Source organism: Caloenas nicobarica, chromosome 2, assembly GCF_036013445.1.
Source record: "Caloenas nicobarica isolate bCalNic1 chromosome 2, bCalNic1.hap1, whole genome shotgun sequence".
Taxonomy (NCBI): domain Eukaryota; kingdom Metazoa; phylum Chordata; class Aves; order Columbiformes; family Columbidae; genus Caloenas; species Caloenas nicobarica.
The window spans coordinates 102,542,974-102,615,062 of NC_088246.1; positions in this window are offsets into that span (position 1 = coordinate 102,542,974).

Genomic DNA, 72,089 nt, shown 5'->3' on the forward strand with positions numbered 1-72,089 from the left:
GATCACTTCCTTGAACCCTGTTCGTCATTTCAAACCTTTGAGTCCTCCAGCAGAAACAAGCTGACAATGACGGAGAGATAAGCCAGGCTTTCTTTCCCAGTTTTATGAATGATAGCAACCCAAAAGTGGCTGCCCCTCGGATTGGGATTGAAATAGTCTCCTCGGTCTAGTCCAAATCCCAGGCCTCTGGAGACTTTATTGCTCCCCAGGTTAGTTTAGTTAAATTCAAACAGAGTAGCAACACGAACAGAATGGAGTTGGGGGGAGGGTAAACCTAAGACAAACTGACAGAAGGGGTGTCTCATTTTTTTGGGAGTCAAACAAGAAATAATTAAAGGCTTGATTTTTTTCAACATTCAGAACTAAGAAATAACAAATAGTGGTGGGAACCAACTCTTCTGAAACCCTTTCCCCCTTTCTCAGTGCCTCTGAAATTCTGGTGCTTTCTATGAACTTCTAAAATTAAGTTTGAAAATGCTGATTTAGATGTCTGAAGTCAAGCAAAGGGATCAACCTCCTGAAGACCTTCATCTGACACACAAGAAGGAACTACCACCTTCTACTCCTGCAAACTCATTTTAAGCAAAAAAAGTTGCCCCGCTGGCTCTGCTATCTCATGCGCAGATAGCTGCTCCTCTCTGGTTACCCCTTATTTTCTGCTAGTGATTTCTACCGTTTAGAAAGTGAGTGAAGTGGAGAGAACTGTGGAAACTCTTTGCTGCTTAAATAAAACATTTTAAACAAATTATCTTTTCCTTTTCTTCCCCTACACTCCTGATCTGTGCAAGGTTGTAAGCTCTTGCCTTAGAGTAGGGTGACTTTTTGCTTCGAACATTCTCCTTCGTCTACCTGGACTTCCCCTCACTATCTTAACTCGGCGCTTCCTTCCCTCTATCGTACTGTAGGAAACAATTATTTTGCAAATATAATAGGCCCAGGCAGGATCTCTCAGCAAAGCATATTTTAATAACGATTTTGCAAGACCGGGTGTTCTACCTAAAGGTAGGCACACCTAACAGGGCAAAAAGCCCTTGCTTATATCCCCCCCAAATCCCGGCCGCAATTTCCCTCCCCTGTTCCCCATTGGTTGGGTACTTCAGGGTTTACAGACTACCCCGACGCATACAATGCCCTTCCCCTTATCAATATGGATTCCTGGCACTTTGGCTACACTTCCCCCTAAATTAACTTGTAAATACAGGTATCAGTACATATTCCGGGAAGAGACTGTGTTTTACATTAAGAATTCATAGTTCGATATCTCTCGGTCCTTCTCCCTAAATTAACTTGTAAATACAAGTATCAGTATGTATACAGGTGTCAGTATATATTCCGGGAAGAGACTGTGTTTTACATTAAGAATTCATAGTCCAATGTCTCTCGGTCCTTCTCCCCTGCTGGGGTCAGGTGCCAGGCCCTCAGTTATGTAAAAACAACAGTTCTTCGTTAAAGGTTCCTTACAGTACACTCACTACCTTTCAACAGAAATACCATCATATATGAAAAAGCAGAGAGTGCAGCACTCCTTTTGTTCCTCCCTCTTCTCTCTTCCATATATCAGCACAATGCTCCTTGCCTGGGCTTTCCTGGACAATTTCTTTCTCCTCATGGGCCTGAAATACCAAGTCTATGTATAGTTGTTGCAAAAAGGAGCCCGTAACACAATAAAGGTTAACATGAGCCCTACGAAAATATTTTTATACAAGTAAAAAATATGTAAAAAGATAAATAGCACTTAAAGATATCTCAAAATTGAATAACAAACCCACAAAAGGAAAAGGGAGGAAAAGTGATTTTTAGAGACTTTGATCTCCACCTAAACGAAACAGAAACAAACAGAAAAAAAGAATCAGAGCATATCCAAGCTCAAAACACACCCCGAACTAATAATAATAATGACCAAGAAGAATTGAATAAAAAACTAGTCATAAAATTAATCAATGAGATGCATAAGTCAGAGTGAGTTAATTCTCACAAAGCATTTCTTTGAAAAAAAATAAAGCCATTGGATTGGGGCTTTCCTCATTTTTAGTCTTTCCTGTTCCAGCTGGTCATTTATTTTTAATAAATTCAGAGACACATGTCTGGGAACAGGGACTGCTCAAGTTGCTTCCGCTACTCCAGTGTTATGGTGTATAAAAAGAACAATAAGATTCCATTTACATAATTGCTGAATTTAATATTCATACTACTGGGTTTCAAAACACACAGAGATTTGCCCTCATTCGTCTATTATCCCAGGGAGCCAGATTTATTCACTTTGACGACAGTCACAGAGACAAATAAGGAACAGCTATCTGCACAGAGTTTTGAATATATAAATAGATTCAGTGTATTTATATGCTGGAAAATTACACTGCTACCTATTCCTATTTTCCCATGGAAATAAAAGTTTACTGGTTGCTCGCCCCAGCAAAAAAACCAAAACCAATAACCAAAACCCAGTCCCTATCCCTAGTTTCCACTCCAAACTAGTTTCACCTGTTCTAGTGTATCAAGACAGGTGCTGGACTGGGAGACTTTTATTCCCAGACTCGGCCATAAAAGCAGCTCTCCCAGACTGCAGTTCAGAATGTGGATGTGCTAATGGCCAGTGACCCAGCAGAGCCATTGTTCTGCTGCAGATTGCTCATGTGCTTTGGAAAATGTTATTGTAACACACGTTTTCACTGTGAAATTCAAGTTTCTATCTATGTCCTCTGTGCATCACATTCTGGTTATGAGCATGAGAGACATGTTTTTCAGACAATCTAAGCTGGACTAAAATCATGCTTGCCAAAGATCTCACTCTTCCCCTGGCCACAACTGTGTATTCCTGAATGATGGCATAGACTGATGAGTTTGACCGGTTTTTTAATCTAACTGAACACAAATCCTTCTTTATTGTGGAAAAATTTTGCTTCCAGCCGTTGCACAGCTACGTGGAGTTCTTTAATGGATAGAAAAGTGAGGGAATACAGGACCGAAGTGTGGGTGGGGACACCAGCATCTCCTTCCCCCTTTTGGTGGCACCATGACCTTAGGCTGGTTGGAAGAGATAATGGAACGAGACTGCCACCTACAGTTGTGGTTTGTTTAGTAAAAATCTGACGTTTTTCATCCTCAGCTAGCATTTAAACTATGTAAAATGAGACTCGATGTCCGTGTTTAGTTCAAAGACTTCACTTCTACAGATTTGCTCTTCCTCACAGCAGTTTGCTGCATCATATTTCATTCCTTTTCTTCTTGCCATGCAAAACTGCCTTTTCATCCCTACCACCCCTCAAATTCCTTCCACTCTGGATTTCGTCAATGAAATTACCTTATGTTTATCCTAAATTAATTTAGGAGTATTTAACAGGCTGTGAATTGAAATTCAGGTCTTGTATCGATCTGGTTTTGTAGTGCAAATTATCCTGGAAAATGTGGCAAAAGACTGCGGAAACTGGAAACTGAAGGCAGTCGTTAGAAGAATCTGTGCTTAGGAATATCACAATAATATATGGATAAAATGTACAACCAAGCTGAAAACAGAGAACAAATTGGTCCCATGGGTCAATCATTCAGCTGCAGTGCCTGCGGACACGCAATCAGGACAAATGTCTTTCAGAAGAACATAATTTGACAGATATTTGGAGGGCAAACTGTGTTACTGCTGCTGTAATGCCAGTAAATTCTCCCTCAGACTGTTCCGGCTAAGTGTGTTGTTCATTCCCACCCACTCCAGCTGAGAAACAGATAACCTTCTGGAGAGGGTCACCACTTACTTTCTGTGAATCAGGGGACCAACAGCTAAAAGCTCTGTGTATATCTGTCCTCAGGCCCACTGAAACTCTCCGGATGCTGCCTTAAAAAACATCAAAAATAATTGGGAAAGGGACTCCTCTGGATGCTGTCTTAAAGGAGATTAAAAAGAGCTGGGGAAATGCTGTCTCTGAGAAAGTCACTTGTGGTCATGGCAGGTGGCTGATTCTGGATGGACACTTACAAGAAAGGAACGGTGTTATTGGGGAAAGGACTCGAGGGCAAGCAGAGAAGGTTTAAGAGCAGAGGGCTCTTTGACACGAGCTGCGTGAGCCGTGAGTGTTGCAGCAGGACCTTCGGCTGAACTCACCTGCATTTCTTCTGCTTACTGGGAGCACAGATGACTGATGTTCAGGACTGAGCTGGCCACATCCACGTCATTTCCCCTGTCTCTGCCAACACATGTAAACAAAATCAGCAGCTGGTATTATTCTCTTGTGTTGCTGCAGCTCTCATTAATGGAGCAGCCTGAATGTAGTGCTTTCTTTCTGCTTCCCTGCCAGCTAATCCCTTAGCTGGAGTAACAACCCCTGCCTTTCCCTTGACCACATGTTGTAGTTCTCTATAATTTCGTTTTAAGATGTTTAGAGACTAGGACTATTTTATTAATTTGCTCTCTAACCTTTTAAATTTGATTCCTGCTACGTGTTTTTTCTCCATGTGTCAAACTCCTAAGAGAACAGAATTCAAAATGGGAAATGTGAAAGCATTAGGAGAGCTTCAGTGGCACAATGTGCTATCCTCCCACATGAAATCTGAATAAGTTGTTGGCAGTAAAGTCCAGGAATGAGTTTCAAATTTACCCTTCTCCCTTTTTGCAGAAACCACATTTTTCAAGCCAAGGTTAGTTATTGGTTTGATGGCATTAAAGGGTGCTTTTGTAGCTAACAACACAAGAGAAACACTAGTTGTCTGTGGCTGCAGTTCAGATGGCCAGATACCCCATTATTATTTGGTTAGATAGAAGCAGGTCTCGAGCCAAGTCCGAAACTCCACTTGATTCAGACGAACACATTGTAACTATGCAGTTATCACAGAGCTATGATGTATTACAGTTATGTATTACACATGCTGATTTCTCCAGCATGGTCTGTTATTTCCAGAAACAGGAACTAGTGGGACAGTAGATGTGTGACTACTGATGAGAGGCAAAAACAGCAGTATGTTCATTTTATGTCAATTTTGGCAAGTGTATCCCTGCTGATATTTTTTACTTGCAGAGTTTAAGAACTTCAGAAATTACATTTAAAAATAAAAAAAGAGACAGATCTGATATTTGTTATGGTTAGCTTATAGGAAGAGTAAGTAATTCTACATTTACTGGCAAAGAATTACATTATCATTTGGATAGCTATTTGTGAAACATTTGGAAAGCAGACATTCTTCCCCTTACAAGACAGATCAAACCAAGAAAAAAAGATGGTACATAGCATCAAGATAACTGCTAAATTTGTGTCTACCCAAAGCTGCTGGATACAGTCTGGAGAGTCCTACCTTCTCAGAACATGCAGCTACAGTCTATGCAAGTGCACACACAGATAAGAAAAGCAATGAATGTAAGATCAGGTTCAGTATTTCCTCTTTCAGGGCTAACTTGTCACTAGTTTTTGAACTAGAACAGCTTTCCATTAGTTGTATTTTTCTTTCTTTGCTTAAACATAATGGTAGAAGGAGGCATGGATGCATTGAGTTGCATTAGGAGCTGAGTTAGGATGGAAAAAACCAATAGTAGGTTACTGTTGAGAACTTTTACTGTTCCACTGACAAAAAAGATCATAGATTCATACTTTGGGCAGTTTGTCTATAAAAATGATGATTAATACTTTCTGTGAAAATTAGCAAGACTTATCACTCATTTTTTACATTATTAACAAAGAAATTTATACATACATGGGCTTGGAAATACTGTTTAGTTACTTCTATTATAGTGACATACCAGTCATCACAACATGTTGTTATTTGAAATCAAATTCTAAAGCTTTAATTCCCTTTTTGTCACTGCAAAAGAGCAAGCTGGCTGTACCAGGCATTTGTAACCCCAGTGGGGCATGTTTACCGCTTGTACAACCATCATGTTCTTGCTTTCAGTTCTTTGCTTTCATTTTTAACATCAGAAATTATAGACTTTATCTGGTACTGATTTACAGCCGCAGACTTCTGCAAACATTCCTCTGAGAATAAGTACTTCTCCATTGTCTTATTACTTTCTTTCAAATTAGCTCATTAAACATCAAAGGATTATTCACACCAGATAAAAAAAGCAGCATAAAGCATGGCTGAAAACTTGTCATCTTATGCCTTAAACATAAAATGTAAGCAAGAAATTTTGTGCTTAGTTCAAGTAGCCCAGAAAATAAAGACACCTGCCAGGGTGGGAAAGAGAGGAGAAAGAGGAGATGGAGAGGAGGGGAGAGGAGAGGAGAGGAGAGGAGAGGAGAGAAGAGGAGAGGGCAGAACCACCTTGAAAGGAGCAAGCTGGAAGCTTGGATCAGCCCATCTCATGGTTGAGATGTGGTTGAGATGTGGTTGCACAGTGCAGGACTTTAGCCTATGAGTCTTCTGGTTAATATTTCCTGCCTTTAAAAGGACTGTCCCACACCCTTCAGGATCAGTTCTGAGTAAAGAAAGATTTTCTTTTGGCAATGTATTTGGCACAATTGAAATATAAAATGAAAGCAAAATAAACAAAATTAAACAATATATCAAAAGGTCCAATACAGTGAGAATCTTGCCCTAGAAAGACATAATGATTCCTTAGCTCAGGTTTCTACCACCTGTATTTCAGTAAAGTGTGACGATACAAATGTGTTATCTGTTTATGCTTTAGTTACAAAAATGTGTTTGCAGTTGTTGTTGCCTATCCAGGATGTTTTAAGAGGCTGTAAGCCTGATCTTTCTAATATTGTTTTAATATCTAGGTGACAGAATATCCATATTGTTGTTTCTTTGTGAATAAATATATATCTATCAGGAAGCAAAGAAAACTTATGTTCTGTAATACTGAAAATTGCTCTGAGGTAAGTCATTGCTCTGCTATGAAACTTTTTACTTTTTGAACATACTAAACGTTAATTTTAACGATTCTCCCTTATCTCCCCAGTCACTACCGACGTACTAAGCCAAGTCCAAAGGACAAGTAGAAAGAAGAAAAATGGAATTCATAATCTTCTTGTAGTTGCTGAGATAGGTTAAACTTCATTAACGAAAGTTTTTTTGTCTTTGAAGAAGATACATGCCATTTATCTTCAGTCTTTCTCATTCAGAAGGTGTAAATATTTTGCCATTTTATAAGCAGTCAGGAAAATTTCCATACCTCTCTGTGAAACTACCTAACATTAGGCAAATTTTCAAATACTCTTATCAACACAGAGAAATATTTGCCAGTTAGATCATAGCAATCTTACTTATTTATCACTTAGAAATGCTGATATACATTAAAATTTTACTTCACTAACTGGTATAATTTAAATATCACAGTGAGGGGGCTTAATTTGAAATGTCTCTGTGAGCTAAATTAGTTGCGTATTCTCAGACTGGGAGTCATACAGAAGGATTTATTCTGTACTGATGTAGTCTGAAATTAATTCTATACTGAAAAGTACCGTACAAATGATTTATCTAGGAGAGAGTAAGGTAATGTTCCTGCCTTGAAGCAGGTAATGTTTCTACTTTAAAGCAGAAAGATATGATAAGGATGCAGATAATTTATAAAGCTAAAATATTAATTTTAACACAAAAAAGACGTTATACTACTACTATGCAGAGATATCAGGAAGTAATGGAAAAATACGTTTAAAACTGCAAAAGCACATATAAACTGTCCTTTTATCATGTTTCCTTTGTCAGCAAAGTCAGCTTGTGAAGTTTCTGCTTCTCAGTCCTCTCAGCCTCATCTTTCCTGAGTCTCACAGAAGCCTTTTCCTTATCATCAGATGTGCTGGTATAACCTTTTGTGGGACACTTTGTCATTGCACTGATGTCTATTAAAATAATCAGTCCTCAAAAGGAAAACTGTTATTTTCACCTGGTCTTTCCCTAAGTCTTTAGTACAAAAAAGAGTTGAACTGGTGCAAATGAGGGACAGCAAAAGACAGTATAGGAGTGGGTACAACAGGAAAATTAGGAATCCCAAAGAACAGCTTTTCTGCGAAAGAAAACATGCCATGTAGCTCTAACTAGTAGGACATATTACCTTATCAGAGGGGAACAGAACGACCTAGAACCAACTTCCATGCCGTCTCTTTCCTCAGGGAACAGCTCCAACGAAACCAACAGAGTTGAAACAGTATGAAAACAGAACAATTTTTAAAAAAATCAAGTGAGATTAGCTTCTAAATGGGTTCATAACCAAGCTCCTTTAGCTTAATTATCTCAGGCCATATGCTCAGTTGTCCCCCTGTACAAGGGAAAAAACCAGGCCCCCTGAGGAATGTCCTGCAAGCAGGTTGTGACCCTGTGTGGCTGTGACTCAGTGTGACAGGCCTCTGCCCTCTGCTGACGCCAGCAAGCAGAGGTACGCAGCTGCAAATGGGGGGACGGACAGAAATTTCCAGGCACTGATGATATCTCTTGAAACCTTGCTAGCATCCTCTGATAGACTGTGTCAGAGGACACGGTGCCGTACTTGTGCTTGCACTCCAGACTGAGCCCACGCTCTCGACTTAGCTTTTGAGTGAGAGCTGAGTTAGTTCTGCATGTATTTATTGCAGGCATTTATTCCCATGAGTAAATAAAACAGAATTGTGATGTTGTATGGTTTATATTGTGGATGTAGTTTTGAGGAACTTTCTAGGAAGAGACAGTTTTACAGGAGCTGCTGTGGTTTTTGGTCACCATGGGCCTGCTCTCCCCAGAACCCCTTTTCTCTGCCATGCTTTCACTCTGTCCTCTTCATGCTGGCTGCAGCACTCATCCGCCAGCAGTGAGCCATTTCAGACCATTAACCAAGCAGAAAACAATTCACTATTCTTTGTAGCTAGATTTACAGTGCTTAGAGATGGAAAAGTAATTGAAATGAGCTTCAGAGCTTCAAGCACCATAGCCACGGTTTCGTCTCAGCCATACCAGAAACCTAATTTCAAACCATCCTTTAGAGATCTGCAGAGAGAAACCCACCACTCTATCTGATTTTAGCTGTTGATAGACTGCATTCCACAGCACTTGCAGAAACAGAGAGCTGTTGTGAATACATGTTCCCTTCATAACCAACCCCCCTTTCTTTCAACACTTAATTTTCCATCTTAACTGCAAACTTCACCACTGACACTTGTCTTTCTTTCAGAACACAGATTAAAACACTAAGCTCCAGAGGCTGAAGAACTGATGTCTGCAGGGTATCATGAGAAACACAATCACTCAGTAATGATTCCTCATTTATAATTACTATTGGGATTTGTCATTTAATCTGTCCTAAATTCATTAGTGCCATGTTGATACTGTACCACCCTGGTTAATTGATCGAGATGTCATGCCACACTAAGTCATATGCCTTACGAGAACATGTCTGCTTCATCAAAAATATTATCTTTATCAATGAAACTTGCAGTCTCATCAAGAAGTGACTCCACTAGCTGCAGAGAAAAAAATGTCTTTAAAACTGTGGAAGCACATAGAGGCTATTCTTTTATCATGTTTCCTTTGCTAGAAAAGGAAATGTGAAGTTTCTGCTTCTCGGTCTCAACCCCATTTTTCCTGACTCCTGCAGAAGCCCTTCTTTCACTTTGTCAAGGATCAGTGCCACTAACGGCACTAATCACTTCTTGCATTATCTATTCAGTCTTGTTGACTAGAGGTGCAACGCTAGTTTTCTGCTAGCTCAGGGAGCTTCTTGGTCAGCTGCTGGATGAAAACCTCTGGAGCTGCTCGTTTAGAAATCTCAATTTTTTTAAATTTCTCTATGCTGAGTAGCAGTTAGATTAGCACGTATTTATTCATCAGTCTTTTTCAACAAGTATACCTCATTTGTTGTTTTACATTTTCCAAAATTCAGAACATAAACTTCACTGAAGAATCTGAGTATCTCTGAATTATTATTGAGATCTCTGTAACACCTACCTATATGACAGGAGAATACTACTAGTCCATTATTTTTTTTCTTAATAATTGAAATTTCTTTGTACTGCCCTTAATGCTTCTGATTTGTATTTTTTTTTCTTCACTTATCAATTCTCTATCATTCTCTGCACATAACTCATAGCTTTTTGTACCAGTGTACACAATTTTTCATTTGAATAGCTTTGATGATCTTGTGGGTAAGATTATGATAGCTGCTATTTAAGAACCAAAACATTTTAAATTAACATGGCAGGGGGAGAAGATTAAACATTAGACTGGGGTTTTAGCACATCTCATTTTTCTTGGAGAATTATTGTCTGCTTTTTTTAGCATGGTCTCTTATGCAAAGGATGTTTATGTGACCGTGACAAGCATTTATTTGTGTGTGTGTGCATATAGCTTTCCTTCCTTCACATTCCCACTAATATTTGAACCTATAGTTCAGTTTCTACTCAGTTTGGCAGTGGTAAGATACTCCCAAATTGCCAATAGATTAATGAATCTATTCAAGCTAAAGCAGAATCTAGTCAAGCTAAAGCAGAAAAGCTATCTGCAGGGCTGACTGCCATCATAACCTCCTGCCTCAGAAGATCTATCTGGCATTGTACTTGCCACAGCTGAGGGCAGCACTGCAACCAGCATTTGTGCATTGTCAGACAGAGATCTGTGGGAAACTTGGCTTCCTTATTTCCCATAGTCATGAATGAAATCTACATAGTTTGTTCAAAAATTACGTCTCCTACTTGATTTGATCGTAATTGCTTTCAACATTGTGAGTTGGCCATGAAAAGCACTGAGAATTTGCATGACCCCCTGCCATGTTTACTACAAAGTTGCTTATTTAAACCCCAGCAGGTCAATTACTAAACTAAACCAACATATGCATATAATAAACACTTCTGTAAAATAAGCCAGATGAATCACTCTCAAGAAGTGCCTTTCACTCTACTGAATACTCAGGGAGCTTAGACAGTAGGCTTAGATCAGACACCTGGTTTTTAGGTAAAATTAGTGAGATGAATCTGGCCAAAAGGTCTGGACTGGGTCACTGTCATTCTGTCTGCTTTTTTTCTGGCTCAATGACAAAACCTTCAGAGTCCTAAGATGGATTGATGTGTTATCTGTGACCCTTTTCCCTCTCTACTAATATCAGGTTTGCCAGCTTAATAATTGTGAAACTTGGGATTGAATCTAATAGCATGATTTATGAAGTCCATAAATCCTGGAATTCCCTCCAGGATTTATGAAGTCTTACAGATCAGCTCCATACCCTTAACACCTATCAGCATGCAGAATAGCTCCATACAAAAACAGAGAAAAAGACCCTAACATGCATGGTAGTGCTCTACCATGAAATACAACAGACAAGACACCTTTCTTTGACTATGGGATCCTGGCAAGAGTTAAAACCTGGACTGGAAACAAATGTTATAGGCACCAGAGAGAAAAAAAACAATGGCAACTCATGTGGTTCCTGCCTCTCTACAGTGTCTTTCATGATGAAAAACAAAACAAACCAAAACATCCTATTTTTCATATTTATAGCATCTTGTTTTTATCATGGATTCTCTTCTTAGGGAAGATCTATTATTTCTTTTCCTTGGCATGCACAGTAATGTATCTAGAAATTCGAGAAGCCTCAAAGAACTATCATATGTAACTAGCCTGGACAACAACAGTAACAAATGTTAAATTTTTAGGATTTTTTTCCAAATTACTATACAGTGATGACTGAGATTTACTTGCTTTTGTGTGCATCTTGTATTTCTCAAAAGATGTCATCTGCCTTTCAGTTTGGTCACATTTTGGAATATTTTTCATTAGAAGATTTAGCAGAAACTTGATAAGATCCATTATGTAAATGAAAAGTTTAAAAATCATTATACTGTAACAGAAACAGTTTTGACGATTTTTGATTTAATAACAGTCATAAAATTTACATCCAAGAGATAGGTCCATTTTTTTCTTCCTACTATCATTAATGATTGTTATCTTGATTAATGGAGAGCAAGAAAGAGGAGTAAGAACAAAACCACAACTAAATAATTTGGAATTCTCAAATGGTGTCAGCTTGAATTCCCCTTTCATTCATAATGCCTTTATATATATTCTGTTGATCTGAAGCAAAGAAAGATAGGAAAATATACAAATTAGTATATTTTTTTGACAGTCATCAAATAAACAGAAGCAAAAGTAGTGAAGAATGTTATTTTTAATTCAAACACAACCCTGAAATATAACATTATGTGAATTTTGTACAGGGAAATAAGTTAAGTAAGCTGACTCAACAAGCTACTTCAGAAACAGCCCTTTAAAGCACTGACTACTGGAAGAGGATGAGAAATCAGGAGATTGACAAAAGGATTCAATAAGTGAAAACTAAATTACTTATTTAATGTCAATAGTTATAAAAGTTGTGATCTTGTCTTAAGGTGAGTTTTTGTCTTAATTTCCAGATGTTCACTAGAGCTACACCCCTTGTTGCCATAGTACAAATATGTCTCTAGTACTCTAAATAATTCAATTTTTTTTCATGTTTTTTCTTTTATTCCTGTCCCAGTGTTTCACAGCAGGGCCACCTATTACATCCAGAGAAAAAGGAGCTCAGGACATACCTAGCAAAGCTTCAAAAAGCTTTTGTCCTCCCAGCTGATTTGTTACACACACACACACCTCATGCTATATTGTGACAGAGGAAGAAAATGCATGGGAGGAAGATCTTATACCACGAAGTACATTTTGAGACACAAAAAATGTGTTTCTCATAACTTTTTTAATGCAGATGGCAACACTGCAGGGCTCTGAGTGCTCTGATTACGGACATCAGCAGGAAACAAAAGGTTTGGATGCAAAGTCCCGTGGTTGCCTGTGCACTGCGCTCTCTGCACCGATGTACACCCCTGGTCTGCTGACGTGTACCAGCCTGGTGTTCATTTTCACTTATTTCCTTTACCTGCTATACAAAAATCGGAGACAGGATGATTCACCTTTGTGCTAAACCAGTGACTGAGAGGTAGCATAATGAAAAAAAAAAAAAAAAAAGAGGCAAGAGTTCTGACTGGCATGCAATGTGGAAGAATTGAAGACCTGACAGAAATCCCGAAACATCAGTAGATATTACTGTAACATTGCTTCAAAACTGGCTGCACAAAGGAAAGTATAGATTCACTTCTTGTAACTCAAAGTCCCCACTGGTCCATTATGAGACAAAAACAACCAGTTAAATGAAAGAATTGAGATGCTATACCTCGAATGCACCCTGTAGGCTCAATCCCTATTTTTTCTAATGTTCTCCCATGTACAGAAAAGAGCAGAGGTAGAATACATGACTCCATTTCCAGGTGGTTTATGAGCCTGTTCCAAGATGCTAATGTTTTCTTTTGGCTTCAGGTCAGATTGTACACACACATGTGCAGACTTACAGACATTATGCTATATCAAGTTTGAAAGCGATTTTTTAGTCTTAGAGTCTTCAGATTATCACTGAACTCACTATATAGTAAGCCTTACCAGGTATGCTACACTTAGTAGAGAGGGCCAAGTAACAAAAGTGAGGACTACATCCTGGTTATTCACACCACTTGCTCCCTGGTTCTGTTTTGTGATGTGCCTATAACTTTTCTCCCATGGAAAGCCTGGAAGGAGTTTTGGAGATAAAGTTTGCAACAGTAAGTGCTTACCTAGAGCATGGTGGATATGACTGCACCCTCCACTACTACCCTAGCAGCCTGTGCACCTCCAAGCATCCCCAGGTACCCTCTAGCCCCAACACACACAGCCTGCTATAAAACTTTCAGCTAGTCAGATACAAGACAATCCTCTGATGCTCTGAACTACTTCGGACTGAAGGAGGAAAAAAAAAAAAAAAAAACTAGGAAAAGTAAAAGCATAAGAAAGGTTTTCAGAAGGTATTCAGAAATAACATTGAAGGAGATTTGTATTTTCAAGGAACATCTGGTGTATTCTAATATGGACTTCAGGGTTAAGTTGGGTGTAGAAGAGTTTTCTTGCTTTCTAAATAGCGAGTTTAACTGAAGCTTCTTCGCTGTTATTAATCACAGCAGGAGTACAACCACACAGTTGCTATAAGACATTGCTAGCTGTTGCAACGGCATATTATCCAGAACATGGCTTGATTTATTTAAAACAAACGTGAATGATTAAGTGGCAGAACTGGTAAGCAGAAGTACATCAGTGGTCAAAATTAAATCAAATGGAAGCACAATCGTGCAAGCTATATTTTAAATTTTAATCATTAACTACTACAGCCTTTAAGCATCAGGTTTCTTTGCCTGCATACACTAAAGATAAAGTTCAGTTTCAAGGCACCTAGTTCTACTTTCTCCAATGTGCTTTTGGCTATGGAGGCACTGTGTCGCCAGAGATCTGGTCTTCATCACTGTCCTGGCAGGAGAGAAGTCCACCCAAATCAAACTGAACACAAGTTAACAGGAGAGGGAGATAGCTGTCCCTGTAAGCTGCACTGACAAGGGTTTAGACAGCGAAATCAGTACTATGATTAACAAAGTGACGCTCGGAGAATGACCTTACAACCTGTAAGATTGTAAAGCAGGTATGTTTATTTCAGCGCTGGACACACGGGGAAATAATTTTCACCAAAGACGTCTGCAAATTTCCAGTAGCTGTGAGCTTAGTTAAATACTGTAAAGTATTACATATTCATGAAAGTTCTAGGAACGCCTATACATATTCATAACCTGTCCCCGAGAAGGCGGTTCTTATTACAATGAGTTCTGGGAAATAATTTCCATAGTCTCCACCTTTGGCCTCTCCTGGTTGCGCCTGCGCGGTGATGGTGGACCGAGGTTGTCTTCTCTGTACACATTCACCTCTGGCCTGGTGTGATGAGTTGGCTGGGACTCAGACTGCTGAGTTGGTTAGAACTGGCGTATCTCCTGTCCTGCGCCCAAGTTTCGGTTATCTAATTCATCCAAGGATGCACCAAGGATGCGCCCAAGATTTTGTCTCCCTGCACGGCCTGTAAAGTCGTCAATAAACTTTTGTTTCTCTTACACAAGGCTAAGCAAAGCTAGGCAATTGTAATGTGGGTTAAGGGTTCTAAGCGTTGTGGGTTAAGGGTTTGCTCTGTAAGCGTTAGCTCCTTAAGTGTTAGTTCTCTAAGTATTAATTAGTTAAGTGTAATTAGTTAATTCCCTGTATCAAAAGAAGTTTTCATCTAAAAGTATATTTTCTAGTCTAAGTCTGAAATATTCTCCATTTCATCCAAGAATGCATTTCAGATAAGTGAAAGTAAAACAACCACTTCAAAGCAGTGTGTTTAAGAACAGAAGAAAACAAAAGGAAATTAAAAACACAAGAGAAGCCCACGCAGTTGGAATGTTTTTAATAATAACAAATACCAAGGAAAGACAGCCTCAAGCAACAGACTAAGCAACTCCACTAAGTCCAGGCTTCTCTCTTTCTACTTTCTTCAGTCAGCAATGTAACAAAGGCAGAGTACTACTACTCAGTCTCTAAAGGAGCTAAGATTGGTAGGATTTGTGTATCTACACGTAAACCTGGGCCCAGCCTGAGTTATCCAGGTCTACATCTCTCTAGGTTTTTCAAACAAATTGTTCATTTCCCTCAATAAAAAAATGGATCTTCTTCATAAAAAGAAAGAGAGAGAGAGAGAAAGAGAAAGAGATTTAATGCTTGACATTATCTTAACAAGGCAGACTAGGATAAATGTATGTATTTTGCTGGGGTTTTCTGGGTTTGTTTGTTTGGGTTTTGCGTTTGTTTGGTTTTGGTTTTTATTTGTTTTTCTTTACTCAATTGTACTGTATTCTTTCTTCTCTAGTACTTCGTCTATGGCAAAATTGTGTGATAAAAGACATGCTTATAAACCTACAGATGTCACAAAAAAGTGCCAGATTAGTATTTTTGAGGATAAGATTAGAGTTGGAACCACCTGAATATAATTTCAACTCAACAGGAACTAGCATGATTTCCACCAAGTAGTAATTAGCAGCACAGGTATAAATTGGGTAATGATCAAGCAGACACTTTTTCTACAACAACAACCCTGAAGAACATACTGTATCACAATCTGATGTAGTGTTTCAATGATAAAAAAGGCTGAGTGATGTACATGGAGGTTAGAGAAATGATGAGCATATTGAATTAGGAGGAGTAAAGTAAGTGATGTCTCAGACTCCCTCTTCATTTTATTATCTATGCTTTCCACACAAGAATGCATTGACTATATCTCATGTATAAATAATACTATCCGCCCTTTAAACTGACCTGTCCAGTGAATAATTTCTGCACTGTGTGCTGTGGTTCTCTTGAGCTGTGATACCATAAGCCAAGGAAGCACTGTCTTCCTGTCACACTCCCTGGAAATCCAAAACACTGGAGTCACACGAGATTTAACCAAATGCTTAAATGGCTATAGAGAATATTGAGGTTTATATTACTTGCCTATTTATTTTTTTTTTAATAAAGATGAGAGAACATTTGAAATATTCAATAAGATCAGAACAAAATGGAAGCTCTTCTTGGCTGTAGGAAAACTTTGTAGGAACCAAAAATTATCTGAGAGATTTGTATGCCTGAACAACTTTTTCTAGCCAGGGAAAGTATTTACAAATTGAGTCTCATTCTCTCTCTGCAGATCTTGGAAATACTTGTAAGATTATTTCTGAAAATGTATTATTTAGCTCTTGTCTTTCCTATTCCTCTTCCCATGTAGTACTAAATTCCACCTTCTTTCTTTTATGTTTTGTTGCTTGCAGCTTCTTATCATTGTTTATTCTGAAGTTTTTCCCACATTTAGAAAAACAGCCTTTTCCCCTTATTTTTTTCATTTATCTAGGCTGTTTAGCAGTGGTTAACTCTAATATAAGGTCAAGAAGTAAGGCTGGTTGTTCGTGTTTTAAAAGCAAAGACTGGTTAATAGTTGAATATGAATACAATTTTGGCTTTAACAGTTTTTTCCATATATATTGCAATCTGTGTTTTGACAGTAAAGACATGAACACAGAAAATTAAAATTCTGAGATGCTAAAAATTTTACAAGCAGAGCACACAAATAATGCTACAGTGAATCACAGCACTACCACGTTGCTCATTTCGCATCCTCTATAGTTAACTTTAAAACATTGTTCTCAGATTATTTTGTTGCAGTTTTCCATAGGCATAAAAATGTAGACATTTACTTTTCAAATTAAAACTTCTTTGATTAAATTTTAACAATTAATAAGGAAAGTTATCACAAACAGAATATATATATTTTTTAAATTGCCTAACTTATGCCTGCATTAAAAAGCAGATATGCAGGTAATGTTACAGAAAAGGTAATTAACACTGGGATTATAATAACTAATTAAGATTTACAATATAGCTGACAAAATCATTTTTTTAAGAATGACAACTATGCATGATGTAAAAGAGTCATGAGAATAGTCACTCACTCAACACAAAGCAATTTAGTTTCATGTGTTCCAGGGCATTTTTTTTTTTTTTTCTTTTTCTTTTAACTGCATTTATTTAAGCTATGGTAAATGTATCTCATGACACAAACCAGCTTTGCACAGACACTCTTACTTTGTAATAGGAAATTTTACCTTTTATTCTGCTGCTGCTGAGAAAGAGATTCCTCCTTCTCCTTATATTCCCAAAATGTATATCGTGATTGTATATGAAGGAAAATATTATACATTATCCCCAGATATCACACAGAGGGCAGTAATTTTTGAATCAGTGCAAAACTCTTTTGAAAGTCTGTATTAGGATCAGCCCCATGATTGTCTAAAAAATGCTGTAAAGAATTTGATAAGTTGCGTATTCTTCCTTCATGTCTTTTGATGTATTTCTACACAAATTGCAAATCAGCCATGCATGCATTCACTAAGGAATGCCTGATCTTCCTGTGCTATAAAGCAGTTGTTCTTAATACAGGATGATTCAAATCATGCAGTTGGTCTCAACATAAGAAACAGGGATAAACTAAACAAATCTGCAAGTCGCCATATGCTTTTCATTGCTTTAGAACATAAACCAACTCCCACCACATTTAGGCTTAAAAATCAAATTCTTAAAAACACTTTTTACTGCTAATTCTTTCTTTCTCTCTCTTTCTTATTTATTTATTTATTTTACTTTATGGGGCCGTAACTGCACACATTGTTGTTCACAGTGAAGACCTGAAATATATTTGACTGATCACAGAATCAGACTCACATCACTGTCATCTTCTGGCATGGATTTTAAGTGCTCAGTCTGAAAGAGCAAATAGGAGAACCCAAGTAGAACTGTATGGAGTAAAACACTCTACATAATTTGGATTGTATTTGACCAAGCACAGCTCTATTTTACATGAGATCAAGAAATACTACAGTCTTACTCTGTTTTCACAAAATTCTCTCTCTGTAACACAGCACTTTGCAAATGTTTCACTAAGTCCCTGAGTGATATTTGAAAAATAGCTGTCAGTAAGGGAGCTGTTTATTTCAACAGTGCAGTTGTGTTTAAATGTAAAAAAGATGGTATTTCTATAGCTTTCTAGAATGCAACAATTAAAACCAGCTCCCTTTGGTTGGCTCAGTGAAGTCACAACACAGAAAAAAAGCTAATCATTAAAACTATCTCATATCCTAAAAAAGACTTTAAAAATGGTGAGGCACAAGAACATTATTACTTAATTATCATAAGAATTAATAAAAGGAGATGATATAGTCCCATCAGAAAAAACTGTTCTGAAGACAGAGCCCTTTTTCTTCAAAATCACAGCTAAGTGAATTTTAATTCATTCACTGTTACGCAAAACAGTGCACCTAGATATCATGTTCACTGTATTTGATCCTGAATCTGCACTGACAGCAGCAAAAATACTGTAAGAAATTATTGCACAATACAAACATAACAACTATGCTGTGGCGGGAAGGTATTTTGTAAAAATATTAATAAATAAGCATAATTATAAATAAAAATATACAACACATTGTAATTTAGGCATATTTGTATTATTTTTAACATACACATTGTAAATGTGTATTTATTACACAGCACATAAATAAATGCTTTGAAATAAGCCTTCATTGGACTAAAAATTGTAGGTACAATTTACAGTGCAGCCCAAACCTTTTGCTTATCTGAGGGCTACACTTGAAATCTGGGTATACATAGGTTCACTGGCGACCCAATCAGATTATGTTGTTTTGTGTATTAATTTGTTTTTAATGATTCACAGAAACCAACATAAAGAATTAAAAAGAGTTGTTATAAAAATACAGATTTCATTTTCCAGTACTCCTTGTGGAGTTTTCCAAATAATGTTTGGATAGGTCTATGTTCTGTAACAGACAAAATAAAATTAATGGGTGGCCCTGCAATATGCAAAATTCAGAAAAGAATTTAAATTCTTGCTTCAGTTCTAGTTATGGAACCGATCTTAGGATGCACCAGAGCAGTCTTAACGGAAGATAAAATTGAAGAAAAGAGACAAGGTGAACACTGATATCATCCAAAAAATAAGAAAGATGAAAAATGAAGAAAGTATGCTATTGATCATGCATGTACAGATGAGTCTGAGTTGTGAACCATGAATGTGAATTTTCCCCAAATTCACATCTCTTTGGAAGTGAGATATTAATTTCATTTTCCACCTAAATCTAATAATAATAACAAAACCACCCAGAACTTCCAATAAAAAAATGTGACTCTGAGGCACTAAGAAAATTTTGTCAGAGGGAAATATGTCTTCCACAGAACAGCTGAGTAAACAAAAAAGAAGGAAAAGTATCAGAAGTACTTTGCTTCTACATATTATCACATCATTTTAAAAGCTACTATTTGCTCGTTCTGCATCACATTATGGCCACCGCCATGCAGAATGGGTTTCCCACAGCTTTCTACATGGTGTTTTTGTAATTCAGGATGTTTTTACTGCATGAGTTTCAATGTGAATTGTACCCATACTCTACTGCAACTTTGTAGGTTTTAGGGGTTTTTTACCTATTAATTAGTTTGGTTTGTTTTTCCAAAGTATGTGTTATTGGTTAGAGTTATTAGCTGCCTGCTCTTCCTTTAATCTTTTGCATTAATAGAAAGTTTCACCACTTCTGCCATGTAGAATAGCAATTGATCACTTCAGTAGTGATTGTGGTCTTTCTCATTTTGAGAATATGTTTAGCTTTCACATAATGGAGTTTCAAAAAGTTCTTACTATCAAAAATGACACAGAAGAAAGCTTCTTTCTTTGCAACACTGTTGGTTAGCACCGTTACATAGCAACGCTTCTTGATGTGATAGCAAGGAAATTCATATCATGTAGATAACAGAATTTCCGCTCTGAGAAGATTTCTCATTGTTTGCTACAAAACTACTGATTTGTGACCTATTCTTCAACAAACCTGAGGAGACAGAATTTGTTCTCTCTGCATGTCCAGATAGAAAAAGAACCAAGGACAGTCTTACTCTGCTGAGTTGGTGAGAAGAAAAACTACTGGAAAATGACCTGAGAAGTGATAGGTCAGGAGAAATGACTGTGATAACTGCAGAACTTCTTTCATTTTATTCTTCACTAAAAGGAATAAGCAGAGTTAAGAGAATCAAACCCACTAACATGTGTTAGAGAAGGCGAAAATTGGTAAGAAGGCAAATAATAAAGTTAATAAAGTTGATGTGAGTAAGCTTAAAGAATTGGCTGAAGTGATCTCAGAGCATAAGTATTACAGAGGTGAAAACAATGGCTGCCTTCAAAAGAAAATAAGGGAGTTCAAGAAGATGCTGCATATTTTGCTAAAATATCTGTAAATATAACCCAATGCACTATTTGTGAAGACAGAGTCATAGAATAGAAACATAGAATCGTTTTGGTTGGAAAAGACCTTTAAGATCATCGAGTCCAATCATTAACCTAACACTGCCAAGTTCACCCTGTCCATAGGATCTTCATCGATATGACTTTTAAATATCTCCAGGCATAGTGACTCAACCACTTCCCTGGGCAGCCTGTTCCAATGCCTGACAACCCCTTCTGTGAAGAAGATATGAAAAAAAAAAATTAAGAACAATGTCAGAAAAAATGTACATGGCAAAAACTCTCCTAATAACATTGAATCAATCAAATCTCCTCCTGTGTCAGTTTAAAAGGCTTGAAGACGGATATGCATATCCAAGCTGTAGATATGCATATCCAAATTGTGAATCATGCCTTTAACATTTAATCAGGTCTTCTCTGACAGTGTCTCATAAGTAAGCTTTTAGATCTCAAGAAGGCAGGAATACAGGATAGGTGCTGCAAAACTGGAAGGTGCTGTAATTCTGCTGATGAATAGCATCAAGTGTGTTTTTATGAACTGAAGGAATTAGCTTTGAGTTAGGACAGGTACAGGATTCTGCATTTCAGAAGGAACAATCACTTGCAAAAAGGCAGAGTGGGGAACAACTGGCCAAAAGCATGTTTCATGGAAGAGGGGTTTGAGATTCTATTATCTTGCAAGCTGCACATGCATCACCATCATCATCATGTCCCTCCGTGATCATACTGCCACATGGAAGAAGCATCAGAGCTTTAGGCCATCCAATGGACTCCTGCTATAAAGCAGATGTAATGGTACCAAGAAGATGGTGTATTTCATTCAGCTGTGAGTACCATATTTCAAGTAATTGATAGTGAAGAGATTGCAAAATGACAGTGAAAAGAATGGTTACAGGTCCATAAGAAGGATCCACAAAAGATGGCTGAAACGTAATTGAGACTCTCTAGTTTAGAGCTGAAAACCTAAGGACACTCAAGAATTTGACAGTTAAGTGGAAGGCTTGTTTGTTAAAAAAATCACCCCTGTGTCCAAAGTGAAAAAGGAGAAGGAATACTTAGGTTAGACAGTCAGAAAAGTTTTATAATATTGAGAATTTTCAGCACCAGGGTTGATTGCATAGACTGTGAGGTCAAGCAGTTTCTAATAACAAGTTAGACAAAAAGAACTGAAATTACTTCGGTTAATGCTATGCTGTAATAATACGATTTATTGTTAACTTCAAGTCCTTTACTTTGACATATAAATATATATATTAAAGAAGATGAATATTTTTAATAATTTAGAAAATCAAGTAGTGCAACACTACAGACAGATTGTTTCATATGCCTGTTTTCCTCCTCCAAGGCAAAACCAATTTAGGCTACACAGCCTAAAATTGCAGATAATATGGTGTAATTAGTTAAACACTCATGAGGCAATTCTGAAACAAGAGATGAAGGATTCCTCCCTAAGCCCTCTTCCCCTTCCTCAGCTATACATAGCATCAGGTACATGGCTCAGCTGCTTGATAACACAGACTGGGCAGGATAATGAGTCTTAGTTAAGACATTTTTCAGTCTAATTGCCTTGTTTGGAGAATTTGTACAGAAGGACCTCATTAATACAGGCTTGTTCGAACCAAGTTTTTCATAACCTTCTAGAAATATTGCCTGTCTCTCCCAACCTCTGGGTACACACTGACCAGCATTTGCTCTAATGAGAATTCATGAAAACCCTTATCTGAGCATCAGCGGTGCAAAGACATGGGCTGCACAGCACATCAAGCACAGACACAGAGCTGAAAGGAACCTCTCTGTGCACTAAACTGCTGATGCAGACGCACTGGTGGAGGTGACCGGTCCCAGAGGATGCCAAACTATGCCCACGTTTCAGCTAATCGACACTGGCTAATTTGAACCTCTCCATGACCTCATGAACATTTTTTGCTGGTTGATGCCAAACCTCTTAACCAGCTTTTGAGTCTCACTCTTAGGATATAATGTTTCTTGTATTTAACTGAATTCTCTACCGAGATAGAAATGTTTCCATTTTTTAAGATAGTACATTAAAAGCAAAAAACCCGTTTTTCTGCTTCTAAATTTTCATGGTGCTGATCTCAGGTACAGCACATTTGGTCAGAAGACCTCTGCCTACAACTCTGGTAAGGCAGTACATCTCTACAGCAACTGAGAAAGTTATTCCAAAGGAAGAATAACCAGATTCAGCAAACTTCCATCCCAGAAAAGTGAGATATTAAAGCACCTTAGTGTCCAGGCACTCCAACATTCATTTCCCTTCTAAGCTGCAGTTTCATAACAGGGTTTTCAGGAGATTTTTCCCCTCAGAGTAGAGATTAAAGACCACCAATGTTGATTTTCATGATGCCCTCCCAAAACAAAAGGAAACTTTTGCTCTTTTTCTTGCTGCTTTTTTATCATTGTATTTTCCAAAGAGAAAGAAAAGGGATTTAAACTAAAAGATTATTCTAGCAGAAGAACAATGGGCAGACACTGGCTGTGACTGAATTTAGGCTAGAGGTTAGAAAATACTTTCCAATCATTATGCAGTGAGGTCCTGAAACAGTTTCCCAGTGGGAGGAAACACATTTCCTCCTCACTCTTGAGAAGGATTTCAGTAAGTTTGTGACTCTTATTATATGACACAATTTTTCTGACAGCATGATTTTTTGTATCTTTGCTCTTACTCTGATTCTCCCAAAGTGTGTACCCAGGGAGGACCAGAAACAGAGCTGAGCAAGGCATGAGATGCAGGGGGGTCTGGACACAGAAATGCCCCTTGTTGCACCCTCTGTCACCACTGCACTCCAACTGCTGCTGCTCAGTGGTTTTTAGGATAACACTCACAGGCCACTCTTTTCCACAAAACTTCTGCTTGTGCCACAGAAGAAGTGATGGACTCTGCTAATTAAGAATTTCATTATGGAATGTGGTAACTTTCCGGTTTTTGACATAAACTAATTTCAAAGTCCCATGTTGTCTTCACTTTTAGTTTATTATCTACATAAATACCATAACAAGCTATGAACATTAATTTCATAATTATTGGCCTGAACTAGCTGGATTTCAGATTTATTTAATACATTTAAGTAAACACAGATACGCTCAGGCTGAATCACAGGATAAATACAAGTATGCTCCAGCAAGCCAGTGGCTCTTGTCCGGATGTATTTAGAAATGTATTCTCTTAAACCCAATTATGTGATTTAACAGTAATAATGATAGAGGAAAACTGTTATTATTTTAACTTTTTAACCAGCTTTTCACATGCTTTCAAACTAAACTAGTGTTAATCTCTAGAGCTAAAATCTCAGCCAATTTTTATATTATTTTTAAGAGCAATAATATTGTACATGTGTGCTTTAAATTAGCCATTCACTTAATTTGTACTACTGTTTATATTTCTCTGGTTCCTTACTTTATGGGATGAATTAGATGTAGATATTAATGCTGAGCAAAACTGATGCATTTAAAGTCAACATATTTCTTAGGAAAAGAGAAACAAACTTTGTTCTTGATTGTTGGGATTCTTCAAGAAGAGAATGCTTGGCAGAGCTGGGCAATGTAACAGAGGTTTTTCAAAACTCATCTAATTTTCAGAACCAAAATTAAAACTATCAGTAGACAGACAAAATTTTCCTTTAATTGAAAATGTAAGAAACAAGGCACTGGTAGAATAAAATAAGTAATTATAAAGATCATGTACTTCTTACTTTAAAAAATAAACATAGTCTTTGATAATTTTCCAGTAAATACAGAAACAACTACCAGATAAAGAGTCTTATATAAAATGGCAGAAAGTAAACTGCAATATAAATTGGGAAACAACTAAGCCTTAGCAAATATTCGCCAAGAAGGTAAACTACAAGTCTATGAGAGTTCTGACTCATTAAATCACTGGGTTATGCTATGCTGGCATAGCATGGTGATAAGAAACAGGCAAAGACTTCCAATTACGTTATTTTAAAGCAAGTGCTTCAGAGAGCAGGTATTCTAATCCTGCACATTGTTGCATTTGAAAACCCTCAGTTTCTCAGTGATGAGGCATAACATATGAACACTGGCTGAAATGGATGTTACCAAATAAATAATGCTTCAAATACAAACCTAGTTTTCTATGAACCTACTATTCTCAGGTGGTAAGTTGAGTTACTGAGAGATTTACAAGTTCAATCATCAGATAAAGAGGAAACAGAGCAAGTGAAATTAACCATATTCCCTTACAAACCCTGAAGCTTTGATAGAACTGAATAATGGAATTAATGACCTGCTATGAAATTTTCATTTTCTTGGTAACATTAAAGGTACCCCAACAGAACTGCAGTTTTAAATATCAGATCTGTCTTCAAAAAATAAAAGTAAGAACATTATTTACTAGTGCCTCTTTATCCTGGTACTGTGAACATTACTTATGTGACAATGAAATAGTATTTAACTATAACATTTTTTGACTGTTTGTCTCAGTGACAATAACCACTAGCAAGATCTTGCAAAGATAAATCAGGTGGGAACTGTATTTACCAACACAATACATTTCAGATATGTTTCCTAAAATATATTCCTTCTATTTTATGTTTTGATTCTGGTTTGCATCTGTTTCCAATAAGAGCATGAATCCCATGAGACAGAGCCTAGATGCTGCACAAAATAGACTGGGCTAAAATTTGAAAAACTATCAAAGAAAAATGGAGATACAGGTAAGGTCACACAGTCTCTGCAAATGCACAGATAATTAACATAACAATGTTGATCATTTGCAACTTTAACATATTTTGTTTCAGGAAGTTTTGACTGTAACACAATATTTTGGGGCTTTGAGGAAGAAGGGGAGGTTGAAAGGCTTCCTAGGGATGTCACAAAGTAGACTTATTGGAGGGGTTTTGGCTTTTTTTTAAGGAAAACCAAATGCCAGTGTATTTCATATACTGTTGTATCATGCATTCATCATGATTCACATTTTGATGTTGTCTTTAGCATTTGATTTCAATGACTGCAATGCCAGTTTTCTCTTGGAACTCTAATAGTCTCTTCATTTTTCAAGTAAGCATTAGCTCATCAGAGCTATTTGTAGTCCCTTTTCTTTGCAAGAATAAACCATTCCTCTGCTCTTTCTAATTTTGGGGCTGAAAAAAAGCACTTCTTAAAAAATTAATATTTGTAAATTTGTAACATTGTCTCAGTTGTTATTATGTCATGATTTTGAAATCTCAGGGTCTTTGCTCTGGAGTCTTACCCTGCAAATCCCTTATGTTATTTGACATTTTGCTAATCATGCTAACATAATTACCAGATTTTTTTTTCCCGGGCATTTCAGAACACTGAATACATGAAGAAACCAACCTTTATGCAATAAGATGGAATCATAAGCAGTTCTACTTCACCATCATGGTATTTAGAGGATATTAACATGTTATGAACTACCCTACAACAGTATTCACACTGAAAATGAAAATCCAGCTTCTAAAGATAATATTTGGAGTCTTCTCTGTCCCCCGAATTATATAGTGTATATATATCAATTCCCCAAACTATGCATTTCTACTCTTTGTACAACACACAATACATGAAGAAATGTTTCAAGAAGTAATTAATCATTGGCCGGGCAATCCTGGTGCATTTTTTCATGAAGTTCTCAATTTGGGGAAAATTTCTGATTTTAGAGGGTCCTGTTAGCTTTTACAGAATTAAATCAAAAAAGGAATGCATTTTTTTAGGATTTTTACATGAAATATGTGCCTTTTAAATTGTATTTGGATGAAAATACATTGAAAAAGCCATGTTTGTCTACTAGTAATTTTAAGAATAATGTAGATTGAAACACCTATCCACAAAATATTAAAAAAACACCCAACAAAAAACAAAACCTTTTTTGGCAGCTAGAGTGCTGAGAAATTTTGCATTCCACATCACCACTGATACTGATCTTTCTTAGAAATTAATTACATTATTTTCTAATAGAACTTTTGGCATGTAATTATGGAAAAAAAAAAAGGTATAGAGATAGTGCTACTTGCCATTTAAAAAATAAGATAACATTAATTTCTTGCTGCTGAATATGTGTGTATGATCTTTTAATTTTCATACTAGAGTAAAACACAGAAATAGGTTTTAAATATGAGGAATTTAAAACATCACTTCTTGGAAAAGGATCACTTCAGAGGTGAAAGAATCTATAAATTAGAGACACAGATTTTCATGTATACTTAAGCATAGAAATAACTAGACAGATAGTTCTGAAGGAGTACTGTCTTCTCTGCTTTGTTTTTTTGAGAGAGGAGCATTGTGGGCTTAAATATTGAGAGATGCTTATCTTTCCCAAGTCCTGACAAAATGTGCATTGGAAGAACAGAAATCTCAAGGGAACAGCTTTACTTTTATGAGATTTTTTTTCCAATCGCTGTAACAGGATCTCACAACCTCAACTAATCTTTGTCAAGCACTACCACTTGAGCACGTAATGTAGAAGTATCTGCTTGGATACGATCGCAGCACGAACCTGAACAAAACCATTAACCCCAGTTCAGACTGGAAGAGGAAAACTTAATCCAGAACTAAACTGCTCATCTTTTTGTGTGTTTATCAAACCCAAAGTTATCCAAAACAAAAAGTGCTTTTCTTTTTCCTTTTTTTTTTTTTTCTTTCCTATTGCTAATGGCTTTTCACTTTATGTCCTGAAACAGACGCTTTTGCCTAAGGAAAAGTCTCTCTTTAGCCACAGAATGGTGAAGGCTGGAGAAGATTTCAAGTAAATAAAGTAAATATTTTTTGAAATACCGCTTTTTTGTCTTTTTTTTTTTTAAATAACTTTCTTCACTAGGCTTCTTATTTTTGCAGTATCAGTGAGAGGCCATTAGTCTTGACCTTTTGTGAGATCCACTATGGCCTTTTTAATAGTCCTTATTTTCCTTTATTACTATAGTCTTCTACAACACGTATGAAGTAATCCATTGCATTGAATAAATTAAAGCAAAACCTCTTCAATTTTCAGGAAGAAACGGGATGTCCTTTTTTAACCTTCTTGAAAATGGACTTATACCGATTTCGTTTTTGTCCTCAGTGAAATGAAGCACTCGTGCTGGAAGGCCCCATGACATCTTCTAGAGAACAAAAAGATTGCAGCAGCATTTTCTCAGCAGACTCGTTCAACCCTTTGCACATGAGTTACTGTACTTTATGAAGTGAGATGTGTCATCGCATACCATGAACATCTGAAAAGCATCAGCGTTCTAACACCTCCAACATGAAGAGCCAGCTGGAGATGCAGATGGACATCCATGGTGGGTTAACCCCAAACTGTGAGTGGGGCGTTGCTGCAGGTGGAGGCAAGCGAAGACCTGGCTTGGCTCTTGCCTCCCAAGGATACACGAGCCGAGACCTGCATGGCAGGTGCACAGGTATCGTCCTGCCTGTTCATCTGCTCGGCTGGTTTATCTTTCCCCCCTTGTGTATCTAACCAACTTGTCTACAAGTTGAGAGGATCAGATAATGCTCTGCAGGTAGCTGGCTGAGTAAGTATTTTATATGGATTCATAAAATTCGAACCTGACCCTTGTCGTTGCCAATCAAAGCCTAAAAAAAAGAGTTAATGCTTTAGTGAGTTAGAATTATTTTCTGTAATTGCCTTTTTTTTGCCCTTTCCCTATATTCTCTTTTCTGCTAGGGTTCAATTTTCTTCCCATTTAAGTTAATGATAAAATGAAATTGATTTAATCTGTGCCAGCTCAAACTCTCAGTGAACATAAATGAAGTTCAAACTTCACATCGCATTTTTTAATATCATTCATCGAAAATAATATTTTTTTTTCTGGATTCACGCAACTACCTTGGCACATCAAAGTACTACTACTGAATTCATCAATTAATTTGCCTGCTCAGTGACTTAATGTTAAACACAGATGAAGGAGCATATATGAGAGGCAGAAAGTTCCTGAACTTCTATGAAAGATCACGGAATTCACAACTCTAGGATGCAGTGAAATAACAACATTAATGTATTCTATTATCTATATTTATGCCAGCCTGTGGCATATATAGTTTTGAGTACACTATATTTTCTAAGTATTTCTTCATACAAAAAAAGAGTAATAATTTTATAAAAATGAAACATGCCTGTAAGACAGATCAGATACAGTGAGCAATAAATAAACCTCCCTGCCAAAAATCAGGAAGGCCCAAGGGAATGGCTTTCTGGACTAAGCCCTAGCAAAGGAAAATGCTTCTCTAAGGGAAAATAAATCAGTGTCAGACAAAAAAAAAAAAAAATCCTAGAAATCTGGTCTGAAGAAAGACATACCAGACAAGAAGATGACACTGCCTCATGTTTTAAGACAAAGTGAAGTTTCTGCAGTTTTGAGCAGAAGATAAACACTCCTTGATGAATTCTATCTCCTATTAGTCTTCCCAGAAATAATTTCAAAAGGATCTTTCATGTCAGTGGATGTAGCTCTATCCAAGCAGCAAGCCAACAATCAACTCATTCATACTGTTAATACAATGTGGGAAACACCTTAAAGCTGAAGACTTATCATGTAATTGCAGTAAAGCTTTTACACAAATTTTTAAAAATATTGAACAAATAAATACTTGTTATAAAAGTAAAATGACCATTTTTGCACCTTCTTCACTCTCACAACCTCTTACATCTGAAAAAGACAAAACTGATGTTCAAGCAGTTTTGACAAAGTAAAATCAGGCAAGAAACATCACATAAAACCCAGAAGTTCAGTAAATGTGGAAAGGACTGCATTTAGAATAGCAAAACAATTACAGGTGCTAAATTGACATGCATTAAAGCATTGCCTGCGTATTTTTTCTGCAGAATTATAATGGCTTCATTTCACTTGAAGAGAAGGCACAGAGTTTTGGTTTGTGTTGTCCTGTTCCAGGACAATCCAACAGCATTTACAGTGTGCATGGCATCTACAGTCCGGCAGAGCTGTTAGAAGGAAAAATTCTGATTTAAAACCTCAACTAGCCAAAACTGGTGAAAAAATGGCTTTAAATGACCATTGGTCCTAATGTATTTTAAGGGCACTGTGAATAAAAACCACAATCATATGAAATTCTGATAAACCCATAAAGTTACTGAGTACCTCACTAAAACTTCTGCATATAATTTAGGATGTGTTATTAATAAATGATTGCAAGACTCTAATAAAAAGTCTGAGGACTATTCCCCCACAGGCAAAAGAAGCCTCTCCAGAACCTGCCTCTGAACTGTGCTGCTCTTGGGAGCCTGCAAATTGGGTGTACATCAAGGTGCATCAACCAGGAAAAAAAAAAAAAAAAGTATATATACCTTCCAGCCTAAATGGAAAGGACCAAATGACCTTATAAGAACCCTCTGACTACTCCCACAGCTATTAAATGTCAAGGCCTTACAACTTGGGTACCTGCTTCTCATTGTAAAACTTCGATAACTCCTTTAAGCTCCACTCCACTGCTGTTTGCCTTGTTTCAAAAGTCCAATCCAGAAAAAAATCGGCCATGTCTTGAAAGACAAGATTTGAGTTCAGCAGACAATAAGGCATCTACCACTGAACAGAGCAAAGAAAACTTGTCACAATAAGTTGCTATGCCCTGCAGAAAATAAACTAACTCCTGGTTTCCATGATGGGCATGGCTAGTTGTTCTCTGATTATTTTCAATGATACTATTATAGTCTGGATCATTTTGTTCTGGCCAAGTAACACACTGTTAACACAAGATCAACAAACCAGAACACATTAAGACACCGTGTCCTCCAAAAATCGGAAGTCTTTCTGTCATCACATAAACTATAAAAATAACTTTCCCCATTTGGCCTACTTTTATGCTGAAAACTTAAATGTTTTAATATGTTGTGTGTGTTCCCATATGCATCCTTAGTCTCGTAAAAGTGTCCCCATGGTTCCTGTGACATGTAACTAGCAGGGAAAAAGACAAGTATAGTATCACCAGAGGGCAGAAACTCAAGATTATCCTTGAATGACAATAAACGGGAACTGACCCAAGGTGATCTGATATTGATGTGTGTGCAGCTCCAGCTTCTGCCCTTCATCTGGGGTTGAGGCCTCTGGGAACACTTGTTACTTGACAGCAAATGGGACATATTACATGAGGGACAGTAACCGTACCAAAACTATTAATTGTCAGAATAATACTAGATGTTTCATTAAGCTGGACATGAGGGAAAGGTTCTTCCCCCAGAGGGTGGTGGAGCACTGGAACAGGCTCCCCAGGGAGGTGTCACGGCCCCAAGCCTGACAGTGTTCAAGCAGAGACTGGACAAGGCCTCAGACACATGGTGTGACCTGTGGGGTTGTCACATGCAGGGACAGGAGTTGGACTCGATGATCCTTGTGGGTCCCTTCCAACTCAGGACATTCCATGATTCTGTGATTAATAACTTGAAGAATTCAGAGTTCACGTCATCTCTACAAACTTCCTTAGAAACCTATTTAATTTGTGGTCCATATGCACACCTGTGGCTCCCGTGGGATTGGTTTGGGTCATGTAAAACCCCAGCTATTCAACATTTGTCATCTCCCCACTGAATATTATCAGGAAAGGCAAGCTACCTCTGAGCATGAAAGACTTGGGGCTGTTACATTCCCCATGGAATAAATTGGTTTATCAACTATTACTTCAAAGCAAATTAGTAATGACACTGCGGATTCTTTCAATGAAGTAGCAACTGAAATGATCGTTATCCATACAGTCATCCCTCAAAACAGATTAGCACTTTGATTTATATTTGCTTATAAGGGCGGAGTATGTGCCTTAACTGGAAAAGAATGTTGTACCTATATCGCGGACATTTTGAAATTATTTATGAATGGAATGAGCACATTAAAAGAGAGGCAGCCAAAGCAAAACAGCTCAATAATTGGCATTTGTGGAGCTGATTTGAAAATATAATTGAAAATCTAGGGCTGTTAGGTAAAAACACATTGTATAATACTTTAGCCATATTCCTGGTTTTGGTCGTACTGTATGTCTCTACCTGGCCTCGTCGCATCCCCAGAGTGGTGTCTGATACCCAGGGCTGGGGCTGCTCTTATGCCCCCTGGCTGCCCTGCTCCTGGCTGGGCTGGTGAGATGGGCTGCCCCATGGGGAGCCCCTTCTTCTCTGGGCACCCCAGCCCCAGCGAGCCACCATCCCCACGGTGCCCTGGTTTACATTGTTATAGACAGACAAGCATGTTATACAAGATCTAATGATCAGCTGTGGATAAGTTGGAAACAAGATTCACACTCTGTAGCTCCCCTATGTGAGCGACATGCTCAAAGTGTAATTGGCTTCTTCATTAGTGAAACCTGAAACAGCGGAGTCACAACTAGAAGTAAGGCTCGTGGGGGAGAATTTCAGTAGCTTGTTACTTGAAAGACCACTGTTTGGTTTTAACTAAAGTCATTATTATAATAGGAGTGAATTAACATAGTATGAGACTAAACTTCATGTGCATTCCCTTGAGCTGAAGAACATCTGCGTTGACTCTTTTCTAACTTGACACCCCTTAGTAATTCATGTCAGCTTTTTACTGATGGACACAACAGAGAGGGGGGACCTCTGAACTGAGAAACCTTGACAATTACAAAGCTGACTGAAACGAGCTGCTGAAGCAATGAAAATGTTTCAGTTATTTTTTTCCTGTTGTGCTTCCTCTGAAAGTAGGGCAGTGTTGTCCCTGTCCCAACAATCACTTCATGTCAAGGGTAGTAAAAGCATTGCAAGTAGACAATAAGTAACCTCAATAATTAAAACACAGGATAGGTGACCCAGTAAATCATAAAATAAAATAATTATTTTTCCATGGAATTGTCAGGCAGAACAAGAAAAATTCCACAGTTTGGTCTAATTTTTCACAAGTATAGCTCAGGTTTGTCTCCTAGTTCCCAGCACAATCCATTATATTATAAGATTATGTTCTGGTTGCAAGATTAAGACTTTTGAACCACAGGAGACAAATGGCTGGAAACAGAGAAAAAAGGCAAGCAGCCCCACGGGAAAACAGAAACCAACTGTGTTATGAGACTGACTTTCAGCGGGATTGACAGGGTTGGATAGCGTTAGACAGTAGACTATGAGCTGAAAACGAAAATAGGAACAAAACGCCACATGGAGGTACAAGACCTAACTGACAAAAAGGAAAATAGAACAAGGTCAGAATAGATCTGTGCAACTCTACCACATGCAAATACTAAATACTGAGAAAGCTGAGGTCTTCTCAACTGGCTTGTTACTAAACCATGTCTGCTTATCTCTTCTTAAGCATTTGCAGAGGTTGCGTTGTTGTTAATTTGGTTTGTTTTGGCTTTTGTTTTGGTTTTTTTTGGTTTGGTTTTTTACAAAAGAAACCGGAGAAATTATGGCTGGAGCAGGCCCAAGATTTTCAGCCCACACCCCCAAAGCAGGATCACTGTGTTTGAACTGCCCGTGGCAGACATGGTACACACTGTTCTTACAAACTTCCAATGATGGGTGCTCCATAGGCACCCTAAGCATGATGTTGGGGGTTTTGATATGATGGGATAAGATGTCCATGAAGTAAGATGTCCCTAGACATCTGATAAAAGGCAGAGGAATGTCTATGGAGAAGTTAATAATTTGGAGAAGTTAATAATTCTAATAATAAGCTGCAAAATAGAAGAAATTGTTAAAAACAAATAAAAACAAGCTATGAAACAATATAATTTATTCCATACATTGTATAAGACAAGAATTCTTAGGACAAAATTACTAAATAATAGCATAATTAAAGACTTGTATATCGGATTGCATACAAGCATCGAGATAGAATAAGTACTGTTAAACTGGTTTGCAGCTTTAATATTGAGTTTGATGTGTTTATATGATATCTATCACAAAAAATACGCTGTACTAAATTGAAGGCAAAAGCTGTGTTAAGCAGGTAGCACGCACATGAAACATAAATCTCTGTTTCACTGAAACAAAAATACATTTTGAGTATCAATGTTTTTAGCTTAGAACAACATCTGCTGTCATTGCTGCTATAATTGCTTGGACACCCTAAGTGTATTTACTGACAGAACATGCAATGTTTCCATTAAAGCATAACAGATGTAAAACTCCATTTTATTCAACCCTTATTAAATTAGTTATGTTGTGTGTAGTTTTCAAAATGGTGTGTTATTAATGTGTAACCATTACAAACCGTGTATTTGTAAGGAGTTTCTTCTCTTAGACAATTGCAGACAATTTTCAGGCAGCTTTCTTACACGTTGCCAGGATGCCAGCTTACGGAGTAAGATTTCTTTCCTGAAAATGTATTTCTGCTGTTTTGGTTTCCCTGACTTTAGGTTCCCTTGCTTTCTGCTTCTGTTATTTTACTTACTAAATGATACTATTATATTCCCTGCCATAACTGCAACCTCTGCTTCCCAAAATATACATTGCTTCCTGTTAACTGACTTAGCCAAATCACAGAGGACATTACAGCCAGTAGTCCAGTTTGCTTCCAATGTCATCTATGGAAGGAAAAGCAAAAGTTTGTTTTGGGAAGACCAAAATAATTCATAGAGTGATCTTCAGTTTAAATTGCTATTTTCTCACGAGATGTATTCAAGAACCTTTGAGTGATAAACATTTAAAGATGTAATTTTGTTTTACAGCAACTATAAACACTATTAAGGTATCACTTTAGAATAACTTTTTAATAATCACCTCAATATGTGAGTAAATGCTATGGCATAAAAATTAATAACAAAAATGTTTCATAAATCACAAATCCAGAACAGTAATAATCCCCTGAAACAACATTCTTTCTGAATGAAAATTAATTAATTAATTAATGCCATTATTTATATAGCTGTTATTAGGTAAGTCAATAATAAGCTAGAAAATCATAACAATAAGTAAGTTTGGGAAATCTCTATATGCACACATCATTGCAGTTGTGCTGGGAAGATTTTACTCAGTACTAGTTCTCCTTCACAATAAATTTGAAACATTTTTAGCTGAATTAAAATAATTTGTGGACATGACTTGTCACTCACTATAAATCAACAAACCTCTGGAAAGAATATTCATGTTTATATACTGGTTTTCTCTAATCAAATAAATTTTTTTACTTTATATACTAGCAGCTAAAACTGCAACAAAAATAATGGAAATTTGTTGCATATATACAGGGGAACTAGGCATTTGTTCTTTTTCCTTAAAAGGAAAGATGCAGGCACAGCTTAGAATGATAAATTCACTGGTAATGTACCATCCCCTACACATCAGAGAATGCTGGTTATCTTTCACATGTTAGAAAATGCATATGCTCTAACTCAACTTGGGACAGTTTTGCATTTTTGTAGCACAGTCAAAATATGCAGCTTGATATTGCTTTGTTTTAATACTTAACGATTTCATGTCAAAGTTTTGATTTTGTCAGTGAATTTTCATCCTAAAGCTCAGTAGTGCTTGTAAGACACTAAGGATCAGCAATATGTAATTTTGCAAACACTGTAATTATTACTTTATCACTATACTCATATAAGTGGTCCTGTCAATGAAATTTAGTTCAATTTCTCCTCTTAGACTGATTTTTAAGGCTGTCCTACACCTCACTGTCATCATTTATATCATGCAGCATCTCCTGTGAGTTGTGTGTCGGCTGAAGAGTAGAACATGCCATGCTCATATCTTGTCCTCAAATGTTTGTCAGCTCTGTCTTTCCCAAGATGATAAGGAAGGAATGCATCTAAGTGAGTTACAGCAAGCTTGTGCATGAAAGGGCACAAACAACAGAGAAAATGACCTGGAAAATTTTCACTCTGGCATGAAGAATTCAGGAAAGTACAATGTTAATATCAAAAAGTTTTGTCATCTAAGACTTCTTCATTACTGCAGGCCTTTAAATTGTCAAAATGCCTTAGGTCATTCTTTGTGTCACCTTTTTGTACTTCTTACTCTCAGGTTACTAAAGGAAATGTAACTCTTAGAAAGATATAACTTCAGCTGTAAACCCCTACATATTAATTAACCAACCCATGTCATTAAGGCCCGCATTCCTCAATGAACTCTTCTCTAAGCAGAACCCTAAATCCTTAGGAGAACAGAGATACGCCATGAAGACCTTTGTGCAGGACTGGGTTTTTCTAGTTTCAAAAATCACGAATCTAGCTTATAAGTAAAATGAATGTTTTTAACCATGCTCTTCATGAGTATTCAATTGTTTGTCCTACAATCTATATATATAGAAGAGTCATTACGTATATTGTTATGTCATAATTCTTTACTTAAGTGACTTTTGACTTCCAGTTTGGAACAAAAATTAAACACCAATAATAAGGATTATTGTATCATCTGACATCCCTAGCTATATAACTGTTATTACATTTCATGTTGAAGCTCAGGTTATCTGGGGCTTTCCACTGGGAAGTGGAAAAAGATTAAATCCTCAATTCACTATGATATAGATACTCCTCTATTATACATCTGTAACTTGATAGGGTTGGCTTTCTCTGTTTAAAAGGTATGGGTATTTCTTCTTTAAGAATATCAGATGTATAGTCTTTCTATTATATACACTGAGCTACAATTTTAGAAAAGCAAGGTGTACTGGAGTTAGGTAGTTACCTACTGTTTTGTCAAGGTTTGTCACATTAAACCACTTTCTCAAGGAAAGATTAAAGGAAGACTTACTGAAGGCTACAATAGCTGTATAAATAGAATATTTTAAAAATTATAACTTTTAGGTGTATGATGACTTGTCATTAGGAAAACAACTATTGTCTGTTGCTTGTAAGAAAAAGATCAGAAGGGTGCTTTGCTTACTCAATGCAAGATAAATCTGTTTGGGATGCTACTACACAATAACCACACATTAATAAAAATAGCCTGAAGAAACTACAGGAAAAAATCAAGTCCCTTGATAACAATCAGTACTGAAGGGAAAATTAGTTAGTCTGTCTTCTTCGGGTGTAAAACATGTTAAACATTCCAAATAACAATTGCCATGGTACCTAAAAAATCGTTGCCAACAAAGCTTTGAAACAATGCTTTTGCATGTGATTTTGTAGGTAAGTTTTGTAACTGATAAGAAAGTAAATCCATTAAATCTTATCTAAAGAAACAAAACCATTTTTCCCTTCTTGAGTAATATGAAAGCTTATCACCTTGTAGCCCTTATGAAAGCATTTTCAAACTACTTCTAACATGATCCATCAGGCTGGCTTGTAAGATGCACAACAGGCAACAGTTAGATAGCTCCACATGTCATATATTATTCCAAAATCTTTAAAATTTATGCTCATTTATTTTCCCATAATTATAGCCAAAGTAATCAAATGTTATTTAAAAAAAACAAACCAAAACAACACACAAAAAACCCCCACAAAACCAAAACCAGTTCAAAACAAACCAGTGTTGCGGGTCTTTAAAATACATAATTGCTCTGCATGAAACCTGTAGTAACTTCCTTCCATGGAGTGACATTCACTCAAAGGAGCAGAAGAGAGGTGCATTTCATTTGATAGGATTATGGAACTTCTGACATTAGCCATATGCTCTGTTCCACTGAAATGAGGAGCCTATTGGTCTGGGATAAGAAGGGCTGAATAGTCATACATACAAATGATTTATTGACATACTTACAGACCTAGAAATTTCAATGTTCTCCTTGATGAAATTCATCAAGAGATTCAGCAGAATATCTCCATATTGGATTAACTTTAATAAATTAAAGATAATGCATTGCAGATTTGTAATAACTCCAGCATGTCTTTATGTTACATTAAGTTAGCTTTAGAGTAAGTAACAAAATGATGTGAAATCTCATGGGACACTGAAGAAGATTGTGGGATACACATGGATCCAATCTAGACTGCTGTCAAGAAAGACCAAGTCAACTTTTCTTCCATAACTGATTGCCTGACTTTTATAAAATATCCTCCAAAAAAGGTTATTATGTCTTAAAAAATGAAACACAGTGGCAATTCCAGAGGAAGATATATGTCAAAATAAAATACCTTAATTTGCTTCTGGGAAGATGCATTCATAAGATCAGACAATGATAGAGTATCACAGAATCACAGAATCACAGAATGTTAGGGATTGGAAGGGACCTCAAAAGATCATCTAGTCCAATCCCCCTGCCAGAGCAGGAAAACTTAGGTGAGGTTACACAGGAAGGCGTCCAGGCGGGTTTTGAATGTCTCCAGAGAAGGAGAATCCACAACCCCCCTGGGCAGCCTGTTCCAGTGTTCTGAGTAAAATTATAGTAATTCTAAATTCATATTTTTTTTAAAAAAAGAGAATGTTTTCATTGAAAATGTTATCTTTTTAAAAAAAGTTTTGATAGCTATCCAGATGTTTTTATCATTACATTAATCATTTTTTTTCCTACATGCTCAATCTGGCTTTAATTACATATCTTAGTAGACGAACAGGTTTTGGGGGCACTGAGATTTTTATTTCTTTTCAGGATCTTATTTAGAAGTCCTGCTTTTAATTGCTGTCATGATTTACCCCCAGCTGGCAGCTAAGCACCATGTACCCTCTTGCTCACTCCCCCAAGGTGGGACGGGGGAGATAATCAGAAGAGTAAAAGTGAGAAAACACATGGGCTGACATAAAGGCTGTTTAATAGATAAAGCAAAAGCTGCACATGCCAGCAAAGCAAAACAGGGAATTCGTTCACAACTTTGTGGGCGGGCAGGTGTTTGGCCATCTCCAGGACAGCTGGGTTCCATCACAGGTGACAGTTACATGAGAAGACAAATACCATCACTCCATATGTCTCTCCTTTCCTTCTTCTTCCTCCTCGTCCCAAGTATATACTGAACATGATGTCACACAGTATGGAATATCCCTTTGGTCAGTTGGGGTCAGCTGTCCCAGCTGTACCCCCTCTTAACTTCTTGTGCACCCCCAGCCTGCTCACTGATGGGGTGGTGTAAAGAAACAGAAAACGCATTGATGTTATGTAAGCCCTGCTCAGCAGTAATTAAAACATCCTTGTGTTATCAACACTGTTTTCAGCACAAATCCAAAACATAGCCCCGTACTAGTTATTATGAAGAAAACTGGCTCTATCCCAGCCAAAATTAGCACAATTGCTTACAGGACCATACAGTCCAAAAGCTGCCTGCATGTCTGTGAACTTAATGAGGCTGTCGTGTCATGACGAGCTCAGCCAACGCTGAGGTCTGCTCGGACCCCTTCTCTTTCTTGGTTCTCCTTTGAAGTCCTTTACTTGAGTAGTAGGTCAGATTGGTTTGCTGAGACTTGGCTCATCTGTTTTCAGAGTAAGTGACAGAAGGATGGGTTTTTGGGTTTTGCCCTTTTCAGTAACAGCTGATGGTGAAACTGTACCATCGTTCACGGGAATTTTACTCTCCCTTTATGGGGACCGGGACTTTACATGGAAAGTCTATCTTTGAATCATATTCATTGTCTTGAATCTTTCCTGATCTCAGAACAGAAGGTTTGTAAATTAAAGGATAAACTACGCAGAGCTAAAATACTTAGGAAGTGGTAACTAAGAGCAAATTTAGAAAGTAGCGGAGGGGAATCAAAGGAGTAAAAATAATATCCCAACTAGACAAACTTATATACAATATAAAGGCTATTTTTTTAATATATAACCTGAAATAAATTATTTTACTTTTCCATAACTGTAAAACATTTTCTAAGTGATAAGGATAAATGCAGTAAATTATACTGCATAACAAGTTATCAGGGAAATGAATTAATTTTACATGCCCACTCATCATTATTCCCAAAAATCTAATTTACCTCCACTTACAGTGTATGGCATCATTTCTTCAATGTTCTAGCATGCTCATGGTTCATGAGTCACACAGACCAAAACATAATAAGAAGCAGGTCTACAAGATTAAATATAAGTAATTAAATTAATGCAGTGTAATTACAACTCTGACATTAAAAATCTAGCAAATTATTTATACGCTTTGATTTTCGTGTTGAAGACAGTGTCCTACTATCAAAGTCTGTCATGTGTTAACTTTCATTGTAAGTATAATTAATGACAGTCATATTGCTGAAGATCAAGTTGACAGGAAATTGCCTGCATCAGCTGAGCATGAATTGCCTTTGAAGATATGATCAGCTTAGCCGTGCTTTTCTTCTAATGATATTTTTACATCATTCTTATTATCATTGCTTTAAGCAGAGACTGGAATCTTCTTTATGTCAGCACAAGAATGAGAAATGCAGGAAAAGAGGAAAAAGAGACAAAAAAGTCAGGCTATAACTGGTGGTATCAAAAAGGCATCACATATTCCTGAGAAACTCTGCAATGACACCCTTAGCCTCTACAGCTGCAGCACTGAGGTATGTTTGGGACACCCCAGCCAAGAACACACATACTTCTTCCTGAGATAGCAGCACCCAGCATCTGGGTGGATGGTTTGGGCTGACCACCATCTCGACCATCCCACACATTCAGCTGCCCAGGAGTCTCATTCCACAGCCTTCTAGCATTCACTTTTTGACACCCTCTGCTTTAAGTAACCAAGCTGCTCAACCTGTGTTAGTCGGAGTTTCTCAGCTTTAACTGCGACATACATTCAGAGGTGATGGCTACAGCTGGTGAGACGCCCAAGCTCTACCTATTTCCTCCATGAGACGATTAGGCCAACTAGACCATGCGTTTCCTTGATCTCTACTGGAGTTTTGTAATGCAAAGCATTTTAGCTAGCTTTTCTGGGGGGCTGGATATTTATGGTTGAGTATAATGGCCTGTAGCAATGATATTTCTATAATCTGTAATTAAACAGCCAGATTTTTTTGCTAGAGAAATACAGAATTTACATGTAGCCCAAACAAAACAAACAACCCCCTCAAACAAAAAACAAGAAAAAACACAAAGAAACAAACAAAAAGACCCCAACTCCTTTATGAATGCAAAGACTCCCCTTATGCTTCAGAAAGTCCCAAAGAAATAGGGATTTATCTCACTCCTAGTCATACTTTACTGGCCAGCTTTTGATATCAGATGCAGGTCAGTCCCTCTTCTGTTTTTTCTCAAGTGCAGCCCTTATTTTATCATAGCGACCTCAACAGCTGGTCTGTGTGGCTCTAGCAGGGAATGGTGTCGTGTGTCAGATATCTGTCAAAGCGTAATTTCTTCAAGAGGCATGCAGGCTGCCCAGTGAGGACGTCATACACGCTTTGCTCAGGCTGAACTGGCCCAGGCTGGGATGTGCTTTGCTGCCCTGCTGAGTTTCTAGACCGACACATCTGGCTCTTGCTGTGCCTACACAGCACATCTGATGCTGTTTCTGAGCAGGATGAGATGCCCATGTCTCTCTGGCAGAGGGACACTCGCTGCAATCTTTCCATTAGCAAAGCATTTTACAACTCTAGTGAGCCACCATCAAGTTTTTCAACTATAACTTGAATTTCTGTCCAAGATCAGTGAAGAATCTACTCAGGACTTTCTGTGATTCTATGAAGCCACCCTCCAGCCACCTCTGGTGAGATAACCATGCATTACCACAAAATTAACCTTAAACTACTCTTTAAATATACTGATAAGATTTCCTTAGCAAAGGCCCAGCCAGACCACCAGCATACAAAGCCATAGAGGATTTATACAAATAATGGATGGGATACCTTGATGCCTTTTAGACAGAGGATGGCAAAACAGAGATTGCTTAGGTTTTGGTTTCAGGGGAACCTACAAAAGTGTAGGGTTGGGGGTGTACCACCAACTCTACTCAGAGGAATGTGAGAGAGGCTGGTGCAGATGAACATCTCTTCGATGGCAGAACACAACTTCTCAGTAGCCATTTCTCTGCGTTTGAGTTTCCCCCTCAGAAGAACTGGAATGTACCTCTGAGTGGTCACTGAGCAACCGGGCAGCTACACACACCATTAGTTGCAGCCACAGTTTTGAAGTTGCTTTCTTATAGCTTTCATTTGTGTAGGCACAATGTCTAGAATAGAATTGCCATTTTAGTCACATCATAGTAGAAAAACAAGTGAGGTCTATTATGAACATACAATTATTTGAGTTAAAAAGTGACCTTTTTTAAGGTACATTGTCAGTTTGAATCTAAAAAATCATGAGTTGCCCTTAGTGAAGACATTTCTATAGCAGTGAGTTCCAGTACCCTTCATTCATATTTCACTTCTTTAAAATGCATTTTATAAATTATGTTAAGTTTTCCTGGCAGTAGAACAGCTTAGATTCTACTGATAAAATGAACTATTTTTCCCCTGTTACCTGAGAGTGCCTGGTAGCTTCTCTGGCAATAACATAATAATTATCCTATTATTAATAGTTATTTGCTGGTACATATAATAATGCTATTATTAAATAATTATACTATTATTATTTACCACTTAATGTAAACCAGTCTGTTTGGACAGGAAGAATAATAGACCACAGCACATTTTTCAATATCTAAGGAGTTAAATATATGTCAATCATAAAAGTATATATTTTATTGTATTTTAAAAATTATTTTTAAAATTTTTTAAAAAAAATCATTTACTGAAAGATTAGAAAAATAGGATTCTGAAAAGATTAGAATAGAAAGTTGGCAAAATTTGTGAATTCCATTTCCCAGTGATATTCTACTATTTCAACCTCATTCATTAAGACTTTGCATATAAAATAAAAACTGGGGGGAAAAATCAATACTGAAGAAAATATCTTCTGTCTTTAAAGTAAGCCTGTTTAAATATGATGTTTGCATTTAGTATAACTTGTTGAATAATGATATAAACATCTGAGAGGCTTGTATTCTATTATGAATTTAAATTTAAAAAATCTAGAGTTTAAAAATATTCTGAGACAACAATAGTTCCTCAGCTTCTCACTTCACGTACAAACATACAGTTTAAGATTCACCAGATTTTGGTATTCCTTGGGAAAGAAAAAAGAAAAACTTCTCAGCTTTGCCATATAACAGAGGACTTTTGCCTAAGTTTCAGAATTCATTCTACTTACACTTTTGTATAAATTTTGAAATCACTGTCACAGATGAAAGTATTACTAACTGTAGCATATGAGATGTCAACAGATACAGTAGTCTATTCAGCTTATAATTTCTACTTTTTGTAGCAAGAATGGTAAATTGAATGTGAATCAAGAGATAGCAACAGACTTTTTTTTTTTTTTTGCATAGCCACTCATATCTACCTTCATACCTCTGACCAGTTTGAGTATATCACATATCTGAACATTTCCTCACACATTTGTCATGTTAAATGTGGCCTTTTCTTTTCAAGTTCTGAGGGTCAAAATGCTTATGAAACACATCATATTTGTGTTAGGTATTGGGAGACATCCACATGTTTCTTACTACCAAGCTGGTAATTAGCTATTCCTTACTGAGAATGACTGCTACTGGGAGAGAAATTTTGTTCTAGATTTGACCCCAATTCCTGCTTATGTCTTCATTCAACACAATAATTTTGTTTATACATATACATATATATGAAGAACAACCTGTTAGAGAGCAGTGTAGGGGAAAGGGACCTGGGGGTCCTGGTGGACAGCGGGATGACCAAGAGCCAGCACTGTGCCCTTGTGGCCAAGAAGGCCAATGGCATCCTGGGGTGTATTAGAAGGGGGGTGGTTAGAAGGTCGAGAGAGGTTCTCCTTCCCCTCTACTCTGCCCTGGTGAGACCTCATCTGGAATATTGTGTCCAGTTCTGGGCCCCTCAGTTCAAGAAGGACAGGGAACTGCTGGAGAGAGTCCAGCGCAGGGCCACGAAGATGATGAAGGGAGTGGAGCATCTCCCTTATGAGGAAAGGCTGAGGGAGCTGGGTCTCTTTAGCTTGGAGAAGAGGAGACTGAGGGGTGACCTCATTAATGTTTATAAATATGTAAAGGGTGAGTGTCACGAGGATGGAGCCAGGCTCTTCTCGGTGACAACCAATGATAAGACAAGGGACAATGGGTATAAACTGTAACACAGGAGGTTCCATTTAAATTTGAGAAGAATCTTCTTCATGGTGAGGGTGATGGAGCACTGGAACAGGCTGCCCAGGGAGCTTGTGGAGTCTCCTTCTCTGGAGACATTCAAAACCCACTTGGATGCCTTCCTATGTAACCTCATGTAGGTGTTCCTGCTCTGACAGGAGGATTGGACTAGATGACCTCTTCTGAGGTCCCTTCCAATCCTTAACATTCTGTGATTCTATGATATAAATATATATACTTTAATGGGGAAAATAAATGCCTAGGAAGGTGTTTAATCACCTCCTAACACAGTATTTTAAAGGAAAATATGTGGCAGAATTATTTAATCAGACTAAAGGATGTATAAAGCCATTTGTGGCCAATGCATTGATCATAATATATTTTTTCAGTAATTATCACCTCATAATGCATCTGTTGCAGGACAATTAGTCAACTGATTCATGTCTTGGTTTTGCAAAACATCCTCTGTTTTTTAGCACATGAATATTTTTCTCAAACTAGACTCACACAGGAAGACCACTGCTATTTTCAAGTGCAACAGAGGTAAAAGGTGAAATCTAAAGTCTGACTTGCAGCTGCAGCAGCAGACACAAGACTTTGATCAATAGGACAAAGCCTTGAAGGAAGGGGATAAGCATTAGAACACACAAACATTAAAGATCAAACATGCAAAGGCTTTTGGTTCAAAATAAAACTATATTTCCTTCTGTATTTGTAAATTCTTCCCAGAAAGTTAGGACCCTAAAACCCATTGAGGGCAAATCTGCTGCCTAAATCCCACTTAATGTAACTTGTTTAGTGACTTTAAAAAATACTTATTGTGTGATTCCATATTTAAATATTAGGAACACTTATGGAAATCTGGACCTCAAAAGATCGCAGGAATTATTGTGTGTGCATGGTTGACTAGAGAAAGAATGAATCAGCACACTGGAAGAAAAGTCACTATTCCCACATCTTTTAGCGCCTGAAAGAATACAGTTAGGAGTGGGGCAGCAGGACCACTAAGAAACAAAAACAGGCTGTGTAGTATCCGAAGACAAGTCGAGGATTTTTTTTAAAGGCAAAAAACTCTGATACTCAAGAGTTTATTGAAAAACTGTCAGCACTAAAAAGATAATTTCATGTGAGAGGTACTAGACTACATTAATCTCTGTCATAACTCCATTTCAATCAGTAAGTTACCCTAGGATGATTTTAGGCTGCCCATAAAGTCAATAGAGTAGTTCCAAATGTAATTGAAACAGGACAAATGAAAACAATGAGTTAAGAGAAATCTGAACTGCCTACAGCCACCCAAGTCCTATAACAGCAAGTGAACCATGCTGTGGTTATGAGAAAAACAAAAAGTATGACTGTCCATAAAATAATAACTAAGTCATGATAAACCAGATCCTGGTAAATACTCCATTGCTGAAAAATATTTACAAGTTTGTTAAACCGTTCAAGGAAAGAGTTATTTTTAACCTGTAGCTTGCCAGTTCCCCGAAAGAATAAGGCAAAGGTAGCAAGGTTGTGGGTTTTGTTTGTTTGTTTTGTGTCCGTATGTATTAATGTTCAAAGAAATACTAGCTTATTTGACAGATAAATTCCAGCCTTTCAAAATTTGTGTGAATAGTCAAGAGTAAACACATCTGGAGATAGAGTCATGAAGCTCTGATGTGGAGTTCTCATTCAATAAAGCCAGAACAAATACGGACCACACAGTTGGTCAATTGGCTTATGGTGGTAAGGTAGAAGGATGAAGAAAGTGAAGAGAAATGGGCTTTTAAGCCAAAGAGGCTGAAAGCTGTTACTGCCTCCCCCATCACTATCGGTGGTATTTGAGTTACTCCTGCCTGGGAAACCAAGACCAGACCTTCAGAAAGGCTGATGGAGACAAAGGAGATTAATTCCTGAGACTATCCATCACTCTTTCTCAGCTCTTTCAGCTCTGATGGCAGTTACCATGGGATTTTCTTTTTTTCTGCTTCATAAGTTTTCACCTACAGTGCAGTTGCGAAAAGATTATTTTCCTCAGTGGAAAGCAGCAGAAGCCCTTTCCTGGTACTGTTTTATTTCTGTCTGTTCATATAATGTCACATTATGGAGGCAATTTTAAGAGTCCTGGGAGGTAGCAGAACTAGTCTCCTAAAGAATAAAGGAAATTTTTCACTTCTCCAAAGCGTGAGAAAGAAAATGAAAGCAGAACCAGCCTGCTAATTCATCAAGTGGGTTCAGAGCTGAAAGTACCTCATATATTCTCTTTTTTATTTCAAAACTCCAGGACACAGTTATACCTGACTGCGTAGAGTTAGGAACATCTCCCTGAAAAATATTCCCCGCTATGATGCTTGCTATATGCTTGTTATTATCAGCAGCAGTGACGCCTACTGAATCTGGTCCTCAAGATAGACTGGTGGTGTTGTACGTGCAATTCTAGACCAAATTTCCTCACTCTGTTTTCCTGCTGTAGCGGTTTAGAGAGTATCTGCTTTTAGGAACAAACAGCATTGAAAGTCTGCTGCCACTTTTATTGATCCATAGTGCATTTATAAGTGCATGGGAAATTATTTAAATATTTAGATTGATAAGCATGTCACTATTTTTTCTAATCTAAGTATTTTTAACCACAGAAAAGAATGCAAAATGCATACAGAGGGTTTTTTTCATTAAAACTGATCTATCTTGATAATTCTCAGTGGCAGATGTTCACATTCAGGCAAAAAGGGGGTTTATTTGTTTATCTGACCAGCCATCGTTATCTATAGATATGATCACCTATTAATACTTCTAAACTACCTATTTTATGCTCCTTCTACAGTGGAGGGTAGAAAGAGGAACATTAGGACACAATTTATCTAATCTTAAAGTTAATGTTTAGAATTAGTCAAACGAATGTTCTAGAACAGCCTGTTTTTCTTCTTTCAGGTATGAAGGGAACCCAACACACCAAAATCAAATGACAAAGTATGTATTGGAGTTTCTGAACTTAATACGGTGAATACCACAGCACGTGTCCCACATTGAATTAGTATTCCCTTAACATCGCAGTCAGGATCTTATCCTTAGGGTGTTTTGTGTTGCCCCTACAAATTAATTTAAAGTTTTTTGAATTTTACAGAAAGCCTCTTATAGTTACACAGAGATATAGAGTGGTAATTAATAGATAAGAATATACTGTCAAAAAGGTGGCTAGTATTCATGTAGCAGCACAAAGGAAATAAGTTCTTCATTTCTGTTTGAATATTCACTCGGATGCTTAATAGAATACATGTATCCCACTATATATGTCTCCGTATTCCAAACAAACATCATTCACAATGAAAACATCGTGGACAATGTCTAGCAAAAAAGTTCTGGTGAACTGACAGAACTTCCATTTCTTTGAAAAGCCTATAATTAAGGAATCCTCCTAAAAGAGGTTACCAATCATGCATTTTATGCATATTGTTATTGTCCTTCACTTTCAAGACATAAAATATGTTTTACAGTATACAGAATTCATTTGACATTTAAAGTTTCTAACTGTTGGCTTTAGCAGAAATATAAAATAAGGATTGGTTGCAGAATGAGATAACAACCTTGGAAGATGAGTAAAAAATAGTTTTCAACTAGAGATTACACAATTTACTGCTCCTATTCAAACCTTATCAGCTAATTTTCAATTTACTATGGGTTATGCAAGGTGGACATAATGACTTGTCCATTACACAATTTTATGTCATGACATGGCACGTATTTTGCTGTTGACTATATGACTATATGAAATGACCTAATACAACTAAACTGATAAATCACCTCACAGGGAGAGTAGCAAGCAGCAAGCAGCACCTGTTGAAAGTCCTCCCAGTATACCAGGCTACCATGATGTTAGAGTAAATTTAGGGAATGCCAATAGCTCATCCTACAGTGAGCAAACTAGCTGGCAAGCTGCAAAGGTTCCCGTGCCTTCAGAGGCAGTACACCTAATTCTTGCTTTCCTTCCACTGATGCTGAAGTACCATGACAAGCTCGGCCAGAGCTGAGTTGATGTGACAATAATGGATGTTTTTAATCATCCTTCACAGTGCAAACATACTGCAGATATTTGCACTTGTGGACTTTCTGCAAACAAAAGAGAATAATAAATTAAGTTGGGGAAAAGATATTAGATAGAGATAACTTGAGTTGCATAGTCACAAAGTGCAGGAATAGTAAGCTTACTCTCACTTACAAAGAAAAAATACAGCAATGGTGAATTCTGTTTTTTCCACGAAAGGGTTTTCTGAGAAGATGCTACAAATTTTCTGTGAAACAAGGTTAAAATGCAGAGAGCAATCCAGTAGTGGGACTATAGCTTGATTGTACTATGTGGTGCCCTGTTAATCTCAGGCAGGTTGTCTCTTGCCAGAATACGTGAATTGAAACAAAATGTTTATCCTGCTTCCCAGCTCTATGTTATTTTGTCCAAGAAGGAATTTGAGCATCGTGAGTTTCAGATGCACATGCCCAGAATACATCTAATACATCACCTTAAAAATGGAAATAATTAATTTCTTAGCAGCAGCAACTTCATAATCATGAAATGAGTGAGCAATTAACAGAATAAGAAGCATTAGGGCTTTTAGCAATATTGACTTGAAAGGTGTTGGTTTATTCTTGCTGGAGAGAAATCCCACTATATGAAAAACTTTGCCAGTGGAACCAATTTCAAATTAATGTGAAAGTATATAGACTTTCTCTGATTAAGTTCCCTCTCTTTTTCTCTTTCTTTTTCTCTTCCTTTTTTTCCTTTTCCTTTTCCTTTTCCTCTTCCTTTTCCTTTTCCTTTTAGTGGTTAGCAAGGGAATACATGTCCATGTATTTCGACAACTGAATTTTTTTAACTCTGGGTAAATAGTGATCTCTATTCAGTTGACTCCAACTAGTAGCATCCAACAAAAATATTTCCTTCTTCCACTTTCTAAGTTTCTGAGTGTTTCCATTTGGCCCAAAGATATTATCAATGCAGATTATGAGTATATAAATAATATAGCACCTGAAATTCTAAGAATTGTATCTTTAATTTTCACAGGTCAGACGCAATACTTGCATATACATCACTAAAGCTGCTGCTATCCTTATGCAATGTCAATAATTTCTGTGAATAATAGCATTTTACTTTCTTCTTATACTTCACTCAGAATTCATATTTTCCCTTTGCTTCCCATGTTTCCTCTCTTGTGAGCTTACCTGTCAGTCAGTCTTCATATTATTGTGCCTATCACTGTCTAGATTTCACTGTGATTAATTATATTCCCACATCAACACTTCTGATATTTTCATTCCTACAAAGCCCTCTTCTATGGCTTCCAAAAACCCCAGATCTCTAGACTCTGGTACATGCAGAAAAGTGCAGTCCTTCCTTTAATTTCTCCACTGCCTCAAATAAATTCAAAAGCACTATCATATGCTGTTGAAATGTCTGCTAGCTATTAAAATGATTCTATGATGAAAATCCTCAAAAAACTAGAGATTTGTGGATTGGGCATAAACCTGGAAGATTAGTTCAGGCTCTTACTTTACTACAGCTCCCACATATCGCAATGAACAAAAAGTCCAATGCTGCCATATCCTTTAAAAGATACACAGGCACAGTGCTTAGTCTTGGAAATGCTTAAGTCTTCATGGTGGTAATATTATCAGCAAATTGACACCTGCCAAAATGATTTCTGACCCATTATTTAGCTAATAAGGTAATCAGAGCCCAACCTATGTCAAAGCTATGCTAACCCAAAGAGATTTCAAGACTCCAGTATAGACACCAGTCCCACAGCAAGGCACAGTGCACACCATCTTTATATGTACATTATGTACTCTTGTTAAAGACAAACTATTGCAATCTGCAGAAGCCATTCCCTACAAAGAAAATTTGAAGGCATAAAGAAATCTGGACAAGCATCCGAAAGATATTGTGTTTGAGAAAAGAGACAGCTTGTGTGTACTGGGATGAGCAAGCAATCTGGCAAGACTGGTTCAAGGATTCTCAGAAAAGAAGTACTGGTTTTTTGGTTTTGGTTTTGGTTTTTTTCTTCCCTGAAGGAAAGGCTCCAAGAGGCTCCCAAGACATCCAAGAGGGACATGACTACGGGATGGTGGCATTGCCACAGCTCCACATAGGAGCAGGCAGGTGAACACTGCCCCACTCCACTCCTGCCTCTGTCAGCTGCCCAGTCACTCCAAGACACCACAGCAGCGCCAGATCCTGTCCCTCGGCATCCTTTCTTTTTTTCCCAACTCATTAAAAAAATTATCCTTAGATTTAAAAATTCCTTATCGATGTCTCCATCATCCTACTGTGAATATGTTGCTTACCTTTGCAATAGCTCTTTAACTGTGTGATAAAACTGACACCCCATCAATGCAGATGAATCTGTTGACTGGCATGTGGTCAAATTATTTTAGTTTTTCACAAAAATCAGCCCATGTGAATTCCATATATTGACTAGAGAATGTAAGAAAAACAGCATATGACATAAAATTATACAGCACCACTGATAGGGTCTCCTTTGTCATGATCTCTCTTTTTTGAACAAGCCATTATGTGGAGCTGTGTCCTGTATCCCTCCCAATTCGTAAAGCCAATGAACAAAAGCAAGTCTGTTAATCAAATTATTTTTTCTGAGGAGCTTTGTTGAAGAAGTCATGTTATTTTTACAAGCATTTTATTGTGTTAGCAGTATGAAAGCTGCCATTACTAAACATATTAATAGAAAAATCTCGCTGAAAGCTGATTTACCAGGATATCTATCTGATTGCGGTATCTTATTACATGCAGATGGCACAGTTCTTTCCCTAGAGAGAAAGCTGTAAGGCTAACTCTGGAGAAGGGTCATGCTTAATGAGCCTGGGCTTTCACCACTTTTCTGTGTATGATTGCTACAGTAAATAAAGCAATAGGACAAATATGTATTTCTCTAAAAAGAGTGGGGAAAATAAGTTACCACAGTAGTTATGGCTGGCTTAGTTTACTTGTTTCTCTGCTCTTCACTCCACAGGACTTTGAACTTCCTCTCACAGACATTTACAAGAGGAACAGAAAACTCCAGATTGGCTACAATTCCTAGAAATGAGCAGATTATTTTGTAACAGAGGCAGAACTGGTTGGATTTACCTCTGCAGTTTCAGGAGCAGTCTGATAAATGCCCTAATTTAACGTAGAGTATTTCCTGAAGACTGACAGGAAGACAATTTGCAGTCTCAGAAAAAGGCTGTTAATTCATATGAGTGTTGATTGCGTGGAGCAGTAGATATGTGTAGGATATGACACAGCAACTGCATAGAAAGTGATCTGGAACCAGGCACCTGAACAGATGTGTCCGATGGTTGTTCAGTTATTTGGACTGTGGCCTCCTTTCCTCTGAATGGTGTTCATCATCACACTAGGGAGGGAGAAACCTGATTTTTTTTCTTTTGTATGCCTTCTGCATCATAGTTCCACTCCTGGCTCCTACCAGAGGAATCAGGGGAACCTTAATCTGTTCTAATTTATGTTCTTTTGCGACATTCCCCTTGTGAACATTTCCATGGTGGAGAATAAATGGAAAACAGCAGGACTGGGCTGTATGCCAGCCTTTTCCCAGCATTCACCCCAAGCTGGAGACAATGTTTGTGGCCACTTTGCCAGGTCTACATCCAGCAAGGAATTCACAAAATTAGAGTCTGTCTTCAGCTCAGGGGTGCTGTCGCCAGCACAATTAAGGACATGGAAATTGCCATATCAAATCAGAATAATGGACTGTCTAGTACAAGACCCAGAGGCCAGTAACAGATGCTTCAGAGAAAAAAGTTTAAAAAGCATCAGTGGTAGATAAATGTGGAATAATCTGCAGTCAGAGAAGTTTTTTCTATATGTTGTGGAAAATTAGATATTACACTTTGTTTTGCATGATATGTACATCTGCTTACCTGCTATATTAGTCTCACCTTGCAAATGTTAAGCTGAGTGAGACTAATAAAGAAAGCCAAATGAGTAACAGAATAATGGCAAAGAGGAAAGACTGACATAGGGAATACCGAGGATTCTTCATGAAGCTGTCACTGAGAAACAAACCCTCGTCTGGAGCACACTTGGATGGCAATACTGACTCTTTCTTGCCCATATTTAGGATCGAATTATATATCAGACATGAAGAATAATGATTTCAAAGGATTGGAAGAGAAATTGAGAGGCTTGTCAGTAACAAAAGTTTAACATGGAGCAAAGCACCCCTGAGAACATGTAAAAATTCAGACATTTCTCAAAGATTTATGGGAGCACTTGACTGGGGAGATGTTTGCAGTCTCCACTGTTTGGGGTAGGCTGCAGAAGTGTTTAGATGCATCAGTATTGCAAAATGTTCACGTTAGATTCAGCTTTAGTGTACAGTGTGCCTCTGTTTCTCATGTTTATCTTGTAGGGTAGTTCATCACTGGTGACAGAACCACAGTGGATGCAGCAGTACAGCATAGCAAGTTTCAAATATAATTTGAATAAAGCAGAAAGGCTTTAATTCAGGGTACGGTGACGTCCAAAAACACAGACACAAGCAGAGTGAAGGTGATATATTTTCCTGGTTACTAGCTGGCATGCACAAGATATTAAAATTCTTTTGATATACAAACTAATCCCATTTACAGTCTACTTCCAGTTTTGTGAATAGAAGGCTAAGGATGAATAAATGAGTCACAAATCTGGAAGCAAGACCCCATTTCAGGCCTTAGAAAGCAGTAACAAAGCGCTCTATCTGCTTTCCTGTCAGTGTAGTATCATCAGTCACTATATATCTTTACGACTGACTCAAAGAAAATATAAACTCAAGGCAAAAAATGTTGTCCCTTTCAGGAATGGAATTTACCACATCTTCGTCTGGCTTCCCATAAACAAGCCCCAGTGATGTAATAGCCTTGCCTACTAGCTTCCCACGGAGCACGGCAGTGAGGCCCTGGAGGACATTGCCTTCATCCGGCGACACCGCCTGGCACTTCTCCTGCCTTGGGCACCGCTGGCTGGCCTCTATAATTGGAGACCTTCCAGTTGCATTTGTACAGGAGCCTAGGCTATTGAATCCAGTTTGCATATGATAACTGTGGACATATGACCCGTCCCCTCACCAGGCCTCCTCTGGCAAGCCTGGGTAGCTGTGCAAAGAAGACCCAGATGGATGAGACTTCAACACAGAATACAAATCTTCTGAGAATCCAGCTGCACATTTGATGTTAACCCACATTGAAACATGGGCTACGGCTTCTATCTGCATCTTGTCACTGCCTCTACCTACAAGGGTGCAGCTAGTCACTACTCAGATTATTTCTTGCTGAGTTGCAGAAGTGTTTTCACCTGTGCTTGTAAAGAGCAGAGCAAGCAGATAACATTTATTTTTCTGTCATTAGCATTAAGAGTTGTGACTCTGGACATGTAGAATCACTTTTCAAGGGGCTGTTACATGCAATCCTGGTGCGCTTGCTTACTATTTCAGTTACACTCTAATTTAAAATTCTGGAATGGTTGGTCCTTTCAGTGTCAGCTGCAAATTAAACAATTGTCTCCTCCACATGCCCCAATCACATGACACAATACCCCAGAGAAAAAGAAGCTTTCATTATTAGCACAGGGGAAAAATACAGTTGGCACTAAGTGATGTCTTGTAAGCCATGTTTCAGCCCAGAGCAAATTTGAATGGGTAATTTTATGTACCAACAAGAACAACAACAAAACCCCAAACCGATGCAAATTAACTACAATGATGTGAACTGTACCCACAGTAATGGTACTATAAATTGCATCCTCAGTTACCTAATATTACTTTGTTGCCATATAAGGGATTGGGTTTAATTATGTTTTTCTTGGCTTTTTTGCTACAATTTCTTTATTTGAACAGAAACTATTTATGTTCTTAGTGTTCAGAATTGTTTATGTTCTCAAAGTAGGTTGGCGTGGTATGCACTGTAACAGAACTCACAGTTACTCTTTGTCTTCTGAATATAAAAATATTTTTATACTACTAGAAGTATAGAAAATCAAGACAAATAAAAAGGTTTCCTTTAGAGATACCAACGTGACTCCACGGCATGGACAGATTGTATCATAATAAGCAAAATACTGTGGTTTTAAGTGTGCTAGCTCTGTCCAATTATGTCAACACAGCCAAAAGCCTCACTGAACAGAAAATAATCTAGCTAAGGAGTATGTTCCACATAACATTTCTCTGCCTCCCCCTACCCCTAGAAAAACCCAACCAAGATGCCTGAAAAACTCAGTATCTTGTATGCACATACATTTTCTTGAGGCTAGAAAAGCTGATGTCTTTACACAGCGTTAGAGCCCTGTCTGTGCTCAGGTGTGACTGAACTGGTTGTTTACAGTGATGCTGCTGGGCAGTTCCCATGAAGCCAAACTTTCATTACTGACATTTCAGAGTACAGAAACCCAGAGTACAATATGCCTTAATAAAGTGAGCCTTCCAGTAGACGACTATTATATTAAGTTGTTCTCTTTTGCTGAAGTCTCTCACACAGGTTATGTTGACAGCTCTATATAGGTTACCGTCTGGTTATGTACTTTGTTCTAAAGAACTGTGGCTGGTACTTAATATGTATTTTTCTAATTTTTCAACCAAAAACCACCAAAACCCAAACAACCTTTTGAAGACTTTTTCAAGTTAGAAGACCTAAAAATTCGTTGACGGTGTAAGGAGTTATCATATGTGCTTCACTGTCCCCATAGCAACCTGTTATAAGAAAAAGTGAAGGCTGTCTGAGAGAAAACCCTGTTCGTGGGCCCAGATGCTGCAAAATGTTGCTGAATGGACCTAGAGGGCTCTCAGGGTCAGGGCAGGCTGAAGAACATTCTTAGCACATCCTGGATTGAAGAGCAGTGTGGAAAATGTGATATACTTCACAGGAAAGCCTTCACAAAAATATCACAACAATGTCAGTGCTGCTGGGCAAATAGCAGGAGCAGCAATAATTCCATGGGCATTTTTCTAAGGCCTTCAGAGAACAAAGGTTCAAGTTCTGTATAGATGTTATAGGGAGCTGAATGCCAGAGCACAGATGTTGAAAGGCACAGATCCATTTGAAACCAAAAAGTTCATGGAACCCTGAATACCAGATAATTTGGGCATGTAACACTAGTCGCCAGGACTGACCAGTAGCTGCCTACCTACAGATTTTCAAAGGCATGGAGTATCTGCAGGAAGAATTGCAGTTTATTCAGCATACTTGCCATTTTACAGCCTAAACATGCAGTTAGGTACGAACTCCAAGCAGCAAGGTTGGAGGATTCAACCTGTACATTTAAAACATGTCTAATTGTTAAAGGGGCGTTTCAGTGCAGCAGACACATCTGTTTCAGTTTTACTGAAAGACGCAACTCATGTCTGCTGATAGGTGAGGCCACATTCTTGGTGGCTATTTCTTTTTCTTTTTTTAACTGATCATTTTAATAGGATAAATATGTCTGATTAAAAGAAGAAATAGGAGGAAAATTGGACTGTCTTGCAGAATGATAGACATATCTGCATTCTTTTCCTCTCATCCTCTCTGGAATACACTTCTTTATTCCTGAAGATCTTTTGTTTGATGCTGTTTTACTCCATCTAATACAAAAATTTATTAATAATAATAATATGATTATTAAATAATTAATTCTACTAATTCTACTAAACCTATTTAATAATAGAATTTATATCAATTTCAGCTAAAAATGCAGTGTTGGTGTGAGATTTTAGTTTGCTCTTACAGCATTAGTTTGAGGAGAAGTAATAATGTATTATTAGCTAAGTGGTAGGCCAATATAGATGGCTAGAAAAACATAAGTAAATAAAAAACATATTAAGAATACAAAAAATACATTAAAAAAAAAGACGAAGGGCAGCGATCAGCATGAGGAATAGAAGAGAATGAACATGAGAAAAGTGTTAAGAACACTCATAAATTTCACAGAAAAGATGTTTAACTCTTCCTCTTTGTGAAAGTTTAATATTTTGGAATTTGTTTTGAAGTATTTTTGCCTGTGAAGATGGTAAACATTACAACATTTCACAGCACAGAGTCATTATGGAAGATTAGTGAAAATGAAATTGACTCTCATAGTCTTGATTCATCTGAACTCCCAAGTTTGTTTTACACTAACTTCTCACCCTAGTGGCTTAATAGTCTTGTTCAGCATCCAAACTGCAGTGCTAATTAGCCTATACTTGGAACCTACTAAGTTTAAGTGGGTGTTCTGGAACATAACAATATAAAATAATTTACAGTAAAGCAAAGTTTCAGAAATGGGTTACCTTTCTTGTTTACTATGTATGTTTGCTGTAGATATTTTGATACACACTTTCAGAACAAATAAATATTTCTATATAATATATATGACACTGTATATAAGTACACTAAAACATTCAGGGCTTTTTGAATGGCTTTGCCTTAACATTGTAAATTTTAGTCAACGATCAAATATAACCGTCATGTCTCAGGACACTACATGACTACAAATTTGCTTCTACTCAGACTAAGTATGTTCCTTCATGATATGCTCATCATTGTGAGCAGTAACAATCCCTTATGTTGACAATCTATATTCGATCCTTCTGCTCTAATAATAAAAATACTATAAAGCATATTTTTAACCTTGGCGAAGTGACAGACTGAACGAAGGCTAATATCTAGTAGGAATGTTATGGCTGGTTCATAAAAAACCTGCCTTGCATAAGAAACCTGACTGAGGATAACATAACAGTTTTTGTCTTGAGAAAGATTTTTGTGCCTGAAATAGGAAGAGATTTGCTGGGATCTTAATGCCACTGGAAATCCAACATGAATTTCTGGAAGAAACAGAGATTTTTTTAATTTATTTATTTTTTTTAATTTTACTTAAAATCCACACGTGGGGAAAGACTGTGGCATAATTTAAGAATCCTCACTGAAGATATTCTTGGTGACAGGCTGCTGCACTGTTTTTTTCTGATTTAATTTATAGCTGATTTGGGCAAATAAGCTATGATATATATATCTCATCGTATATGATATATATCAATCATTGTATAGTACATAAGGTAACTTCAGGGTTGCCAAACTAGATTACACTTTGCACTGCCTTCACACGTTTAAAATAAATTACATCAGATGAAAAAGAAAAAATGTTTTAGGTGCTGAACCTGAAGGGAAGGAGAACAAAAGCAGCTGTCTTCAGCAAATATGTTCTGTTTCCCTGGTTCAACTATTACTGATTCAGCTGGCAGTACTTAAGAGAAAGATACTGAGCTTTGGATCCAGCATGTAAAGTGGTCACAGAATCAGGCCTCTCCCACTCCTCCCCTGCAAAACAAACAAACAAACAAACAAACAAACAAACAAACAAAATCCAACCAACCAAACAAAAAACCCCACAAAAAACATCAGGAGAGAGCTTTAAATTTCACTAACAAGAGCAGGGTCTGGGAGTTAAAAGTCAGAAATCTTTCATTTTGTAAAATGTCTTACTTCCTCCTCCCCCTTGGGTGTGTGTCTGGGTGATCACGTTCAGACTATTAGGGTTTTCAACATTTTCAGTGTGGAGTCAAACTGGCTACTTCAGTTTACAGTTTGGACTTAAGCAAAAAGAAAATCCAAAATGAACTTTTAAAAAATTTTTTCTCTTTTAATGTTACTGACATTACTGCTTATTCTCCTGCCTTGTTTGTTCCCTTTTATCCACAGCCACCTTTACGTTTGGGTCCTTCCCCCTTTCTCCAAGGCAAGCAACGTCCTCTCTGTTTTCTTCTCTTCTCAAACTTCACTTCTGAGTGGCTTTGAACTGTTCACCTTTGATGTAATTTTCTCCTCCTCATTTCCTGTTTCATCATGAGCAACTGTGATAAAAACAAAATAAAGTCCTGTTGACAAGATACATTCAAAACTGAAAACTGCACTCATGGTTGTTGTGTGCTGCATTATATTAACTTAACTTGTAGAAGACTATTTTAAAGTCACAGAGGTGATAGTTGGCCAGCCACCTGTGACTTTCTTTACTAGTGGGGGGTTTTTGAAAGTTGTCGTCCACTTATCGCTATGGCAATGAATACTCCTCTTTCAAAAGTGGTATATTATTAGTAGCAGATAATAATACATACAAGTAACTGCTACTCTGCCTTCTCAAAGTGCTCTCTAAAATGTTAGTCATGACTTGCCTAAAATGTCACTGTTATTGCAGTAGTTAATGGCATTGTGTTATTTTTGGCACCTGTATAATAAGACTCTAATGGAAATGTTCACGTGTAATTTGAGTAAACCATAGACCTTTCTTTGATGTTTTTAATTAATTTTGCTCGTTATATCTGTTGCATGAAAATTCAGTATTACATTATACAAAAAGTGATCACTGTGCAAAAGTCTTTGCAGACATATTGCAGCCCCTCTTACTGTTTATATATTATCTCAGTAAATATGATCAATATGACAGCATTATACTTTTAAATGTAAACAATTCCAAAATGGTGGGATCCTCATGTTACCAATATCTCGCTGTAAGGTCAACAGAAGTCCCATGCCTGTTTACAAAGAGTCTCGTACACTGCTAGAATCATAGAATGTCCTGAGCTGAAAGGGAACCACAAGGATCATCAAATCCAACTCATATGACAACCCTACAGGTCACACCATGTGTCTGAAGGCGTTACCCAGTCTCTGCTTGAACACTGTCAGGCTTGGGGCCGTGACACCTCCCTGGGGAGCCTGTTCCAGTGCTCCACCACCCTCTGGGGGAAGAACCTTTTCCTAATGTCCAACCTAAACCTCCCCTGGCACATCTTCCTGCCATTCCCTCAGGTCCTGTCATTGGCCACCAGAGATCAGCACCTGCCCTTCTTCCTCCCACTGTGAGGAAGTTGTAGTTGTGATGAGGTCTGACCTCAGTCTCCTCTTCTTCAGATTGAACAAACCAAGTGCTGCATTGCACCAGCCCCGCTTCTGCCTCCGCACCTCTCTCTTCCCAAAGTAGAGTCTAGTAATAACACCACCTGTACAACTCCACAGCAACAAGATGAGCCGGAAGAGAGCCACGATCCTGCCTTTCTCTGGAAGCAATATTCCTTTTCTCCAGCTGCTAGAGGAAAAAAAAATCAACCAGGTGTGAGTGATGAGGAATTAGGTTAACTCCACACCTCCCATAGCCAGGGTGTAGGAAGTCCTGTACTCCAGAGGACCAAGAGAGGAGAAGGTCACCACCTTGTACAGCAGTTTCTGCTGCACTGAGGTTCTCCAGATCAGATTTCATCTGACTCAAAATAATCAGATGCCTGGATGGAAGAACAAAGGATGATCACCCTCAATTACTGTCTAATAACTACTGCCGTCCGTTCAGGGAGATAAGATGCAGTTACCTCCATGTCTCAGTATCCCATTATCTTCAAGGTTTCTCACAGGAATGGTTCCTAAAAATTATACATACAGGTATTTAAACACATAGCAAGGCAAATGAAAGGGAACAGCAATAACAAAAAGTTACAACAAACCCACAGGATTTCCTAGAATATTTAGCTTTTGGGGACTGATTGTAAGACTTGCACTCCAGGATTGTAAATACAGTCAGCAGTAACTCTTCTTGACATTTTATTCTATTTCATTGAGTTCTGCCATCAAAATACTTATGCAGACCTAGGAAAGAGTTGCATCAGTGTTAGCAGACAGTCTTACTGTGAAACTGTTTTACTCAAAAGCAGTCAAATTGCACCATGTTCATAACATATTAATGAAAATTCCGTTATGTTATTCATGGTCTAAATTCCGTTTCTGCATAAAGATGATTCAGTAATCTAAAGCATCATTTCATAGATGAGGAAATACTATTTTGTATGCACCATCAATCTCTCGGAAATAATTCTAGTTCTGAAAATTATAGGGTAGCACTTGTTCAAGGCTCTCCTCAGGATTTTCTTCAGGCAATTGTTCTTTCTATTGTCAATTCTGTAGTTCATTTCTTATATATTTCCTTCACATTCAAGTTCAGTTTAGATTCAAACAACGCCATTGATTTAAACAGGGATAAGACTACAAAGGCTTGCACAGGACCTTGATCTTTTTTGCCTGCTGTGTATAAATGCTACAGGGGTTTATGGCTTTAAGATTTTAACACATTTTGATAGAGGCCGTTATATGAAAAAATGTCTCAAACAACAATACTACTACTAGTATCTTTTTGGTTGTTTATATAATTAGTCTTTCAAGAGATATATATGAAATAGATATTATTTCTATTATTATAATTCATACCTACTACCAAACTGAGAAATAAGTTTTGAAAGACATTATGGAGCCAAAAATGGAAGATGCCCACAGAAATGCCCAAGATGTAATTTTATATTTTATTTTACATTAAAATGTTTAGGGAGTTTTAGTAAAAGATATAATTTCATTTTTCATGGAGCACTAGTGTATGAAGGTCTGAAACTAGTGACTTATGAAAAAAAAGAAGAGAAACTCAAGATACGATATAACATGTAGTAGGCAGTCTTAAGAACCAATAGGCTAACTAAATCAGTGCAATACAGCTGAGCTCCTGAAAGACTTGGGGAAAAACCTAGGTAACTTGCTTGCACCACAATTTGGATGGAGATAGAACACAATGCTCTAGCACGGCTTAAGAGCAACTGCTCTCTAGCTATGCCTACCACCTAGGTTTATTTTTTGTAATCTAGATTAAGGAGAAAGAAATCTAAGCAAATAAAATAAGAGGTCAACAGATATTTATTTTCAGGTCAGGGAACATAAGGTAACTTCATCCTAAAACCACCATAAATCAGATTGTTCTGCCTATGTTGATTATGTCTAAACTCATCCAGATTTCTTTGACTGTAGGAAACCTTGACAACTATAGTTTGTTACAGCTTATAGTGAAGTACTAGACAAGAATAAATCACTGTGTCCAAATCATGTCAAAATGGGGTGCCATTCAGAGCAACCAGCTCTGAATGAATTCTGGCTTAGCAGCTCAGCCTGCAAGAGTGGCCTGGTGATACATCCCAACAAACAGGAAATTACTGACAATCACAGACATGCAGGAACAGCTTGGGCAAAAATCTCCTGTTCCTTCTGTTTTTTTAGAATTACGCCATGTAAAAATCCTTATATTCAGACCTCCTTTAGCCGTGCATACAATTTCTGTGTCATGCTGTTTAGAAGTGCTGCAGACACTTTTGTCTAAACAGGCCCTTATTAAATTGTGAGACAAGACTTAGTGCTTTTGGCAATCAAGTATTATGTTAGATTGCCTGTTACACAATCCTTTTTTTATGTTTGTCTGTACATTAACTGGAGTGATGAATGGCCTGAAACCACTAACGGGAAAGGATATGTTTGCATCATCGGAGGGAGTACATTAAGAGACTGTTGGATAAGTGATACAGAAATCATTAACAGCACATTCATCAGAGCTGTAAACTGCACTTAGTTGAGAACATCTCTCAAATAGGGCATTATTTAGGATTCCAAGAAAGAAGAGAGGTCCTTAAAAGGATCATTTTAGGCCACAAAGGAGATCCAGAGCCCAGTCTTACAGTCACTGCTGTGCTAATTCAAAAATTACTATAAATCTTTGCTATCTACAGAAGCAAATGATCGAATTTGAAGTGTTTGTAGCTCACCAGAGCAACTCAACCAGCCTATGGCCTGCACCTCCTCAAGCATCAGCAGGACTTCAGGTGGGAAGGTTTGCTTTGGAGGGATCTATTCTTGGGCCAGGATTTTCTTCAGTTTCTGGGAGATGATAGATGCTGTGACACTTGTGTAGATCAAAAGTGCTAAATACAGGTGATAATTCTTGTCACCTGCCAGGGAAGGAAGAAAGTGGAGATTGAAGAAAGAGGCTCTGGCTGTTTATCTGCAGCAAACTTCCCAGATGAGAATGGAAAGCTTCACTGGTTCATGAGGAGAGAGAAGTTAGAACAAAAACTGGGCTGCAGTCCAAGCCGTAATTTAATATGGCTGAGCTTTGGAAAGCTTTGATCTGAACACCCGCTCATAGCATCTTCCTCATAGCCATCTTCCTCACTTCATATTCATTATATTTTGTTCTAGAAAATAACTGGCATGTGACAATGCAATGTTTTTAAACTGAAGAATACAATTGATATACGAAACATCTGGTCTGAAATCTGTGATGAGAACACTTCATGCCAACAAACCTAATGAAAAGTACAAGGCAACTGCTAAGCCTAATAACATTTTACCTGAGTGACTGATCTTTGCATAAACACCCACCCATGCAAACATAACATCACAGCTGGCCCAAACCCATCTAACAAAACTGTGAAAGGATCAATTAAGTGAATAGCGCAAACAGATGCCTATCCAGACTGAGTAGCTATTAGCTAATCAACATCTCACCATTCAATCTTCAAAAAGTAATGAATGCTATCTATTTATAAAAATGAGATTGCAAGCTCTACAAAGCGACACATTTTTTCTTTATGTCTATGAATTATCTAACTTAGTCTTGCAATTTGAAAAACCTTAAAGAAATAGGAATAGCTACAGCAAAATCCATTCAGGTAAACAATCAACAGCAAAACCATCCATCCCAATCTTAAGCCATTTTTCTTAGTTTTCCATAAAATTGTTATCAGTTTACTGGTTTTTATTCTTCCAGAGATATTTCTCACTTCTTGGTTTTGACTAGTAGAGAAGTCTCAAAATATTATCTGGAAGTAGCCAACCATCCAGATTCTTCCCACTCTACACAGATTTTAAATAGAATGGCAATGGGGAGAATCAGATTTGTAGACACAAGATACAAGAAAAGGGATTAGGACCTTTTCTTCACAGAGCTTCTATTAAACTGTGACAAAACTATTCCCTTTTCTGCAATGTCCAGCCTTTGGGAAAATTAATAGTAGTGGGAATTATAACTGCTGTAAGGAGTTTTATTGTCAAAATTGCCCACTAAAGAATTGTCTAATAAAGTTGTAGAAATACTCTGAAGACAGTTTATCAGCAAACCTATTTTAATCATGAGAACAATCCACTGTGTGTCTCTGTGTGTATTGCTACACACACACACACATATATACACATACATATATACACATATAGTGTGTGTCTGTTCAGTGTAGAGTGTTACCTTAAGCAATGTTAAGAGAATATCCAGCTCTCCTGTTCTTTTCATCTTATCCTTAGATTTTGGAAATTTCATGAGCTTTCTGGTTTTCTTTAGCTCTGAAATCACTAAAACTTTCAGTGCTCCTGATTATTAAATTTATGTTCCACGCCTTCCTTTCTGCCTTCATAGGACCAATGGAGTCTCTAAATCAGAGTCTGTACCAGAGAGTGATTACAACTGAAGTTATGAAATCAAGATCATGACTTTACAAGACGGCATCAATAATGGTCTATAGCTGATTTATAGTTCATTGTTATTGCTACTGTTTGTAATGCATTGTGAAGAAAAAAGCATTAGATCAATGGATATTTGCCTGAATGTGGAGAAAAAAAATTATTAAAGATCTTAGATGTGGCTGCATATAAAATTACATTAGATATTTTTCTGCATTCCCATTTAGTGAGCTAAATTAAGTCAGTGATGAAATGGTAGTCTGAAAAGTATAAATTACATTCTGTATGTGCTTGGTAACATCAACATAGTATCACATATGTTGCATGTTAAATCATATGAAAACACACTACATTGCATATTTTAAGGCCAGCTTGGAGTTGATTGACATTTATTTCATTACTCCATTTGATTCAGTCATTTCCAGAGGTGGGTGATCAGTTAATACTGATAGCATTAAAAATTATCTATGTACTTTATTCTAATAAGGCATGACCAAATACATATAAAGTCCAATAAATTGCCTGCCTGATAAACTAAAGATTCATCTTAATGTTCCTAAAGAATTCAGAATTGATGAGGGAGGGATATAGCTTGTCTGATCAGAAATCCCCAGTCTGTGTTTCACTATCTTTAATAATTCCTCAAATAATTGTGAATTACATGCAGTTTCACTCTTCATCTTCAATAACTTCACAGAATTTTCCCACATACTTCTGTGAATAGTTTTCTCTTCCCCTGATAGCCAAACTATTATGCTCAAGAGTGAATATTGCGACAAAGATAATTTTGTTCATAAATGATGTAGAAATTTTCATCTTGTTTCCAGGTGATGCCACATGCTTTTCAGTTACAGTGACTTCAATACAAAGCAAAGACTTAGCTAGATGTTGCCTTCCCATCAAACTCCAGCAGAATCACACAAATAAGAAAGGCCAGTTACTGCAGGTCAAAAAAGAGATAAATATTAATATATCCTAAAATGACCATTACAGAAGAATTCTCAGATAACTTGGTATTAGGAAAATTGCAACTATTGTGAAAAGATGGGAAGGTGTATAGGATAGTTGATACAGTGCAGTACTCTTAACTTCACCAGACTTCTTCCTGCTTTATTTATACCTGAGTTATTCAAAGATATATACAGATTTCTTACCATGCAACTGCTTACTACAACTATTTCAAATAATATTTAAGATTGCCCATTTTGTAAAATCAAGTAGCTGTTCAGAAATAGGCTAAAATGTCCTCACAGTCTTTACAATCTGTTGAATGAAATCAAACCTATGGTTGTCCTTATGAGGTTTGTTTATGTTTCAGAGGATTTTTCTAAATGGTAAAATATATCATGGGTGATAAAATTAGATATAATAATTTTTACTGCCATAAGTTGTAGGCTACTGTGCTTCCTAGGCCTGCCAATGCTCATTTTACAACATCCATAAATATGATATGTTGTATAAATTAATTAATAGAATCTTAAAATCGTAGAATGTTCTGGGTTGGAAGGGACCCACAAGGACCATCGAGTCCAACTCCTGTCCCTGCATGTGACAACCCCACAGGTCACACCATGTGTCTGAGGCCTTGTCCAGTCTCTTGTTGAACACTGTCAGGCTTGGGGCCGTGACACCTCCCTGGGGAGCCTGTTCCAGTGCTCCACCACCCTCTGGGGGAAGAACCTTTTCCTCATGTCCAACCTGAACCTCCCTTGGCACATCTTCCTGCTATTCTCTAGGGTTCTGTCACTGGTCGCCAGAGAGAAGAGCTCAGCCCTGCCCCTCCTCCTCCCCTGGTGAGGAAGCTGCAGCCCCATGAGGTCTCCCCTCAGTTTCCTCTTCTCCAGGCTGAACAGACCAAGTGACTTTAGCTGCTCCTCATACGGCTTCCCCTCCAAACCCTTCACTAACTTCATAGCCCTCTTCTGGACACTCTCTTTAGATCCTTTTTATACTGTAGTGCCCAAAACTGCACACAGTGCTCCAGGTGAGGCCGCACCAGTGCAGAGTAGAGCAGGAAAACCTCTAATATTACAGGCTTTGCTCATTTCTGCTTCTAATATTTTTTTTCCTTACACCTTCTATGGCGTATCACTTGGGTAGAATAACAATGATTGACATAATAACAATTTCTTAACATATTAAATAGTATAGGCTATTGTAAAAGTCAATATTTAACTTCAAAGAAAGTTATGACCTCAGTTTAGCATAACAGATTATGTTTAAAGAAAACAGTAAGGTTTAATTAGTTATAAGGTTTAAAAATCACAGGGCTATGTTGCTGAATTGAAATCTAATTTTGTTACGTTATTCATTTTACTTCTTTGTCAAAATAAAAAGTGTCATAAGTCAAATACTGTGCCTCAGTGCATACATTTTTATTAAAGCCAGAATGGGGAAAGACAGAAGCAATGAAGTGTAATAGAATGATTTAGAGAAGACTGATATGAATTAAGTTTATCTCTGCCTCCTTTAGTTACTGCTTTTCACATGCTTTATGCATCCTTTAGTCTGTGGAGCAGTGCTTCATAGTAAGCCTCATCCAGTCAAGTTAACAGAATTCAAGTAAATACAGTAACGCCATCTTCCTTTTCTTATGGCACTCTTTCGTTTCAGAGGCAGCATAAAGAGCCATTTGAACTTCTTCCAGTTGTCATCTTGCTTTCTGAAGAAATTAACGTCTGGGGAAATTTAAACTCCATTCTTCTAATCAGTGCTGGTCTTTTGTTTTTCTCTTTTCATTTCTGGTAGCATGCTGTGGTTGGTGATCCATCAGAGTTTCCAGTCTTTGTCAAGCAGGATTAAAGCTAGGCAGTGTTTATCTGCACAGCGAGTACCCTCTTCAGGTCTTTACTTCTGTTATGCAAACAGTTAAAAGCATGGCCATGTCCAGTGTCCTCATGGGACTATGCCTCCAAGGAAAGACCCGGCATGGGGAGGTCATAAGATGGTCACGGGGAATTACTGAGGCTATAATGACACCATGGTTATGTCCTCTCCCAAGTCTTGAAAGGGTCTCTGCCAAGCACTGGCTGCCGTAGCTCCCCGTTGAAGTCAGCTGTGGCAAAGTGTATATATCAGTCATTTCATTTTGGTATATCACTTACTGTAGAATAGATTACATGCCGGGATTACAGACCACTTCATAGAATCATAGAATAGTTTAGGCTGGAAGGGACCTTTAAAGGTCTTCCAGTCCAGGACATCTGCAACTAGATCAGGTTGCTCAGAGCCCGGTCCAGCCTGGCCTTCAATGTGTCCAGGGATGGGGCATCTACCACCTCTCTGGGCAACCTGTGACAGTGTTTCACCACCCTCATTGTAAACAAATTTCTTCCTCATGTCTAGTCTGAATCTCCCCTCTTCTAGTTTAGGGCCACAAAGATGATTAAGGGAGTGGAGCATCTCCCTTATGAGGAAAGGCTGAGGGAGCTGGGTCTCTTTAGCTTGGAGGAGACTGAGGGGTGACCTCATCAATGTTTATAAATATATAAAGGATGGGTGTCACAAGGATGGAGCCAGGCTCTTCTCGGTGACAACCAACAGTAAGACAAGGGGTAATGGGTTCAAGCTGAAACACAAGAGGTTCCACTTAAATGTGAGAAGAAACTTCTTCTCAGTGAGGGTGACGGAACACTGGAACAGGCTGCCCAGGGGGGTTGTGGATTCTCCTTCTCTGGAGACATTCAAAACCCACCTGGACACCTTCCTGTGTAACCTCACCTAGGTGTTCCTGCCCTGGCAGGGGGATTGGACCAGATGATCTTTCGAGGTCCCTTCCAATCCCTAACATTCTGTGATTCTGTGATTCTGTGACCATTACCCCTTGTCCTGTTGTAACAGACCCTGCTAAAAAGTCTGTCCCCATCTTTCTTACAGGCCCCTTTTAAGTACTGAAAGGCCGCAATAAGGTCTCCCTGGAGCCTTCTCCAGGCTGAACAACCCTGAACAACCCCAGCTCTCTCAGCCTGTCCTCACAGGACAGGTGTTCATCACTCTGATCATTCTTGTGGCCTCCTCTGCACCCTCTCCAATAGGTCCATGTGCTTCTTGTGTTGTGGGCCCCAGAGCTGAACACAGAACTCCAGGTGGGGTCTCACCAGAGCAGAGGGGCAGAATCACCTCCCTTGACCTGCTGGCCACGCTCCTTTGGATGCAGCCCAACATATGATCGATGGATGACAGCTCGCTCTTAAAAGGCAATGATGCCAGGAAATGTTTCTATGTCTCATCTGTTTTAGGCATTATTTTATCATACGATAAATGGTCTTATAGGGCTAGATTTATTATTCTATTTAATGCTTAAAGATGCAGGCAGATTTATAGTGGAGTTTTCTCAACTGCTTTAATAGATTGCACTGCTCCTATCAAACAGGAAACCTACTTCATCACTTTTAGAAATACCAGTAAGGGTTTGCCTGTTTTTAGGTACATAAAACACTCCAGGCACAAGGGATATTGTGGGGAAGTAGACGAAACTTATGAAAGCATGACAGATACACAAATAAATCCCTGAGAGCATAAAAAAAGAGTGGTAAAAGAAGATCCCTGTTTATTTGGCTTCTATTCATAGTTTATCAGTGCCAGATCTGATAATCTTTTGCTGCTACTCTCCATAAAATTTTTTCTTCTTCAATTTCAATATCAATGATGAATGGAGATAATATGCATTGACTTGCCTAGTAAATTGCTAGTTTGGTTTTTTTTAATGTTGTTATATGTTCACAAATTTCTCATTAAAATCCATACAGTGGTTCATGGTCCACAGCATACGTATCACAGTTCCCATAAACACAGTTACTCATTTACAGTTTCATACACCTAATAATGAATGTACAACAAGAGAAATCTCATGTCAAACACATAACACCAGTAAGCAGAAAGCAGAACAACTTATTTTTAACAATCTACATTCTTACAAGATTTAATAAGGAATTACAATCGTCATCTTATATTCAGCACAACATTCTCCCAGTAAAAGTTATGATTTAGTAGGGTATGTTACTTCTATGCATAATCAATATCTTTGCTTTAGAATAAGTCAATTTATTCTTCATTTGCCATAACATAGAAAATAGTAAAAGACATGTCAGTTTAAAAACATTACAAAAAAAAATCCATGGGCAGCAAACAATTACTGGCTCCAAAAACAAGAACTGGCATGGAAATGCATTTTCTTCTTTTTCAATTACAAGGAAATGAAATCATTACATTTACATTTTAATTGCTTCTCTTTTTAAAAGAAAAATCAAGAAATGTGAACAAACAATTAAATTAAATGATCTTCAGCCTGTTGTCTGCATTTATATGCAACACTACTAGCTATATAAACTGTTACAGTACTATTCTGGCCCTTACAACGTGCCAGAGGGTATGTATGGCTAAACATAACAGGATAATTTCCAAACATTCCGTAAGAATAATTTGAGAGAGATTTTTTTTTCAAATTTGTAATGGTAGAACATGCATCCTCGTCTTCCTTTTGTCAGCTGGAAGTTCATAATTTTTTTTTACTGCTTAAGGCCACTGAAAATAATTAATTTATATCCATAGATTTAAACAGATTGGTTTTGCTCTGTTTAAAAATTTGTGACTAAAAGTTCAGAAATTTTCCTTTATGCAAATTGTACAATTTCCCCACAGTATGCATCCGGATAAAAAAAGAAAAGCAATGAACTAAATGTTGAAAGTTAGGAGTGAATTTCACAGTGAGGTAAAAGCGTAAAGAAACATTTAAAGAGGTAAAAAAAAAAAGGGGGGAGGCGGGGCAAGGGAAGGAAAAATATACTTATGAATACTGAATTCCTTTTATCTAGATTACTATAGCTTATTTTAGAATACGCTTCACAGAGTACAGAAAAGTATTTTAGACTCCAAAGTATCTATGGGGTAAGGCTGGTACTCATTGGGTAAGAGAAGAGCTAAATCCCATTGGAAATCTGACCAGCTCCTCTTTCCATGGATGTGACACCACTACCAATACCAGTCAGTTCCAAAAGGAAAGGAAAAAGCACCACTCTAATATTTTTTTCACTACTGATTAAGCTCCTAGTGACTTGACATGTTGTAAGTAAAACATGATCTGCCTCTATTTAACGACCATTTATGAATTAAAAGTATCGTGGTTTTGCTGCTATGACAATAAAAAATTACTCATACTCTGCTGATTCTGACATAAATAACTGTCACTTAGACAACTCTGCAAGAAACAGTTTTCTATTGTATTCCACTGGAAGTGTTCAACAATTTTCTCTTGCTGAATGAATGTTACTTAAGATTCCAGACCAAAGAGCATGTCCAGACAAAATGGGCTCCGTCATACGGTTACGAAGGAAAAACTTAGATGCCAAATTAGCAAATGCACAATATTTGGCTCAGAATCTGCTATAATAAAATCTGCTTTAATCTGAGTTGATGAATTAGCTTCTATTGCAAAGAGCTTGGCTTGTACTTCTTGCAAGGCATGAAGAACCATACAGGATGCGTGCTAAAGAGTAATATGCATCCTTTGAAAAGAACAACACCACTCTGACACACTTGTATCTTTAGTTTGAAATAGGTTGAATTTGAAGCAAAATCTTTGTATTAATTTCTTACCGTTTAACTAAGGATCTTTATTTTAAAGTATAGGAATCTCTGCAATTGAGCCCAAAGGCACTGATTGTGATGAAAGAGATGTCTGAGACCAGATGTCAAGTGTGTTACACATGCATAACCATGCAAACGTAGGTACTACTGAGGATTTTTAAAGCTAAAAAGAGATTACTTTTAAAGATTTTGTACACATTGTTATAGTCAGATGTTCAGCTCTGACTACATTACTTAATGTTGCTTAAGTGTTATTATCATGTTGAGATTTTTCTCGTGCTTCATCTCCTAGCCTTTGAAGACAAAAGTATGGGAAACAAACCCTGGTATCTGTGCTCAGAAAATATCTCTGGCAAGTTTTAATACAGTGTCTCCAAGCGTTTTAGTGAGAGGAGACCTAGCAACAAAATAGTATTGTCATTATAAAAAATTATAGCAATTACTGAAGTGCTCAAATATCTTGAAGGAAAGAGTCAGATAATTTAAATCTGAAAGAGAAATAGCCCTTTGTTAGGGAAAATGGCATTCAATATTCCATAAAGGAGTGAGTTGTCAGAAGCCCTCTGAAAATCCTCCTTTCTGCACGTACCACAAATGGTATGATTGCCAAGAGAATTTTAAAACATTGTTTTAAAGGTGAAGGAGAAAAACATACCAGATGGACTACTGTATCACAATAAGAACAACAGAGATTAAGTGCAGTACAACTGAACGAACCCATATTCTATGTCAGCTGTTCAGGATGCATGCACAGCAAATGGATCATATGCTTTTGAAACATCATCTGTCTCTGTTAGACCTTTGACACAAGGTAGTGGAGACTCAAACACTTCTGGTCATTGTTGGATGGAGAAGGAACAGTAAGGAAGAAGGGCGATGCTCCAACAAATGAAATCACATACAAAGCAAGTATATTAAGAGAATGTGAGAAATGTAAACTGACGCATTTTCTTTCCCATCAATAGGAGAAAGCAGCAGATTTGACATACTTTTTTTTTCTTTTTTTTTAAACTCCACCGATTCATACTTTGATTTGTACTTCTATATATTTTAGTTATGAGTTACCGTGAGGGGTATGTGCCTCCCTCAAGAAAGATTCTGATTTAATCTGATCTTCTTAATTTATTTACTGTGGAAGCCAGAAGTTTGTTTAAGTTTTACAAGCTAGGGCTTTCAAATATATATTGAAATTCACTTCCAAATTTGATCTTTGGGCAATAAATGTTAGTCTTTCAAAATAACACTTATTATGCAAGACAGTACAAAAATGTAGAGATGTGATCTTCCACATTTATATGTGAAAATAAGAAGAAGTATGACCAAAATATGTAAAAGATGGTACTGAGATGCCTGTTCAGCTGTTGAAATTGGCTTTATTGAAAGGAAAGTCTTCCATACATTGAAGCCAGGGCAGCCCGGAGCCAGTTTCAGCCAGTTCCAGCTGATTCCAGCTGGTTCCAATGGACCCACTGCAGAGCACAGCTGAGGGAAGCTGGTGGTGTCTCTGATGATGATTTTCCCAAATAATTGTCTTCTTTGTTTCTCAATACCCAAATCAGTAATTAAATTTATTGGCAAGTAATTAAGTTAAATTTTCTGAGTTGAGCCTGTTTTGCCCATGACAATAGATAGAGCGTAATAATAGAGATCAATTATTTGAATTATGTTGGCCTGAAAAACAGAATAGATCTGAATTTCATTTTGGGGAATGTGTACACATACGCAGGCACATCACAAGAAGAGCCAGAGGCCATGAATGCATTGCAAAGAGCAAGATTTATTTTAGTTACCTCTCTACTGGGGGATCTCCGAAGTCGCACCTGAGCTCCCAGGCAGAGGTGACACAAGGGGGACGCGGGCGCTGGTCAGTTCGGCCCTGCTGGAAGATCGCTGCGCCTGCTGAGCTCGCCTGGATTTCAAGGCTTCAGGCAGGCGCAGCCTCCCGCTCTTTCTCACAAGAATCTCAGACACAGTGATAAGGTGCCTAGAGCTTCTCACAGGCCTATGTTCTCCAACACAGAGGTTCTACTCATCAAGCACACCAGGTCAGTAAAACAATTAGCGTGATGCGTGTGCTTTTTCTACAGACAGCTGCAAGTCACTTGAGCGTATTTACGTTTAACTAACCTCCTCGCCAAATCTTCCGCTACATTCCCGTACAGCCTCTAATGAGAATTTTTGTTTAAATATGAGCAGCCTAGAACTGTCAAGTTCATTATTAATATCACGCATTTTTATAGAGCTTTTCATACTAAAATATCCCAAAATATTTTATAAATTACAGCCTACTGGTCATCCTGCTTCCTGCCATTTACAGCATCCCCAGCAATAAAGGGTAAAGAATAATTTTGGCAACAGAAATGAGAGGCATATTTAATTTAACATAATTTTTTCAACTTCTTTTGTAAAAAGAACCTGCATTGACCGCCTTCCAGGAACAAGAAGTCATCACTGGCAAATTACCCCTAATGACTTCTCAAAAAGAACATTTTGTGGAGTCAGTGCATCTAGAAGAGGTAACGAAAGCTATTTAGGCTGCGCTTTGTGCGTTTCTGCCATGAAGACAGCTGGGGAGGAAGGAGCTTGTGCGGCAGCTCGGGCTTGGACGCTGGATGAAGGAAATCCACGAGGCTGAGGAATGATCAAGGAGTTCAGAAAACTTCCCCTTCAATGAGCAGGCACCTCAGATGGCCCACGCATGTAGGGA